General features: G+C 52.9%; 2 protein-coding genes across 11 annotated transcripts; both read right to left on the bottom strand.

Annotated features, from left to right (window-relative positions):
- Positions 1 to 21,386: 21,386 nt before the first annotated feature.
- Positions 21,387 to 30,149, bottom strand: PLPP2 (phospholipid phosphatase 2). Of its 3 annotated transcripts, none has more exons than XM_045491079.1 (6): positions 29,998 to 30,149; positions 27,042 to 27,193; positions 26,514 to 26,704; positions 22,621 to 22,678; positions 22,220 to 22,396; positions 21,387 to 22,076 (listed from the first exon to the last, which is right to left on the bottom strand). In XM_045491079.1, exons 1-6 carry the CDS (start codon positions 30,047 to 30,049, stop codon positions 21,927 to 21,929), a joined length of 780 nt encoding a protein of 259 aa, XP_045347035.1. In that variant the 5' UTR covers positions 30,050 to 30,149; the 3' UTR covers positions 21,387 to 21,926. The 3 variants fall into 3 exon arrangements, with proteins under 3 accessions (XP_045347035.1, XP_045347034.1, XP_045347033.1); XM_045491078.1 differs by having other exon boundaries at positions 26,514 to 26,791; XM_045491077.1 differs by having other exon boundaries at positions 26,514 to 26,791; positions 30,039 to 30,143.
- Positions 30,150 to 36,377: 6,228 nt separating this feature from the next.
- On the bottom strand, positions 36,378 to 59,854 carry MIER2 (MIER family member 2). 8 transcript variants are annotated; one of them, XM_045491083.1, is made up of 15 exons: positions 59,759 to 59,854; positions 52,894 to 52,984; positions 51,585 to 51,727; positions 47,964 to 48,089; positions 47,338 to 47,461; positions 46,742 to 46,833; positions 46,166 to 46,235; positions 42,981 to 43,132; positions 41,850 to 41,931; positions 41,666 to 41,760; positions 39,363 to 39,487; positions 39,153 to 39,274; positions 37,845 to 38,274; positions 37,623 to 37,655; positions 36,378 to 37,394 (listed from the first exon to the last, which is right to left on the bottom strand). In XM_045491083.1, exons 1-14 carry the CDS (start codon positions 59,765 to 59,767, stop codon positions 37,652 to 37,654), a joined length of 1,665 nt encoding a protein of 554 aa, XP_045347039.1. In that variant the 5' UTR covers positions 59,768 to 59,854; the 3' UTR covers positions 36,378 to 37,394; positions 37,623 to 37,651. The 8 variants fall into 8 exon arrangements, with proteins under 8 accessions (XP_045347039.1, XP_045347042.1, XP_045347043.1 ...); XM_045491086.1 differs by lacking the exon at positions 37,623 to 37,655 and having other exon boundaries at positions 37,845 to 38,094; XM_045491087.1 differs by having other exon boundaries at positions 36,378 to 37,655; positions 37,845 to 38,094.
- Positions 59,855 to 65,669: the final 5,815 nt, after the last annotated feature.

Consider the following 65,669-nt stretch of genomic DNA (forward strand, 5'->3'; position numbering starts at 1 on the left):
AATGATAAGAGACTGTTAAATAGAGGGAAGAATCTCAGGGTTCCTGGAGGGTTACTGAATAGGGGTATGGGCTAAATGGCTGATGGGCATTAGGGGTGGACCTTGGGATGAGTATTGGGTATATTTTGTACTTGATGGATCACTAAAGTCTACTACTGAAACTGTATTCCTCTATAAGGTAACCAACTTGGGCTTAAATTTTAAAAAGAAGAAATATTAAAAATAAGTAAAGAAATGTACCACCAGTCAAAAGAAAAGAATATTTAAATCAGGCTCTTGAGTGGAAAGGAAAGACTAAAAGCGTTACAGACAAGAAAGGATCAGAGAAAACATCAAGAAACAATGACAAAACAACTAGTAGAATGGGACTAAATATATACCTAGCAATAATCACTCTGACTATAAATGGATGAAATGCTCCAATCCAAAGACATTGGATAGGGCGTCAGAATGGACAAAACAAAGAAACAAACAAGCAAACAAAAAACAATGTCTATCTAGAGGCTGCCTACAAAGCCTTATTTGGACTTAAGCCTCCTGCAGATTTGTTATTTTTTTAAATTTTTTTAATGTTTATTTATTTTTGAGACAGAGAGAGACAGAGCATGAATGGGGGAGGGTCAGAGAGAGGAAGACACAGAATCTGAAACAGGCTCCAGGCTCTGAGCTGTCAGCACAGAGCCCGACGCGGGGCTCGACCTCACGGACCGCGAGATCATGACCTGAGCCGAAATCGGCCCCTTAACCGACTGAGCCACCCAGGCGCCCCAAGTCTCCTGCAGATTTGAAGTGAGGGAATGAAGAAATATTGATCATGCCAATAATGTCAAAAGAAAGCCAGTAGCAATACTTATATCAGGCAAAATAAACTTTAAAACCGAGACTCTATTTTGGTACCCTTTGGGTAAATACCTAATAGTGACATTGCATGCACCCAATATTTATAGCAGAAGTATCAACAGTAGCCCAACTATGGAGAAAGCCCAAGTATCCATCAACTGATGAAGGTGTAAAGAAGTTGTGGTGTGTGTATGTATATGTATGTATACGCATATGGACATACGTGTATGTTCATATATACATACATACGTATATACAATGAAATATAACTCAGCTTCAAGAAGAATGAAATCTTGCCATTTGCAACGATGTGGATGGAGCTCGAATGTATTATGCTACGTGAAATATGTCAATCAGAGAAAGACACATATATGATTTCACTCATGTGGAATTGAAGAAACAAAACACATGAAAACTAGGGAAGGAGCCAGGAAAAGAGAAGCGTGGTAACAAACCACATGAGTCTCTTAATGTTAGAGAAAAAAAAAAGTGAAAGTTGATGGAGGGAGATGGGTCAGCGCTGGGCTAGATGGAGGACGAGTATTAAGGAGAGCACTTGTTGTGATGAGCACTGGTTGTTGTATGTAAAGGATGAATCACCGAATTCTACTCCTAAACCCGAGAATGCACTGTATGTCAACTAAGACTTAAGTTTAAATGCATACATACATACATACACACATACATACATACAGCTATAACAAGAGATGAAGACAGACACGATCTCATACTAAAGGGGACAGCCAAACAAGAAGATCCAATGATTGTAAATTTTGATGCACCCAACATGCGATCACCAAGTATATAAAACATTTAGCAACAACCGTAAAGGAACCCATTTATAATAATATGATGATAGTAGAGGACTTTAACACATCACTCACATCAATGTACAGAACCTGTAAACAGAAAACCAACAAGGAAACAATGGCTTTGAATGACACACTGGACCAGAAGGGTTTAACAGATATTCAGAACACTCCATACTAAAATGGCAGAGTACACATTCTTTTCAAGCGCACATGGGGCATTCTCCAGAATTGATCACATTCTAGGTCACAAATCATGCCTCAAGAGGTACCCAAAGAGAGAGATCAGACCAAGTATCTTTTCAGACCACAAGCTAGGAAACTTGAAGTCAACCACAAAAAAGGGGGGGGGGGGGGCAGAAATAAAGAGAGGTTAAATAACATGCTACTAAATGAATGGGTCAAACAGGAAATCAATGAGAATGTACACTGAAACAAATGAAAATGAAAATACACTGGTAAAAACCTTTGGAATGCAGCAAAAGCAGTCTACAATGGAAGTATATAGCATTACAAACCTACCTTAAAGAGCAAGAAAAATCTCAAACAATCCTAACTTACAACTAAAGGAATGAGAAAAAGAACAGCAGAAGGAAAGAAATAGAGATTAGGGCAGAAATAAGGAATATAGAAACCAAAAAGACACTAGACCAAATCAATGAAACCAGGGGCTGGTTCTTTGAAAGCAGTAATAAACTTGAAAACCTCCTAGGCAGACTTTTCACAAAGAAGAGAGAAAGGACTCAAATAAATAAAATCACAAATAAGAAAGGAGAAATTACAGTCAACACCACAAAAATACAATTAGAAGATAATATTATGAAAAACTATATGCAACAAATTGGACACTCTGAGAAAAATGGACAAATTCCTAGAAACACACAAACTACCAAAACTGAAACAGGAAGATACATAAATTCTAAAAAACAGAAAGAAATCAAATCAGTAATTTAAAAAATCTCCCGCCAACACAAGAGTTCAGGGCCAAATGGCTTCACTGATGAATTCTACCATACATTTAAGGAAGAGGTAATATGTATTCTCCTCGAATTATTACAAAAAATAAAAAAGAAGGAAAACTTACAAATTCATCTTATGAGTCCATCATTACCCTGATACCAAAACCAGCTAAAGCCTCCACTAAACCCGAAAACTGCAGCAGCGCCTGTGTGGCTCAGTCGGTTTACTGTCCAACTCTTAATTTCGGATTAGGACATTATCTTGCAGTGCATGGGTTCGAGTCCCACGTTGGACCCTGCCATGACATTGTGGGGCATGGCCAGGATTCCCTCTCTCCCTGTCTCTCTGCCCCTCCCTCACTTTTATGTACTCTATCTAAGGAAAGAAATAAACATTTAAAAAAAATGTTTAAAATTTTTTAAATAAAACTGCAGACCAATAGCCTGATGACTATGTATGCCGAAATTCTCATTAAAATACCTTCAAATTAAAGTCAACAACATTAATAGAATCATTTACCATAATCAAGTGGGATATATTCCTGGGCTGCAAGGGCGGTCCCACATTCACAGATCAATCACCATGATGCACCACAGTAATAGAAGAAAGGATAAGAACAATAGGATGCTTTCAACAAATGCAGGAAAACCGTTTGACAAAATGTCACATCCATTCATGATAAAAACCCTCAGCAAAGTACATTGAGACTCAACCTACCTGCACATAATAAAGGTCATCTAGGAAAAACCCACAGCTAATCTCATCCTCAATGGGGAAAAATTGAAAGTTTTTCCTCCAAGGTCAGGGACAAGACAGGGATGACCCCTCTCACCACTGTTATTCCACGTAGTACGGGAAACCCTAGCCACAGCCATCAGACAACAAAAAGAAATAAGAGGCATCCAAATCGGCAAGGGAGAAGTAGCACTTTCGCTATTTGGAACTGACATGATGCTCTCTATAAAAAACATAAAAGACTCGCATAAAAATTGCTAGAATTGATATATGAATTCGACAAATCACAATACACAGAAATCAATGTACATAAATGTATTGCATTTCTATAGACGAATAATGAATTAACAGAAAGAGGAAGTAAGGGATCAATCCCATTGACAGCTTCACAAATACCACAAGATCCCAGGAATAAACCTAACCAAAGAGGTGAAAGACCGGTACTCTAAGGGCTATGAAACACTGATGAAAGAAATGGAAGAGGACACAAAGAAATGGACATACATTTCATGTTCATGGATGGGAAGCACAAAACACTGTTAAAATGTCTACACTCCTCAAAACAATCTATACATGTAATGAAATCCCTATCACACTAACAAAAACATTTGTCACAAAACTAGGACAAATAATCTCAAAATTTGTATGGAATGACAAAAGTCCCCAAACAGCCAAAACAAACTTGAAGAAGAGAAGCAAAGCTGGAGACATCACAATTCCAGACGTTAGGTTATATTACAAAGCTGTACTGATCAGAACAGTATGGTACCGGCAAAACAACAACAACACCACCACCACACAGAGGCATAGATCAATAGAATGGAAACCCAGAAATGAACGCACACCTATATGGTCAATTAATTCTCAACAAAGCAGGAAAGAACATCCAATGGAAAAAAAAGATAGTCTTGGGACACATGGGTGGCTCAGTCACCAGAGCGTGTGATTGTGGATTCAGCTCAGGTCATGATCTCAGGGCAGTGCAGAGCATGCGTGGGATTCTCTCTCTCCATTTCTCTCTGCCCCTCTTTTGCATGCTCTCTTGCTCTCTCTCTCAAAAATACATACATATGGTTTTGGGAAAACTGGACAGCAACCTGCAAAACAAAACAAGACCAACAACGGACCACTTTCTTACAACGTACACAAAAATAAATCCAACATGGATAAAGACCTATGTGTGAAACCTGAAACCATAAAAATCCCAGAGGGTAATTAACACAGGCAGTATCTTATTTGACATTGGCTGTACAAACGTCTTTGTAGATATATCTCCTGAGGTAAGGGAAACACAAACAAAAATAATGGGACTTCGTAAAAATAGAAAGCTTCCGTCACCAAGGAAATAATCAACAAAACTAAAACACCTACAGAATGATATTTGCAAATGACATCTGATAAAGGGTTAATGTCCAAAATATATACAGTTATACAGTACCCAAAACAGGACAAATCCGATTAAAAATGGGCAGAAGACACAAATAGACATTTTCCCAAGGAAGACATACCCATGGCCAAGAGACACATGAAAAGATGCTCAACAATACTGATCTCCAGGGAAATACAATTCAAAAGTACAATGAGATAACACATCACATCTGTCAGAATGACTAAAATTAATGAATGATGAAACAGCAGGTGTTGCCAAGGATGTGGGGAAAGAGGAAACCTCTCGCACTGTGGGTAGGAATGCAAACTGGTGCAGCCACTCTGGAAAACATCATGGAGATTTGTCACAAAAAAAAAAAAAAACTGGAAATAGAACTACCTTACGATCCAGCAATTTCACTACGAGGTATTTACAGAAAGAATACAAAAATAATTCTTCAAAGGGATACATGCACCCTGATGTTTACAGCAGCATTTTCCACAACAGCCAAATTACGGAAACTGCCCAAGCATCCATCAACTGATGAATAAACTGAGATGTAGTATATGGAATGTAATATTATTTACCCATAAAAACATGAAATCTTGTCATTTGCCAGGAGGCGCATGGAGAGAGAGAATGCTATGCTGGGTGAAATAAGCCTGTCAGAGAAAGACAAATACCCGATGATTTCACTAACACATGGAAATGAAACAAAACAAAGGGGGGCGGGGGAGGAGACAGTGACAAACAGACTCTTAAGGAGGAAACAAACTGAGGGCTTCCACAGCGAGGTGAGGGAACGGGTGAAACAGCTGCTGGGGATTAAGAAGCGCACTTGGGACAAGCACCAGGTGACGTGTGGAAGGGTTGCTCTATATTGGACGCCTGAAACCAATATTACACTGTGTCTTCACTCACTGGAATTGAAATTAAAAGATCACATAAGGTTAATGACACCTACCTACCAGGTTTTCTGTAGTTTTCAATCACTTCACTAGGTTGGAAAAATAACCATGAATTTTTTTTTAAAAGCATGTATGATGTGGGGGACAGTTTGTGCCCTTACCTCGGTCTCTGGTTCCAGCAGGACTCGGTACGTGGGTCCCAGCTCATTCTTCTAGAAGGTCCTGAGATGAGCATTTCATGTATTCACGTCCTAATGAATGCAGCTCCCGTTCTTCTGAATTTCTGTCAGGGTTTCTTCCCGGAAACGAGCCTGAATCTGGAACAAACCATCGACTGCATCTATGAGGTGATGTCGTGGGACCCCGCAATCCACGAGTACTTTAGTAACATACGTCGTGTTCAAATACTGTCCGGGAAGGGGAGGAATGAAACACGGGAAAAGCCCAGAAAATACAAGGGCCTGTGCTGCTCAGCAACCAGCTTGCCCAGGGAAGCCACCCAGCGCCCCCTCCTCAGCACTCAGTACTTACAAGGCAGCTTCTCTCTGACGACTCAGCAGACGCCAAGTTGCTGCAAATCTCCCAAGGTCTCCCCTGGGTCGGGCGGCAGAACCCGCTGGAAAAGCAGCTCTGCTCTCAGTCCTGAGGCAGCAGCAGAGGCCCTGCGTCCTCTGGGAGCAACAGAAGCCCTTCCTGCTCTCAGGTGCCCTGGGTCAGAAAAGCCGATGGTGCGCCCTCTGCTGGCCATCACTGCCCGGCAGAGGAACCCGCCCCTCCGGGTGTGTGGTGCTCGAGCTCTCTCTGCTGGCCACCATGGGAATTCCTGCAATGTGGAAGGCCCTGGTCGCTCAGCTGAGAGACCGAAGGTGCTCTGGGCAACTAGGCCTGTTCTCCACATTGGGAAGGGTTTTAGTGACAGGGCCTGGGACGCAAAGAAATCTTTTCCTTCTCCCTTCTTGTGAGTGAAGAATGAAACCGGATTTATTAACGTAATGACATAATTTGTAATGTTTTAAGCAATGTTCACAGAAAAATAGACCGCCAATTTACACATGCTGAACAAGAGGTAATTGTGTTTACCACGAAAATACTTAGGTTAGATAAAGCATGGACACCTTTGAGAGAGACATACCGGCGTCCAGCTATGGAATGAATGAGTCCTAGGGATACAAGGGACAGCCAATGGAAGGGAGTCGATCCTGTAATAATACTGTTGCATGCTTTCACAGGATAGCTACACTTGTGCTGAAGTACAACATAATTTATAGACATATGGAATGACTGCAATGCATGCCTAAAACTAATACAACAAATGTGTGAACAATATTTCAATTAAAAATAGACATCCTTGGGGCACCTGGGTGGCTCAGTCGGTTGAGCGTCCGACTTCAGCTCAGGTCACGATCTCGCGGTCCATGAGTTCAAGCCCCGCGTCGGGCTCTGGGCTGATGGCTCAGAGCCTGGAGCCTGCTTCCGATTCTGTCTCCCTCTCTCTCTGGCCCTCCCCCGTTCATGCTCTGTCACTGTCTCAAAAATAAATAAATGTTAAAAAAAAATTTTTTTTAATTAGACATCCTTTACACTATCTTTAATTTCTCCTTCTTTGCCAATAAACTATCATTCCTGGGGCGCGTGGGTGGCTTAGTCGGTTAAGCATCCGACTTCAACTCAAGTCATGATCTTGCAGTCTATGAGTTTGAGCCCCGTGTCAGGCTGTCCTGAGAGCTCAGAGCCTGGAGCCTGCCTCAGATTCGGTGTCTCCCACTCTCTCCCCCCTCCCCAGCTCGGGCTCTCTCAAAAAAAAGAAAAAAAGAAATATTAAAAATGAAAAATCATTCCTCATTTAGAATCTGTGAAATTCCATTTATACCAGATTCTCTAACATGACCATCTTGATGTTGAGAGCTTATCTGAAAAGTCACTAATAATATCTTTGATGACACATATGTGACAAGGTCAGAATGCAACTTACAGGGAGCTACACATCTGTTGTGAATTTACAGTATGTATCCTTGGCTAATATTTCCAACGAAATGTGCTTTAGGGATACGGATGGGTGAAATAATGTCCATCAATCATATAGGTCAATTTCCTATAGGACCATTATGCCTTCAATTACTAATTACCACCTCTTCAGAATTAAAACAAAGCTGGGACAAGAAAATGTCTTTGAATTTGATGTAAGAGAAGACTATGGTGTGTTGTTTTTTTTTTTTTAACGTTTATTTATTTTTGGGACAGAGAGAGACAGAGCATGGACGGAGGAGGGGCAGAGAGAGAGGGAGACACAGAATTGGAAACAGGCTCCAGGCTCTGAGCCATCAGCCCAGAGCCTGACGCGGGGCTCCAACTCACGGACCGCGAGATCGTGACCTGGCTGAAGTCGGACGCTTAACCGACTGCGCCACCCAGGCGCCCCAAGACTATGGTGTTTTAAAGGGTTCACCTACCTTCTGGAATCCTCAGATTGGTTGTGGACAGGAGGATAGCAACCCACGATTTGGATGCACACCGCTAGTCCCAGAGGGAGGATATGGACCTTATTGTCAAATATTTTTTTATCAGTATCAGCAGTCCACCTCTGCCAGGTCCAGACTGCAGCACCTGGGGGCAACACAATGCCTGATGCCTGGCTTCAGAACATGAGGAAGGCCAGCTGGTGGGGGGAGGGGGGGAAATCCAACAGGGCCTGGGGCAGTGAGGGAGATGGCCCTGGGACACCTCCCCACAGGGCAGGCTATGGAGTTAACCTGCCAAAGAGGAGCACACTCTCCCTCAAGCCATCCCTCCCCATGACAGAACATGAGGCTGAGCCTCACAATTCCAGAAGAAATGAGGGATACCCATCTTTTCAATTGCAATGGCCTCTGCAGAGCTTGGAGCCAGGGATGTTGGAGTCTTGGGGTCATGGAACTCTGTTGCCCATGATACAAGCCCTTTCTGCCCCAGCACTCAGAGCCACCTCATACATCCCCTCTCCCCTGGTGCATCTAACCCCATCCACATACTTGGACCAGGTCTCTACTTTCCTCCTTGTACTTCCTCTTTGTCTCTGTTTCTAACCACATCTCTCTCTATTTCTTCCTTTCACTCTCTAGGGAGTGGTGTATTATACGGTGCTAAACTTTGTTCTTATACATGTGAATATCCAATTTTCCCAGCACCAGTTATTCAAGAGACTACTCTTCTCCACTGTGTATTCTTGACTCCCTTGTCGAATACTAGGTGACTGTGATGCATGGGTTTAGTTTGGGCTCTCAAGTTCTGTTCCATTGTCTTGTGTGTGTGCTTATGCCAGTGACATAACTGATGTCTTTGTGTTAGAATGAAGCTTGAAGTCAAGAAGTGTGATGCCTCCTGTTTTGTTCTTTCTTGCGTTGGCTACTTGGGGTCTTTTTGTGGTTCCAAATACATTTTAGGATATGATTTTCTAATTGCATAAAAATTGCATCGGAGTCTTGATAGAGATTGCACTGAATCTCTAGATGACTTTGGGTAGTATGGACATTGTATCTATATTAATTCCTCCGAAAGATGGACATGCGATGGCTTTTCACTGACTTGTGTGTTCTCCTGTTTCTTTCATCCAAATTGAATTTCTTCCATTTCTGCACAGGTTTTATAGTTTTATGTAGAGAGATATTTCACCTCCTTGGCTAAATTTATTCTTATAAATTTTATTGTTTTTGATGCTATTGTAAGTGGGATTGTTTTCATTACTTCTTAGATAATTGGGTTAGTGTATAGGAATGCTACAGAATTTGATATGGTGACTTTCTATTTTGGAACTTTACTGCATTTCTTGATTAGATATTAACAGGTTCTTTTACATTAAACTTTTTATTTCATTCCTTTACCTTATTAAAAAAAAAAAACATGTTATTTGGGAATAGCTGACACACTATGTTACATTAGTTTCAGATGAACAGCATAGTAATTGGACAAGTGTATACATTCTGCTACACTAACACAGGTGTAGCTACCATCTGTCACCATGCATCACTACTCCAGTACCATTCTCTATGTTCCCTGTGCTATACCTTCTACCTGTGATTTATTCATTCCATAACCAGAAGGCTGCATCAACCAATCCCCTTCACATATCTAGGGCATCCTTGTCTTGTGCCTGATCTTAGTGGAAAATCTTTCACAATTTCACTACTGAGTATGATATTAGCTGTGGGCTTCACATACATGGCCTGTCTTATGTTGAGATATGTTCCTTCTACACTGAATTTTTAAAGAGGTTTTTAGCACAAATGAATACCAAATTTTCTCAGAACTTTTTTTCTGTGTCTATTGACATCATCACATGAGTTTTCTTTTTTTTTTTAATGTATTTATTTTAGTTTAAATTTATTTATGTATTTCTTTAATATTTATTTTTTCAAGTTTTTATTTAAATTCCAGTTGGTTAACATATAGTGTAATGTTAGTTTCAGGTATAGAATGTAGTCATTCATCACTTACATACAACACCCAGTTTTCCTCACTACTAGCGCCCTCCTTAGCCCATCACCCATTTAACCCATCCCCCTGCCCACCTCCCTTCTAGTAATCCCCCGTTTGTATTTATAGTTAAGAGTCTGGTTCTGGTTGATTTTTATTTAGTTCAATTATGTGAGGGGTCACTTTGATTGATTTCCATTTCTGAAACATCCTTCCTTTACAGGAAGAAAACCCTTCATCACGGTCAATGATCCTTTTAATGTGCTGCTGAATTTGGTTTGCCTGTATATTACTGGGAATTATTCATCTATATTCATCACAGGGATACTGGCCTAGAGATTTCTGTTCAGGTAGTATCCTTTTCTGGCTTCCTACCAGGGTAATTCCAGTCTCAGGAAATGAGTTTGGTGGTGTTCATTCCTTTTGAATCAGTGAGACGACTGCTGTTAGTTTCTTCTACAAACATTTGGTCAAATTCACCATTGAATCCACCTGGTCCTGGGCTTTTCTTCCCTGGGAGAACTTCGATTACTGATTCCATTTACTTGCATTGGTTATCTTCTTGTATTGATACAGTCTTCCTTTAATGGGTCTGTGCAAACCTTCTATATCTTCCTGATACAGTCTTGGTAGGTTGTGTGTTTCTAAGAACCTATCCATTTCTTCCAGGTAGGCAGTTTGCTGGCATCTAATTTGGCCGTAGTCACCTCTTTGCCTGCTTTATGTTTCTTTGGTATAAGGCGTAATGTCTTCTCTTTTATTTATAATTCTTTTGAATTGGGTCCTCCCTCTGTCTTAGCATAGTCTAGGTATAGTCTTGACAATTTTGTTTCACTCTTCTGAAAACCCACTGTTGGTCTTCTTCATATTTTCTATTGATTTCATGGTCTCAGTTTCATTGGTTTGCACTCTCAAACCCCTTTTGAGAACATTGGACATAGATTGTTGTTTTTTTCTAGTTCTTTGAAGTTAAAGGTAGGTTGTTCATTTGAGTCCCAAATCTATCTTCCACACATGCAAATCCAGTGACTCATCAGAGAACCTTCAATAGGTCTTTTCTGTCCTATTTCTCATTCTCAGAACTCTGAGAAATAGAACCAGAAAATTTATTTGAAGACACTATAGATGGAAACTTCCCTAATGCGGGGAAGGAAACAGATCCAGAAGCAGGAGGCACAAAGAACCCCAATATATTCAACAGAAGCAGATCCACACCAAGTCATATAGTAATCAAACGCAAAATGTCGTGATAAAGAAAAATTTCACAGCAGGAAAACAAAAGATGACATTTTCCTACAAGGGAAACCCTATAAAGTTATCACTGGATGTTTTTCAGAAGAAACTTTGAAACCGTAAGTGACCAGCATGGTATGGTAAAGGTGCTGAGTGGAAAACATCTGCAGCCAAAGAAACTCTATCCAGCAAACTATCATTCCGATGGAAGGAGAGATCAAGAGGTTCCGGAATAAATACTAAGCGAGCTCACAACGAACAAACCACCCCTGCAAGAAATGTTAAAGGGGACTCTTCAAGTGGAAAAGAAACACCTAAAGTGATAATATTAAAGTGCGAAACGCAAAAGCAATAAAAGTGAGTATATCTGTAAAACATCAGTCAAGGTATTCACGGTATGAAAGGTTTTGAAATAGAAACACTACATAGCTACAACACGGGGAGGAGAGGAGTAAAGAACTGGTTCAAACTTAAACAACTATCAACTTAATATAGACTTCTATATGCAGAAGTGGTTAGGTACAAACCTAATAATAACCACAAATCAAACACCACAAATACATATGCAGAGTATAAAGGCAAGCAATTTCAACTGTGAAATTGTGAAGAAACCCAGCAAACCAAAAAAAGAGAAAGAGAAGAAAGGATCAGAAAAATTCAGAAACAACCAACATCAAGTAATAATAGGACAAGTACATGTCTATCAATTACTTTGAATGGAAACAGAATAAATGCCCAAATCAAAGGCACTGGGTGACAGATAGGGGCAACTGGATGCCTCAATCGCTTGAGATTTCGACTCTTGATTTCGGCTCAGGCTATGATCCCAGGATCATGGGATTGAGCCCCAAATGGGCTCTGCACTGAGCATGGAACTTGGTGAGGATTCATTCTCATTCTCATTCTCTCTCTCCCTCTCTCTCTCTTTGTCTCCCTCTTCCCCCTTTCCCCCCACCCTGCCCTCCCATGCCTGTGCTCTCTCTCTTCATAATAAAAGGCACTGGGTGATAGAATGAATAAAATATAGGACCCATCTATTTTATACCTACAAAAGACTAATTATAGAACTAAAGTATCAAAAGAAAACTGCAGTAGCCATACCTATATCAGACAAAATAGATTTAAAAATAAAACTGTAACAAGAAACAAAGAAGGATACTATACTAATAAAAGGTACAATCCAACAAAAAGAACAATTGTAAACATATATGCGCTCAACCTGAGAGCATCCAAATACACAAAACAGTCCAAAACTAAAGAATTAATACTCATACAGTCATAGTAGGGCACTTTAACACTCCAATGACATCAATGGAAAGATCATTCCAACAGAAAATCAACAAGGAAGTAGTGACTTTGAATGATAGAGTAGACCAGATGGACTTAACCGATATATTTTAGACATTCCATCCTAAAACAGCACAATACACATTCTTTTCAAATGCACATGGAACATTCCCCACACACAATAAATATTAGGTCATAAAACAAAGCCAAAACAAAATCAAACCGATCAACGTCATACCATGTGTCTTTTCAAACCACAATGCTATGAAAGTAGAAGTCTACAACAAGAAAAAAACATCTGGAAAAGGCAAAAAACCATGGAAGTTAAATAACATGCTATTAAACAATCAATGGCTCAACCAAGAAATCAAAGACAAAATCAAAAATGCAATGGAAACAAATGAAAATGAAACCACAACAATCCAAACTTCTGTAAAGCAGGAAAAATGGTTCTAACAGGGAAGTTTATAGCAATACAGGTCTGCCTCAGGAAAAAACAAAACAAAACCTGAAGTAAACTCCATAACATTATAACTATAAAAGCCAGACAAAGGATAAAAAACAAAACCCCCAAAGAGCAGAATGAAGAAAATAATTAAAATCAGAGGAGAAATAAATGATAAAGAGATTAAAACTATGCACCGGATGCACTAAAAACGGATGAGGCGGTACGTGAAATCCTACCAAACCGAGAGAGGGCAGGGTGATGGTGTGAAACACTCCAGAGCCAAGCAGGAATGGGGCAAGGCAAGAACAACCTCCAGTGTAAAGAGACAGGGGCGATAAAATGAACGCAATACCTCCAGACGGAAGGCGGTGTCCACACAGGAACATCCTCCCGCTCCAAGTGGGAATGCAGGCATGACCTACTTCTTACCTTAGCCCTAACCCTAACACTAACCCAAATCCCAACACCTACACCCAACAGCTAACCCTCACCATAACACTAATACTAAACCCTGCTCCTGTCCCTATGCCTAAACCCAACCCTAACCCTACCGAACCATAAAGGTAAACATAACCCGAATTAACACTAAATTGACCCTAACCCTATAACGCTAACCACAAAACACTAACCCTAATGCTCTAACTCTACCGACTAACCCTAAAATTATAAAAACTAAAACTAACCCTAATCCTAACCATAAAACTCTAACACTAACCCTAACACTAACCCTAATCAAATCCCCTAACCCATAACCCTAACCCAAGTCCTAGACCTAGACCTCACCTTATCCCTAAACCTAACGCAAACCTTAACACTAACGCTAACACCTAAACCTAACCCTACCATCTAACCATAACCCTAACTCTCAAACCCAAACCATAACCCTAAAACTAAGCCTAACCCAAGCCCAAACCTAATGCCTAAACCTAACTCTAACTCCAAACCCTAACCCCTAACCGTAACCCTAAACACTAACCATAACCCTAAACCAAATCCTAATGCATAAACCTAACTCTAATCCCTAACACCAACCCTAACCGTAACCCTAACCCCTAACACCAAACCCAATCCCAAGCCCTAACTCAACGCACACGACACACAGGAATAGTGTCACATCGGCACTGGTGAAGTCCCTGGACAGAACATTAACCCTAGTTAAGGACCTCTCTGGATGGGGACCCAATTCCTATCTCTGAGAACACCACAAACAAAGGGCCCAAAGCAGTGCAGAATTACTCGGCATGAAACATGGAACATCATCATGACATTTCCAATGCCCACATGGAGCTGCACAAGGGGGTTGATGAGGCCCAACTGAAGATGGCACACACACGAGGCTGGCCCTGGCACACAAAGACTAAGCCTGAACAGCCCGCTCTGATGAGACCCACACTCAATCCTCTGGGGAGACCACTACCCTGCTGGAGTTTCAGTGCTTGGAGCTTCCTGGGACCTAACCCTAACCTTAACTGTGACACTCACATACTGCTCAAACTAAACCTCACCCCAACTCTAAACCTAACCCTACACATGACCCGCACCCACGCATGGACCCTCATTCAGCCCTCCAGGGTGATCACGGCACTGGTGTCGCTTTGGCCCTGGCAACGTCCCCGGACTGAACCTTAACCTTGGCTAAAGCTTTCTCCTAATGGGGACCCAATTCCTAAGTCTGAGGACATGATGGACATGGGGCCCAGAAGTGGAGGAGGATTACTCGGTATGGATCCTGGAACACCACCATGTCATTTCCAAAGACCAGAAGGAGCTCCACACGGGACTTCTTGAGGTCTAACCGAGGAGTGGCCGTGGCACCCAAAACCCAGCCTGACTGGGACCCTCCTTAGACCCCTCTACTCAGCCCTGCGGGGAGACAACTGCCCTACTGGGGGTATAGTGCCAGGAACTTCCTGTGACCAAGCCCTAATCTTAACGGTGACCCACAGTATACACGTGAACCTAAACCTCACTTCACTTTAACACTCACCCTACACCTGACTCGCACCATGCATGTACCCTCACATCATCAATACAGGGAGATCACAGGACTGGTGTCACTTCGGGCCTGGAGATTTCCCTAGCCCAAACCCTAACCGTAGCTAAGGCTTTCTCCACATGGGGACCGAATTCCACACTCTGACAACAGCACGCACAATGGGTTGAGAAGCAGTGCAGGATAATTCTGTGTGAAACGTGGAACATCACCATGTCATTTCCAAAGCACGGCTTCCGATGCAGAGGAGGATTCCTGAGGCCTACCAAAGTGTGCGGATATAGATGTCTGGCTTGGAACGCAAAGACTAATGCTAACCGGTACCCTCCCTTCTGCACTCCAGCCAGCCCTTTGGGGAGACAACTGCACTGCTGTAGGTTCAGGGCCTGGAACGTCCTGGGAACTAATCTTAACCCCAAACAGAACCTTCACACTATCCCTAAACCGAAACCTAACATGATCTCTCAACTAACTCTACACGAGACCCACACCCACCCATGTGCCCAAATTTCAGCCCTCCATGGAATTCACGAGAATGGTGTCGCATCGGCCCTGGCGACGTCCCTGGACTAAACCCTAACCCTAGCTAAGGCTCTCTCCCCATGGGGACCCAATTCCAAGTCTGACAACAGCATGCACACGGGTTCGAAATCGCTGCAGAAATACTCAGCATGGAACGTGGAACATCACCACGCCATTTCCAAAGCGCGACTGTAGCTGCACAAGAGGATTCCTGAGGCCTACCCGAAGCATGGGCCATACATTTGTCTAGCCTTGGAACCCAAAACTAATCCTGACCGGCACCCTCCCTTGTGTACTCCACTCAACCCTTTGGGGAGACAACTCCTCTGCTGTGTGGTCAGTGCCTTGAGCCTCCTGGGACCTAACACTAACCTTAAACAGAACCCTCAACTGAAACCTAACCCTATCTATCACACTAACTCTAAACCAGACCCACAGCCACACATGTGCCCTCACTTCAGTCCTCCATGGATTCACAACACTGGTGTCACTTCGGTCCTGGCGACGTCCCTGTACCGAACCCTAACCCTAGCTAAGGCACTCTCCCCATGGGCACCCAATTCCAAAGTGTGACAACAGCACACACATGGATTAGAGAATCAGTGCAGAAATACTCGGCATGGAACGTGGAACATCACCACGTCATTTCCAAAGTGCGACAGCAGCTACAACAGAGGATTTCTGAGTCCTACCCGAAGAGCATTCCATACACTTGTCTGGACTTTGAACCCAAAGACAAATCCTTACTGGAAACCTCCCTTGTGTATTCCACTAGCCCTTCAGGGAGACAACTTCTCTGCTGTGGGGTCAGTGCCTGGAGCCTCCTGGGACCTAATCCTAACCCTAAACATAACCCTCACCCTAAACTTTAACCCTATCTATCTCACTACATCTACAACAGATGCAAAGCCACGGAAGTGCCCTCACTACAGCCCTCCATGGAATTCACAACACTGGTGTCGCTTCAGCCCTGGCGACATCCCTGGACGGAACCTTAACCCTAGCTAAGGCTATCTCCCCATGGGGACCCATACCAAAGTCTGACAACACCACGCGCCTGGGTCCAGAAGCGGTGCAGGATCACTCGACATAGAACCTGAAACATCACCATGTGATTTCCAAGGCCCGGCTGCAGCTGCCCAAGAGGATTCCTGAGGTCTACCCGACCAGTAGCCCATAGAGTTGTGTGGCCTTGGAAGCCAAAGACTAATCCTGACCGCCACCCTCCCTTGTGCCCTCAACTCAGCCCTTCGGGGAGACAACTGCACTGCTGTGGGTTCAGCGCCTGGAGCCTCCTGGGACCTATCCCTAACCCTGACCCTACCCCTAACCAGAACCCTCAACTGAAACCTAACCCTCTCTCCAACCCTACAATTCACCCCTTGAGGGTGATCACGGGTTACAACCCTAAACCTACACTTGAGCCGCACCGTGGCATGGGCCCTCACTTCAGCCCTCGAGGGAGATCACGAAACTGGAGTCGCTTCAGCACTGGCAACGTCCGTGGACTAAACCATAACACTAGCTAAGGCTACCTCCCCATGGGGACCCAATACCAAAGTCTGACAACACCACACGCCTGGGTCAAGAGGCGGTGCAGGATCCCTCCACATAGAACCTGGAACACCATGTGGTTTCCAAGGCTCGGCTACAGCTGCCCGAGAGGATTCCTGAGGCCTACCCAACCAGTGGCCCATACAGTTGTCTGGCCTTGGAACCCAAAGACTAATCCTGACCGGCACCCTCCCTTGTGCACTCCACTCAGCCCTTAGGGGAGACAACTGCACTGCTGTGGGTTCAGCGCCTGGAGTCTCCTGGGACCTAACCCTAATCCTAACCCTAACCTTAACCCTAACCCTAGTCTTCTGCAGAGGGTCAAGGGTCAGTTCCCAGGTCTGAACCAGGTGGCCTCAGGGATGAGGCTCTGGCCTTGGAGTTGCTGCTGTTGCTGCTACATCGCAGCTGAATGTGGCATGGCTATTTGTCTCTGACGCTGTGAGAGGGAGAAGTTCCTCTGGCAGCTAGGAGTGAGACATGAGAGGAAAGAGCTGTGTGCCTGTACAGAGCAGCTGCCTGTGGTCAGCAATCCTGGCCTTTTACCGATTGGAGATTCCCATCCAAAGTCCTGGATTCACCCAAAATTGGGCTATTAAGTATATAAACTGGGCCACTGCATCCTACAAGTCTCAACTGTTAAAAATTAAGGCTAACAGAAAAACTGGGGAGCGTGTTTATGTCTCTGACACAGAAGGAGTCCATGGGCTGGTAGAGAAGCCCTAGGAGCTGTCCAGGTGCTGAAAAGGTGTTGAAAGAGGATTATAGTTTTTTAGTCACAGCTCCGTATCTCCTGCCCTCTCCGTCTAAATCCAAGTGTTCAGAGTGGTAAGGGCATAGATGTGTCACCACTGCTACTAATGAGTGGGGAAAACTGCCCTCTTCTATCAGGGTGGTAACCAACACTAAGAATTATAATAATCTTGTTTTTCAATTAGGATTTTATGTTGTTGCAGCTTAAAAAGGGACTCATTTGGGAAATGAATGGATACTGTTAACTTAGGAAAATTCACTTGAGCAGAATTTTCCTTTTTTGAATATGAAAATTCTCAAAATATACTACAGAGAGTGACATAATGAATACCTACACACAGACTTTGCAATTATTATAAATTTGCCATGTTTGCTTGACATCTTCTATTGTGAAAGATTGTAGGTTATAGACATCACAAGATTTCACTCCTAATTAATTCAGTATGCACCTATACCAAAGGAGACATGATCTCCTACAAAACCACACTAGCATTTGCGCATAAACAACTTTTTAAAAAAATTCCTGCATATCTTCTAATAGTTAGGAAGGGTTTTTCAAAAGACAATTAACATCAGACAGTGGGGGAAATATCGAGCATTGAGAACAGGCCATGAGAAATGATACTTCCATGGCTAAGAATTTAGGAGTTTCAAAGAATCAACAGAAAAATCCCCTTTGTAAAAAGAAAAGAGAAACTACTGTTTTTCCATGAAACTTTAAGGATAACCCTACAATTATGTGTGTGACAGCTTGCCTGTGTCTCTGCCTGGCGTACCAATATGTCCTACCTTTCCTAACCTGTAAGAACCACTGGGCCCAAGAAACCGTATCTCTGCTTTCTCATTGATGCATACCAGCATGCAAAGTGTCCGGGTGGTGGTTACTCAAACAGTAAGCAGACTGTGACTTTTATGCCTTTTGAGGACTCTGGACACAGGTCTGGGCAATATAGCACTCTATTTTCACAGCTGTGGTCCTGGGGTCTTCAGGAAGCACCGAGGCACTCTCCCACTCAAAGCCAGCAACAGGGCCCTCGGCTACGTCCTGCTCAACTCCCCCACCTTACAGTTCATCGGCCGTCCTGACACAGCCCACCCACATGCTCCAGCAAACCGCATTTGGAGTGGTTTTTATTGTGGCTGTTTCCACTGCTACGGCCCAAACCATCACTGTGGCCTTGGTCTTCAGGGTCACTGCACCAGGGAAGAGAGGGTGGCTCCCTGAGCCCCAGCTCCCTGTGGGCTCCGGCTGGGAACCTCGCCCCGTTCCCTGACACAGACACAGTCCGAGCCTAGGTATGTCCTCCTCCTGTGCAGCAAGGACTCCGTCATTGTCCTCTACTGTGTCCTGGAATGCCTCGGCTCTGGGCCCGGGGCTCCATCACTGCCCTCTACTGTGTCCTGTGATGCCTCAGCTCCCGCGCCCCAGGGCAGTTTCGTGGTGGCTTTCCTGACGCCTCCAGCAAGTTCCTGACATCCAGCACGCTGGCGTTCTGTGGCATCCAGGCCACCCTCCTGCCTGTCTCCCATAGCACCAAGGGCAAGGTCACGGAGGCCAGAGAGATGGTCTCCATCCGGGACTTCAAGGCTGCATCTGTGCCCCCAGGTGCTACATTATCCCCCTGAGGCCTGGCCAGAACACCCCAAGAGGGGTGTGGCATAAAGACATCTTCTATGGGCAAATAAAACATTAACAGTTAACAGTAAGTCACCCATTTTGCAAATATTTAATGTTTTTTAATGTTTCTTCTCATTTTTGAGAGAGAGAACGAGAGGGGGGGGGGGGCAGGGGCAGAGAGGGAGACGCAGAATCTGAAGCAGGCTCCAGGCTCCAGGCTCCAAACTGTCAGCACAGAGCCCAACGCAAGGCTCCCAACCCACGAACCCTGAGGCCATGACCTGAACCAAAGTCAGACGCCTAACTGACTGAGCCCCCCAGCGCCCCTGCACTTGTTCGGTACAAAAGTCACACTCACGGGTCACCTGGGTGGCTCAGTCGGTTGAGCGTCCGACTTCGGCTCAGGTCGTGATCTCGCGGTCTGTGAGTTCGAGCCCCGCGTCGGGCTCTGTGCTGACAGCTGGGAGCCCAGAGCTGCTTCGGATTCTGTGTCTCCCTCTCTCTCTGCCCCTCCCACGCTCATGCTCTGTCTCTCTCTCTCTCTGTCAAAAATAAACATTTAAAAAATTAAAAAAAAAACAGTCAAACTCGCTGCTGACAATGCCATTGAAAAGGTGAGCTCTGGAGGCTCTGCATCATTTGAAGGCGCCAGCCTCTTGGACGCATGCAGGATCCACCACTCGCGGTGCGTGCCGCTTCTTGAGCCACTGCTCTGGCCTTGGCCCCAGGTTTGCCTCAACTTCATTTTCTGTTTTCCCCAATTACAAAAGCCTTCCCTACACTAAGATTGTGATCATGTCTCCTTTTTAAAAGCATGTACTTCTCACGGTTAGTCTCCATCTATTTCACTTTGGTGAATGGTGGGGAGTCGCCATTCCCGGACTGAGTAGGAGCTGGTTCCGAAGCCCCAGGTGAGTGGCCACAGGGGAAGAGTCAGGACAAGGGAGCTGCAGCTTTGTGAGCCCTCCAGGAACGCAGGATGTGGACAGACTCGGAGCCCCAGGAACCCCAGGTGTGTCGGTTAAAGGTGGGGACTTCCGAGATGGGAAGATTTAAGGGCAGGGTCCCAGTCAGTTGGAGGGGATCACCAAGCAGAAAGGGGAATAAGGAGCCCAGTGCCAGGCCCATGCCCCATGTGTGACCTTTCAGGCTCCACCATAGGAGGCTTGGGGTACAGCTCTGCAGATTCCGGCCCCTCTGACTATACCTTAGCCATGTGTGAATTTCTTCCCAGGAGTTTCCATTTGAGGACCTCTATTGGGGGAGCAGGATGGGGGAGGGGTGCTTTCAGTAGAGGCCTCCCTATTGTGAGGGGAGAGCCATGAAGACACCTTTCTCCACTGACTCGGCACTTGGGGTTTCCCCAATCCTAGCCCTCCGCCTGGGCCCAGACACCAGCAGGAGCCTCGTGCTTCTGTACCCGACCCCTGACGCAAGCGCCGTGCCATGGGGAAAGTGCACCGGGCGGCTGGTGCATTCTCCAGCTTTCCCCTTGCTGATAGGACCAGCGGAAGCCAGTAAAGGCCTGGCTGTTACTTTCATTTGTCTTCTTGACTAAATGGATTCATAGACGATTCTTTCAGTTTCTGGACCCAATTTCAACATCCAGGAAGTTCCCCTCCTCAAAAAAAACAAAAAAACAAAAAAACAACAACAACAAAAAACCACCGCAAGGCAATTCTTGGACACCACCGGGGTATCCAAGAACTCAATTCTGACACTGTCTACCTCAAGACACCATCAGGTTCTACAGGTTAAGGACTCGGTCCCACCCCCCACTTCAGACGCCAGTCACAAGCCCCAGGCTGTTACCTGTGCTTCTAACCCACTGACTAGACCAGAAGGTCCCAATGACCTCCTCCTTAGGGTCTCTATTTGCTGGAGTGGCTCACAGAAATCAGGGAACACTTAGGTTTACCAGTTTATTAAAGGGTGTGATAATTATGAATTGACAGCCAGATGAAGAGATACACAGGGTGAGGCCAGGGAAAGAGTGTACCACTCTCCCCGCATCTCCAAAGGGCAACATTGCCACCAGCCACTTTGACTCCTGAGCTCAGCTGAGCCCCAAGCAAGGAAGTGTCTCCCCCTCTGCTGTACGAACAGTGCTCAGAATGGCCATAAGGAATAGAGGCTATCATCGGTTGTCGAGCAAACACTCTATTTTACTCAAAGTCCACACATACGTTACACTTTACAAAAAACAGCATCTAGCTGGGTCTCTTGGTCCCCCTCTAATCCAACAAAAGGGAGAAAAGAGGACAAAGTCCCTCTTTTAAACGCCGGGGCTGCCCTGTGCACCCCCAGACCCCTGGTCCCGTGCACAGCAAGCAGGGTTAGTGGAACGCCCACCAGCGGCCAGCACAGGGCACCCGGAGCCCTCACCACCAGGCTAGCGGAGGTCCCTGCCAGGACCATGAACACGCAGATGCACAGAAGGACCCCGCCTCAAGAGGAGGAGACCGGGTACCCATAGTGGTTGCGGTCAGCTTCACCCAGGGTCAGCGTCAGTGACAGGCTGGGCTTCCGTCCCAGCTCCTCCTCCTCCAGGCAGCGCTGTGGGGGCCGGGACTTAAAGAAATCCGAGACGTAGCGAACCTAGGAGACAAGACAAGGGCTGATGGGGGCAGGGGAACGGGAAGGTCGCGGGGGTGAGGGATGGGCTCTGAGGGGGAAGAGTGGAGTGGGGAGGGCAAGAGGATCCCCCCACCCAGGGTGGGGCTCCTGACCCAGGAGCTCACCGTGAGGCCGGCCACCAGTGCCCCCTGCAGGAGGCCAACAAGGACATCACTCCAGTGGTGCTTGTGGTCAGACACGCGGGTGTAGCCGACGTAGAGAGCAAAGGCCAGCAGGAAAAACTGCACTGTGGGCCGCAGAAGCCGCGCCCACTTCCAGCAAAGCCGTGCCTGCACGTAGAGCTGGGGGCCGGAGGGCAGCCATCAGCCCAGGAGCCCGCTGGGCTCACCCCACACCCAGGGCGCAGACGGGAGTGGAGGCCAGGAACACAAACCAGCAGGCCGGGAGCCTCCAGTTTCTAAGAACAAACCAGTCACCTCGACCCATCACCACCTCCCCTTCCCCCTTTTGCAGAAGGAGAAACTGAGGCCCAGTCCCACAAGCCAATCCTGGGAAACAGACTCACCGCCAGGAACATCATGCAGTACATCCCAAAGGAGGAGTGTCCAGAATAGAAAGACAGTCTAAGAAAGGAGAGCACAGGTGTCAGGAGGGGCTGCACAGGGAACAGAGCCCAGGGCCCAGGCTCAGAGACCGGGAAGCTCACTGACATCTCTGCCTTCGAAGTCCCCGGGCCCCTGGCCCCCAGCCCCCCGTGTATCCCACAGTCTGGGACCCAGCATAGGGAGGGTTTTATGGGGGAAACGTGGCCCCTTTTCATTTCCCTGACCACACAAAACAAAGTCTCCAACTGGGGCTCACAGTGGTTAACAAGGATGCCGTAGGCCACAAACTCAGAACCAGGGCAGACAAACAGATAACGCCACAGTTTGGGGATTATTTCCCATCTGTGGTTCTTGATGCAGGAATTAAGCTCAAGGGTTAGCAAAAAGGACATCAGTGGACAAGAGAATGGCAGATTAAGGAACTCCAAAGGTCCGGCCCTCCATAAACATCATGAAAACACTCGTACGAACGGAATCACACTGGCAGTGGCCACCACCAGGACTAGCAAAACAGACCTCTTTGAACGGATTTGTGATTGTCTGGACCCATCTGATCAGCAGAGCTACCCCACTCTCCTGTGGCCGACGCAGCTACCTGGGGAATTGCTCCGAAGCCTTTACAGCAAATGTCGGTCACTGCTGCCCAGGGCAATGCATGGCAGCTGAGGCCCGGGGACCCACCAGGAAGCTCAGGAAAGGAGCCCTTGGCTCTCACCTCTGGCTGACCTTCAGGTGCTGCGCAAACAGGAAGCCTGGCTGAGCTCGGAAGGCAGGCCCCGACACAGCACACACAGCCCACCGGCAAACTCAGAGAGAGGTCTTTCTCCCAGTGCCAGATGTTTAAGGAAATCTCTGTCCAAGTACTAGCTGATCGTGCAGCTAACAGAAAGAACTTCATGGCCACACATGACAAAGAATACAGAATTTACAAAATTAGTTCAAAAGGTCGCTAACCAACCGACCGACAACTGCAACAAACAGCAACAATAATCGCTGGGTGGGAGAGCACAAGATATTTCCAGAGTTGCTACATGACAACATTAAAGATGCCCAGTTCTCAACCAAATAGTCACAAAGCATACAGGGGGAAAAGTGTGGCCGATACACAGGGTGAAAAGAAATCTGTTAATAGAAGCTGTCCCCAGGATGCCCAGGTGCTAGACTTACTGGACAAAGACTTTTCTCTGGCCATTTAAAATCTGTTCAAAGAGGGAAACAATGTCTCACTAAACAGAGAATATCAACAAAGAGACAGAAGTTATCCAAAGGAACCAAACAGAAATTCTGGAGCTGAAAACAGTAAGTAGTATCTGAAATGAAAAATCGCTAGCAGGTCTGAATGGGCAGAAAGAACCGTGAGCATGGACACAGGTCAACTGAGACAAATCAACTGGAGGGACACAGAGGAAGAAGGGAGAAAAAGAGATAGGCACCAGGGATGCCCACACACACGGGGGAGCCCAAAGAGGGGAGGAGAGAGAGACAGGGGCAGAAAGAGTATTTGAAGACATAATGGCTGAACACTGCCCAAGCCGGATCAAAGACACGAATCTACACATCTAAGAAGCTTGAGAACTCGAACGGGAGAAGCTCAGAGACACAGCGTAATCAAACTGCCAAGGACAGTCAGCAAGAACCGTGCACACGGCAAGAGAAGAGACCGCTGTGGTACGAGGGTCCTCAGTACGATCAGCAGCCGGTTTCTTGTCAGAAGCCATGGAAGCCAGAGGCAGTGGGGTGATACTTTCAAAATAACCAAGAATTCTAGGTCTGGCAAAATCACCCCCTAAAAATGAAGAAGGAGAAATTCGGACATTCCCAGATAAACACAAACTGAGAGAATTCGTTACTCAAACACCCGCCCTATGAGAAATTCCAAAAGGGAGTCTTTCCAGGAGAAATGAAGGGTGCTAGACAGTTAGCTCAGGCTCACACAAAGATCTGAGATACACGAGTCAAGGTAGTTACACAATACAACCATCAGTATTCATGTACTTGAGCTCGTAATTCCTGATTTTTTTCTACCAATTTTATGGGGCGCCTGCGTGGCTCACTTGGTTAAGCATCTGACTTTGGTTCAGGTCATGATCTCGCAGTGTGTGAGTTCAAGCCCAGCGCTGGGCTCCGTGCTGACAGCTCAGAGCCTGGAACCTGCTTCAGAATCTGTGTCTCCCTCGGTCTCTACCCCTCCCGCCACTTGTGTGCTCTCTCTCTGTTTCTCTCAAAAATAAATAAATTGGGGCGCCTGGGTGGCTCCGTCGGTTAAGCGTCCGACTTCGGCTCAGGTCATGATATCACGGTTCGTGGGTTCAAGCCCCACATCGGGCTCTGTGCTGACAGCTCAGAGCCTGGAGCCTGTTTCAGATTCTGTGTCTCCCTCTCTCTCTGACCCTCTCTTGTTCATGCTCTGTCTCTCTCTGTCTCAAAAAAATCAGTAAACGTTAAAAAAAATTTTTTTGAATAAATAAATAAAAATTTAAAAAAATAATTTTTTAACTGCACATACAGATGGGTGTTAGCTAGATTTATTGTGGTGATCATTTCAAGGTAAATACAAATGTTGAACCATGTTGCACACCTAAAACAAACATCGCATCATATTAATTATGTCAATTATGCCTCATTTTTCAAAAACCTGAGTAAAACAGTAATTATAAATCTGAGTTGGTGAACACACAATGTATAAAATATAATTTGTGAAAATAATCTCATAAGGGGGGCAGAGCTATATAGCCACAAACTTTCTGCACAATCAGTAATGTAAAAGAAGGCAGTAACGAAGAAATTCTAAAGCCAGGATAAAAGAATATGTAGAAAGCAAATAACAAAACACCAGAAGCTCTTTCTTATGGGGGATTACATTAAATATAAATGTATTAACCTCTCCAATTAAAAGGCGGAGGTTGCAAAACAGACTTACAAAGCGACGTAACTTTGCGTATGCCGTATACCTTCAGACGCACAAACAGGCTGAAAGTACAAAAGTGGGAAAAGCACTGCATTCAGACAGCACCCAAAAGACAGCCAGTGTGGCCACGCTGCTATGGGACAAACCAGACAATGAAAAGAAAAGAAAAACCATCCGCAGAGACAAAGGACGCTACACAGCGATCAAGGCACACGTGTCAAGAACACATCACAATCACAAAGACACACGCACAGAACAAGAACCCCGAAAGAAGTGAGGCAGAAACGCACACACCTCACACGTGCACACAGACACTGGAGAGGCCAGACAAAAGGCTGCACGGTGTGTGACCCCACGTGCGTGAAGCGTCAGAAGAGGCACACCCACCCACAGGAAGGGGGTTCGTGGGTGCCAGGGGCTCAGGGAGGAGGCAGTGCCGGGGGCCTCATAACTAACAGACACAGAGCTTCTTTCTTGGGATGATAAACATATTCTGGAATACGAGAGTGGGGATGGCGGCACGACACTGTGAATGTACTAAGAATCAATGAATTGTATGCATTAAAATAGTTAAATTCGTGATTTTTAGGGATGTGAATTTTGTTTCAAAATTTTAAACAGGGAAATAGATGCCAATTAATTGAGAAGTTTATCAGAGAATGTGAGAGCACAGAGCAGAAGCCGGACAGTGGGGCCTGAGGTCTGGGGGGCTGTTCTGCTCAGGACCCCGCATCCCGGCCCCACCTCACATCCCCACACCTCCCCAACCCAGGCCCACGGGCCCCACCCGGCCTCACCCCACCTTACCCTCCAGGAAGCTCACCCTTCCACATCCAGCGCCTGGGGGTCCTGCTCTAGCCCCGACTCCTCCCCTAGGGGTGGGAACAGCCGTGGCTTAGGGTCCCCAGCATCGCCCCGAGTGAAGGCGGCCGGTCCAGCACCCACCTGGACTCGGTGACGTTGGCGGGGCTTCCCCTGCACACCTTCTCCACCTGCACGTACACGGAGCAGTTGACGCGGCTCCAGTCAGGGTCACACACCGCCAGGAAGTTGGGCCGCAGACGGCCGATCATGTACTTGGCCAGGTCGGTGAGCGACTGACTCACTGCAGCCCCAAACAGGAACGTCCCCAACACCTTGTAGACGGCCGCCACGTAGTTGTTGAAGTCGGAGCGGGAATAGAGGCGGTCTGTGTATACCAGGTAGGCCTCCCCGGCAGAGACCTATACAGAGAGCCGCTGAGGCCACTCTTGGCTGGGCTGGGGAGGCAACTGTGAGGGTCTCCACCAAGCCCTGGCTCGCTGGGCCTCGGACTCCCCACAGAAAGGGCTCCGGGGCGCCTGGCCTCCCTGAGTCTGCTGGGATTCTGGGAACTCCAAAGGGGGGGGCCCCCTTCCCCACAGACCATTCAGGGCAAAACTTGGCCCCACCCCCAGCACCCAACCTACCACCCTCCAACCTCTCCTGCCTTACGAGGATGATGGTGGCTGTGATGGTGACCCCAGCCATGAGCCCGTGGGTGATGGTGTCTGGACGGTAGGGGTACCGGATGGAGTCATCTCCACAGTAGAACCCTCGCTTATACGGCGCGTTCACAAGCGTCAGGATGGCAAAAGGCAGAGAGGCTGGGGGCAGGGGAGAGAAGCCAGTGGCCACACGGTTCTCCCCATGCTGTGTGGTCCCACCAGCCAAGCCCGGGGGCCACAAATGCCAGCCTTTGTCGGGCACTTGGCCACCCGCCTCGGCCTTCCCTCCCTGGTTTCCTCACCTCCGCGTCAACCTGACGGCGAGAAGGAGCTTTCCCCATGGCGAATGGGAGTCCGCTCCCTCATTAAAACCCCCTCATGGTTCCCCATCACCCTCAGATAAACACCCAAATCCTCCCCGGGCCCATGGTACAGCCCCCACCCCACCTCCCCCCTCACTCACTCCCATCCAGCCTCCTTTCTCCTCCCTGAGCAAACTCCATAGGCATGCAACCGAGCTCCGTCCCCGAGCTACCTTCCCATGCAACCAAGCTACCTTCCCCGAGCTCTGTCCACCCTTCCTGACTGCCCACACTGGCGCCCCTCTCACAGAACAGAATTTCTGTTCTCCACGTCTCTGGGCCTGTATGCACTTCTGCAACATAGTGTGATACTTGATTGTCAGCCCCACCCAAGGGGCTTGACGGACACCTGAGGGGGGCCCACCATGTTCAAGGCTGTCCCCGGAGCCTGCCCAGGGCTTGGCCTAGGCAGGTGTTTTAAGAAGCATCTTTTAAAAGAAGAGAGGCCCTCCCTGCCCTTCACTGTAAGGCGGGCCAGAGAGACCAGGAACGCACCATAGAAAGGGCCAGAGCTGAGACACCTGCATTCCTGCCTTTAACCCTGAGCCGGCCAAGGGCCTCGACGCCTCAGTCCAAAGACATATTCAGGAGCCACAAGTTCTGGCAGAATAATGAAAGGCATTGCTGTAGTACTGGGGTCCCAGGACCCCGCTGAGCCAAGGGTGACAAACGAAGGCAGGGTGCCCTTTGCCCCCCAGCAGGGCAGGTGACAAGTGTAAAAGGGTGTGACTCTTCTTTGGCATGAATACCGCAGGAGGCAGGGCCAACTCCTCCTCCTAAGACACCGAATTTAGCACTGAGTCAGGGGAAACACAAGAGGTCTGCCCATGGAGCCGAGTGTTAGGGATAAAGAATCATGGGTCAACGTGACTGGAATCGGGGAGGCCACACAGAAAAGAAGGTGGATCAAGGGAGCTGAGGAAGTTCAGGGCAGATCTGGGGAAGAGCTCCAGGCAGAGGGAAAGGCAGTCCCAGAGAACAGCAAAGGACCCTGCCTGGACGGCTGGAACACTGGGACTGGAGGGTATTGTAAGAACGGGAATCTTGCTGGGAGTGAGGTGGGAGACACCAGAGAGCTTGGAGCAAAGGAGCAGAGCATGCGTTCAACGGGTTCCCTCAGGCTGCTGTGAGGTAGGGCAAGGGTAGAGGCAGAGAAGCCAGGCAGGAGACCCCCAAAGTTGGGGGGGAGCGGGGAGGCGGGGCCTACAATATGCTGAGCCACCAAGTCAAGCCCCATCCCTGCAACCCACCCACGGCAGGGGATGGCGCAAGGGGCCTCGGCCACAAGGTTAGCCTCCACCTCCTGTCCCCCAGCCCCAGCCCCAGCCCCTTCCACTGGAGGCTCATCACCCTCAGCTGGAACCAGAGCTGTGGATTCAGGAAGCAGAGCTCAAAGCACTGAACTGGGGGCCTTTCCCTGCTTGGGAAAGTCTGGTTCACACCCTCATGGCAGACACTTCCAGAACCTCCCTGCCTTTACATCATCCCCGCCCCCCATTTTTTCATCAGGGTCCTTGTCACCCAATGAAACCCAACTTCTTATATCGTGAAGCTTCAAGAATGGTAGCGGGGTCTGCCTGGGCCTCGAGCGCCTGGCACAAAGAAGCAACACTGCCTGCAGCAGGTGCCTGAACCTCTCTGGGCTGAAACAGCACCTCCCTTAGACTGTTCCGTGGAAAAGACTTAATTATTTGCATGTCACTTAGCGCCTGGGATCCATAAGTGCCACACGGATGTTTAAATGTAAATAACAGGTGCTCTATAAATGATGGCTAGGGCTAGCAGATGGCTAGTCCCCCCTGTGGACCTCTTCCCGTTACCACCTGGCCCACTCCAAAGAGCTTAGGGTTAGGGTGAGGGTTGGGGCTGGCGCGCGATCCTTCAGGGCATTACCCCTCCGCCCTTCAGCGACCTCCGTCCCGGCGGAGGTGCAGGAACCCCACGAGGGGGTGGGGGGTGCGACTTAGGCCCGAGGGGGCCCCTCCCCGCGCCGGGGGGTAGAATTCCGGGGCCATTGTCCGCACCGCCCCGGAGCAAACACTCAGCCTTTGTTCCCGGGACCCTGGGGGAGGGGCGGGGAGGGGGGCGGCCTCGGGCCACCCCCTCCCCCAGCCTGGCCCGCAAACCCGCCCGACAGGTTTGGTCTGCGCCGCCGGAGGCGACGGGTCCACCCGTAGCCCGGGGCCCAGCCTTTCTCTCCACCTGTGCACCCCCCACCCCCACCCCGCCTGGGAAGGGGGGTTCGAATCCCACCGAGCGGCTGAGTGTGCCCGTGGGGAACGCCGATCCCGGGAGTGGGGGTGGAGGTCCTCCCGGCGGTGCCCCGCCCCCGGCCGCGCCCCTGGCCGCCCAGAACCTGGACTGCCGCCCGCGTGAGTCACCGCCCCGGCCGGGGGACGCAAACCCTCCGCGACCCGGGACGGCCGAGGGGGGGGGGGGGGGCACGCAGGCCGATGTGGGCGCCGAGGTCACCCCAGAGCTCCCCCGCCTGCGGCTCCCACCCCACCCCACCCCCGCTACAAACCAGCCCTCGGGGCGCCTGGGCGCGCACCGCGGGGGAAGGGGTCCGCCCCGCCACGCGCGGGGCCCCGCGGCTCTTACCGACCAGCACGCACAGCACGTCGAGCAGCACGAAGACCCACCTCCGCTCCATGCCGCCCCCGCCCCGGGCCGCGCCCGCGCCCCCCGACGCCGGTCCCAGCGCGTCCCGTCGCGCCCCGACCTGGCGGCGGGGTCACATGGGCGCCGAGCTGGGCCCAGCAGGGGCGGGGCGGGGCGGGGCGTGCAGGGGAGGGCAGCGGAGGGCAGGGGAGCGGCGGGAGGGCGGGGCGGGGCGGGGGCAGAGTCCGGCCGCGGCGGGCAGGGAGGGGCCGGCTGGAGAGTTCCTGCGCGTGGGGGCGGGAAACCCCAGCCCGGGTCTGGAGGGCGGGGGGAGGGTCGTCCGCGCCCTGGCCGGGAGGCTGAGGGACCGAGGCCCAGAGTCACCCTCAGACTGGGCCGGCTGAGTCGGGGAAGGGCCGGGTGGCGAGAAGGAAGGAAGGAACCAGCGAACCGGCGAGGGAGGGAGGGAGCGGGCGAGGGGCCAGGCCCCTCTCTGAGCATCGGTTCCACTGGGGGGGCGGCGCTCGCGCTGCGCACATCTTAGTACGTCTGAGTCAGGAAGTGCCGAAAAAGTATGAAAACGATGGGGTGTCATGGCTTAATCGCGGGGTTTTTTTTCTCTCCTCCTAATGCTGGAAGCCCTGGCATTCCGGTGATGCGTGGCGTTTCAGAAGGTCAGGCCCCTCAACACCCACCGTGGAGGCTGTTGGCGCTGTCCCCACTTTACAGAGGAGGAAACGGAGGTGGCAGGAGGTAGACGTAGGAACTCGCTCACAAGCTGGTTAGGTTCTGTGCCCCGTGCCCCCACTAGGTCCCAGGGAGCCCTGAGCTGGGAGGCGCCCAGGAGTCAAGAGCATCTAAGCTAGGGAAACTGAGGCCCAAGGGGCCATCACTAGATCCTTTGGGCTGAAACCATCTGAGAAGCCTTGGTGAGAGCCCTGCTTTGACCTGGCAGGAAACATGACACGAACACGAGGTTCTGTCACTCAGGGTCACACAGTGTAAAGGGGGAGGTAGGGGAGAGTCGAACCCAGGGGGCCTGGCCCCAGGGTCTGCTCCCTTGACTTCTCAAACACATTCACCCTCCAAGCCCCTCCAACAACCCTAAAACAGGATGTTTCCCAACTCTTTAAAAAAATTTTTTAACATTTATTCATTTTTGAGAGACAGAGCATTAGCGAGGGAGTCTCACCCCTTTTTAGAGATGAAGGGAGCCAGACCCAAAGAAAGACAGGGAGCCCCTGATCAAAGGCGGCTGGGGCTTAAACTCAGAGTCCCACTGACCCTGCTCCCTGGGAGAGTGACCAGGCACTTACAGGGTGCGGGGGACCCAGGAGGGAGCCGGGGACCTTGGGGAAGAGGGGCAGTGTGCAGCAGACCTGGAGCTCCTTTGCTATTAGGGTTGGGGGCGGGTGTCTGAGCGCCAGCTCCTCTGCGCCCTGGGACAACTTCCCTCTTCTGAGGGGCCGGCAGAGACACTCCCCCACACACTCAAAATAACTCAGCCCACTCCCAAGACCTGGCAAAGGCTAGCATGGAAACTTCTGGACCCGGATTTTCCGCTTGTGGTGTGCCGGAAAGATAGTATGATAGGCACGTCCCCAGTATGGCTTCCCCTCTTTCCAACCGCATTCGTTGTTGGGGGCGGGAGTGATGGGCACATCCAAAAAAAAAAAAAATCCAGCTTCCTCCCTCGCCCCTAGACTTCTTCCGGTGGGGGGGGGGGGGGAGATCATATTTACTTGCCCAGAGGGATTTTCCAGTGTCTGGGCCAGGGTGGGGCTGTCCCAAGGGTCCTGTTTCAGGCTTGGCTGGATCCAGCGCTCCTCGAGCAGGTGCGGCCCCCCCCCCCAGGTAGGCTCCGGCCCTGCTCACTGGCTTTTCCTGCTGCCACTCGGGGGGGGGGGGGGGGGGGGGGGGGGCGCCCCGGGGTAACGCAGGTCCTGGGCTCCAGCTCCCGTCTTTCATTTGTTCACTCATTCAGGCAATGCCTAATGAATCACGGTCTTTGTGCAAATTACCTGACTTACATGCGATCAGCATCCGCGATGCCCAGCAAAATGTTCCATAAATGCTAGCTAGCCTCCTCATTGCTGTATTTAACTCACTTTAACCTCAGGGTGACTGCCCAGACATGTTCAGTTAAGGTAGACGAAGGGCAATACTATACCAGAGTCCAGGAAATGCGGGGTTCTTACTGAGCGCCTACTACTTGCTGGGGGGAGCGTGGTCCTGGGGGTGACCTGGGCAGGGGCTGCGAGTGGGACCCAAGCAGTCTCTAGGGGAGGCTCCTGCGGGCAGAGGCCAGGGGTAGGAAGAAGCATGGCCTGTTCTCTGATGAGCCATCAGCCCTCCCCGCTGACCTCAATCCCACCCTGTCCTTAAAACACCTGGATAGGGTCAGGATTAAAATCTAATGTGGGCAGTAAGGATTAGGATTAAGGTTAGGAATGGGTCTGCTAGCTGGGTTCCTTCACACTTCAAGGAGGCTTTGCACTTGGAATCCGTCTCACATCCTTCTCGGAGAGAATCCGAGGCTAGTGAGGCCTGCTCTGGGGACAGAACCTGGGCCGGGAGCCAGCCCTGGAAGGCTTCTCCCCACCTGCAGGTGCCAGGGACTTGCCTATGTCCCCTAGAGACCACACCAACCCCTTGGTCCCTTACGGTCTACCAAGGAGTGGCGGTGAGTTCTCATCAACCTCATGGGCTCCAGGTGATGGAAGTTGAGGGCGCGATGCCCCGGGGGGGTGGGCAGAAAGGTGCCGCCCACACAGTGGGTGCCACCTGAGTGCCGCCATCGCTCCCAGGTCTTTCTACACTTCTCTCAGAGGCTCAGGCCGTACTGGGAGTTCTTCCAGAACTGGGGCTTACCCCCTGCTAAGGGTCCCAGAGCCGTACACCTGGGGGGCTGGGACAGGCCGGTCCGCAAGCATGTCTGCCCACCGAAGCCCTGAGGTAGCACTGAAGTACTTCACCAGGAACACCTGACTCATTAGGAACCACCCCGGAGGGTTAATCAAACAGCAATGGGGAGGCAGGTACTTGGAGTCCCCTTCAAGTTAGAATCTAGCAGCGGTGAATTCTGAACCCCAGGTTAAGCTGCCGCCTCAGGCAGACCACCCTGACTGCACAGTTCCCCCCCCCCCCCAGACACACACACACCTCTGTGTCCAGCAGCCCCTTGAGCTCTGGCACCATCTGTGTCTGTGTACCACCCTCTCCTCCCAGCCCTGAGCACCAGGGGCAGGGGCCGGCACACAGCAGGCCCCCAATCAATGCTTACCCAATAACGAATGACTGAGGGCCCACAGCCTGGGGTTATCAGGGTGACTCCCACTCCAGGGCCCTTCAGCCTTAGCACCCCTCCGGACTGAGCTGCCGCTCCTGCCCCCACGTGCTCCCTGCTGCTGTCACCCCTCCACCCAGACCGACCGCCAGACCCTGCCTGGGAGGCCGCTTCTGCCTCCGCGGGTGAGCAGCTGACACAGGCCTGGCCAGTCACTAGTTCAGTTGCAAGACACTAGAGGACATACTATTCAAGGGCTTCTGCTGGAGCTACTGGGGGAGGGAGCACAGACACGAGGCCCGGTTCCCTGCAGTTTCTGGTACCATCGCAGGCACCAGGGAGGAATGCACACCTAAGGCTGAGCGTACAGGAAGCAGAACACCGCACCGGCGATGCCCGGCCTGAGCGCTGCCCACACCGCTGGACTGTCCCAAGAGCACAACTTCCAGCCCTGAGAGGTGCTACCGTCTCAAAGCTGAGGAAGGCAGGAGGAGGACAGCTGCCACCACAAACAGGGCATGCTGAGCAGTGCCACGGTCACAGGGAAGACTGGCAGGGGCCTCTGTGTGTCCAGATCAACACTAGGACTATGACTCATTTACAAACAACAGGCAGGGCTGGAGAAAGGGGGACCCCCAACCCAGAGGAAAGTGCATCCAGAAACGACCCAGAGGCTGAAACAGCAAAGATCCCAGGTGACTATCATAAAAAAGTTAAAGTTTCGACAGGAGAAGGTAGAAAATGGGGAATTTCAGTAGAGAAATGGAAAAACCCAAGTACACATACCAGAACCAAAACATACGCGGTGTGAGCGAGACAACGCTGGGGGACGGGCCATACGCAGTGCGCGTAGCAGCTGGGGGTCTGCAGGAGGGAAGGAGACACGTGCGGAGGCCTGCGGGGCAGGGAGCACCCAGCGGTCTCGTGTGTGGCCGGACACTCAGGGGCAGCAGAGATGTCAGGAGAGACAATGGCCAAGACGTCCCCAAACTTAGGAAAGGCACTAACCGGCGTGCCCAAACAGCTCCGCATAAAAGCCACACCTCCGTGCACCCCAATCAGACTGGGGGCGCCACATACGGAACAAAAATCACCATCAGAGGAAAGAGACAGGCTCCACCTGGGGAAACACTGCAGTTTTTCATCCGAAGCAACAGAAACCAGGGGTAAACGGAACATATTCAAAATGCTGAAAGAAAATAAATCAACCCAGAATCCTGTATCCAGCAAAAATAAAACACAGCTAGGAAGTACTTCAAACACAGAGAAATCAGGGGCTTGGTCAGGCCAGCAAAGCTGCCACCCACAGACACTGAGCGCAGCGCCTCACAGTGACAGACAAGGAGCCCGCCCGGAAACCCAGAGTCCAGTGAGTGAGCACAGGGACAGACACCCACCTTCAAAGGCCACGCAGAACAACGAGCTCCCACGACACCCGTCTCCAAAGCCTGGAATGCAGACACCGAGGGCTGGGGAGCTCTCACAAAACTGGACACGCTCTTGCCACTTGATTTACCCAAACGAGTCGAACACGTGTGCTTGAAAACAAACGTGCACACGGATTTTGCAGCAGCTGCATCCGGAAGTGCCCAAACTGGTTGCGACCGAGACGGCCGTCAGCAGGAGGGGATGCCAGACGTGACCCACGCAGAGGCTGGACTACTACTCAGCACTAACAGAAACGAGCCATCAAACCACAGACTTGGAGGCGCCTTCAACGCACAGAGGGAAGGAGGCCGGGAAGGCCACGCTGCACACACACACCAAGGGACACCCTCATCAAGCTGCTCAGAACCAGCAAGAAAGTCCAGTTTTAGGTTTCAGTACAATCACACATTTAGCTGTGAAGCCTTCACTAATCTCCCCAAAAAGCCAAACATTTTAGGATCCACTGCACCAGGATTAGAGACCCGTGTCAGAATGCTGCAATTACAGGTGTATCTGTAGGTCTCTTCCCTCGTGTAGACATAAGCACCCTGAGATAAGAAACATCTTACTCATTTCTTTACCCAAAATATAATTTAGTGCTGACCATTCAGGAATGACCAAAAGAACAAACAGGTGAGTGACATTAATAAGACACCCCAGGACCTGGGCGGCTCAGTTGGTTGGGTGTCCGACTCCGGCTCAGGTCACGATCTCACGGTTCGTGGGTTTGGGCTCTGTGCCGGGCTCTGTGCTGACAGCTCGGAGCCTGGAGCCTGCCTCGGATTCTGTGTCTCCCTCCCTCTCTCTCTCTCTCTCTCTCTCTCTGCCCCTCCCTGGCACTCACTGTCTCTCTCTCAAAAATAAACAAACATTAAAAAAATATTTTTTTTTTTTTAAAGATAACTTCTAACCTCTAACTTCTCCAGAAAGGAGAAACAAAGAAACAAAAGGCATGTTATTGAATACGGGGAAGCAAAAAAAAAAAAAAAAAAAAAAAAAAAGATAAAAATCTTAAAAGCTGGATAAAAACACTAAGATAAGCAGATTTCTTGTTATAAACAGAGCCAACCAGAAGACAGCAGAGCAACTTCTCTAAAGCACTCAGGAAAATGTAACTACACAAAAACGCCTCAATCAAAATCATTCTCAAGTCCCTCTAGTGCCCTGGCCCCTGTGCCCTGGCTTCCAACACTGGACAACCAACCCTGCAGGAATAAACCCCAGATGTCGAGACCCTGACTCCCCCCACCCTCCCAACATACCTGTACCTGATTCATCCTCTCGTGGACTCCACCCCCGTCCAGCCAGGCTGCCCCCCTCCCCGCTGTCTCCCGCCCCCCCTCCCAGTAAGGCGCCCCACCTGACTCTGCCTCCAGCCCCCTCCCCTCTGCAGTCACCACAGGCAACTACGAAAAGTGATCTTAAGCCCCTGCTTACTCCTCCAGGGACTCCAGACCCAGAATGAAGCCAGCCATCCCTGACCTGCCCAGCCTCTCCCACTACCCTCCAGCTCTCACCCTGGGCCGCTTCCCCGGGGACCTGGGGCTTTTCTGTGGCCTTGGCCCTCATGGCGGACCAGCCCCCCACAGCCTGACTGCTGCCAGCACAGGGCCCACCAAACGACCCACGGTCCCCAGCACCTCCTCCCAACAGCACAAGGCACCCATGGGCTTCAAATCAAGTTTAATAAATAAAACAGCAAGGGATTCAAGGCAGTTATCACTTCACAGTGTGGTCCTTGGTGGGGTGAGGGAAGGTCGAGGCCAACTCTGCAGACGGGCTCGAGCCAAAACCCTCTCCTGGTGACACCCGGGGGTTGGGGAGCACTGCCCTGGCCCCATGGAGGACCCCACTCCAATTTGTAAACAGAAACATAAATAAAATGAGGAAAGCTGGGAAAAAGAAGGACCGGGCCCCCAAACCATCTTGCTGGGGAGCTTCAACAGAAATATGACCCACGGGGTCAGGGGAACGGACTGGAGCCAGCCCCCTCGGTGCCTTGGTACCAAGGGGGCGGGGGGGCAGGGGGTCACCTGTCCCCTCGACCCCACCCCCGAGGCTACTCCTGGCTGGAGAGAGGGGGTAGGCAGGTGTGGGGTAAAGTGCGGCTTTTCCTGACGAGGAGAGCAGGGTGGAGGTCGAGGGTGGGCGGGGCCGACATCGAGGTATATGGCTCTGTGCCCCAAGGGGTTTGGCACCGAGTAGCAGCTGCCCACGACCCCCGAGCTGGGGCAGCCTGAGGCCCTGCCAGGTGCAGGGAGACAGAGCCAAGCGGAGGGCCGAGGGCGCCCCGGGCGGAGGCTGCTGGTGGGGCAGCATCCCGCCCCATCTCCCACCTCCCCGATGGGGCAGGGACACCTTCCTCTGCTGGCTAGACGGGGCCGGGCCCTCTGCATCCAGCTGCCTGGCGGGTCCTGCAGTGGGGGCAGCGGCCTGGACAGCACGAACAGTGGTGCTGGGCACGGAGAGCGCCAGTCTGTGTGTGAGGAGGGCAGGGCAGCGTCCCAGCCACCGCTCACCCCCGTCCTTGACGCGTTCTGAAGCAGAGGCGGCGTGACCCGGGACCCACGAGGAGGGGAGGGGTCGGGAAGACTGGCAGAGGCAGGCCCCGCGGTGGCCCCGCGTCCAGTCCGGGCCACACGTGCCGCCCGCGGCCAGAGCTCAACACGTCATCACGTTACAGCTGCAAGGGAGAGACCGAGAGAGGGTGAGGGTCAGTCCAGTCCCACCGAAGGCACGGCCTCGGCGCCGTGGGCTGAAACCGTGGCTCCCGACCTTGCCGCCCCCAGCAGACCGTGTTTTCACTCGTGCTGGCTGACAGGCTCCCCAAGGCAGCACTGTCCTTGGCGCCTGGGGAGGGCTGGTGGCCGGGGCAGGGGTGGGAGGAGCCTGGCACTGGCCCCGTTTGTACCTTTTTGGGTTTTGAACCATATGAGTGTATTACCTAGTCAAAAAAATAAATAAGCCAAATTAAAAGTAGAGAATAAAAGTAAAGAAACCAACAGAGCCTGCTCCACATGGCCATGCCATCCTCGGGCCCTCGGGGGCACATCCCTCCCCTCTCCAAAGCTCAGCCTAAGGCTGGGGGACACTCCAGCTGGGCATGGGGACCCGGGGCAGGGGCCGCACTCACTGTGACAGGGGCTCCGAGTGCAGCCCGGGGGCTGGGCACGCTGGGTGGGCGGCCAGGAAGGGATTCACGTCCCCAATGCCGATGAGTCCAAACTCAGTGACCGACAAGGCCACCTGTGCTGGGGCCACAGCCTCCTCAGACTCTCCATTCATATCCACGTGGCTAGAGATGAGGGGCAGCTCCTCGGGGAGGGCCCCCGGCAGGGCCAAGTCCACAGCCAATCTCGGGCTGGTGCTGGGCTCCGGAGTGGCTGTGGCCGGGGGGTAGAAGGCTGGTTCGGCCAGGGCTGGGGGCCGCCTGGGCAGGGGCACAGCTGGGGGCGTGTCCAGCTGCTGAAACGGACAAGGCCCTGGCTCCGAGGACGGGAGGCTGTCGGAGCTCTCCCCAGGCTCACCAAGACTGCCGGCCGCGCTGTCTACGCTCAGCGGCTCTGCGGGGGAGAACACAGCTGAGGCCGGGCCCCCAATGGCACCCCACACCAGCCCTCCTGGGACCCAGAGCCATCCTGGCTCAGGGGCACTCAGTTAAAATCACACTTGTGCCTCCTACAGCCTGTGCAGGGCTCCTGCCCAATCTTTGCGGGGCCCGGCGAAGCCTGAGGACCCCTCTGCAAGAAGGCGTTTTCATGCAAAGACAGAAAATACAGACAGACACAAAGGAAACCGGTCGTACTGAAACTGTGTGCCTGGGCTAACAGCCCTGCCCTGGGAGGTACTGACCCCCATTTTCCAAATCAGATCAGAGCGAAACAGGTTCAAAGGAAGACGCCTGGATGCAAAGAACAGCTAAACATGGAATTTGAGAACCCTTTGTGCACAGGTTCATGACGAGCAGTCCCGGGGGGTAGGTAGATGTGGTCCCCCTTTCGGACAAACCATGGAACCTGCCAGATTCAGGGACCAGGGACGATCTAAAGCCCACAGGACCACAGGCTCCCAGAACCAAGGTCCCCACCGTTATCTCTGTGGCCTCTGTCAGAAACTCAGTCCTGAGCCAGACCCTGTCTTGCTCTCGTGTGGCCCTAAGCCCAGGATGCCAGAGAGGCTTGGACACCCATCTGACCTCCCACATGGCACCTGGGGCCTGCAGAGGGGCCCCCACTTCAGGCCGTGGGGCACAAAGTTCCCCTCCACGTAACAAGTCCCCACGGCCACTCGTGCATGTGGCTGCCCACGTATGGTAACATACCGGGGTAGACGGGCACCGGCTGGCTCCCGGAGCCCAGCCCTGAGAGCTCCTGGGGCCCGTGTCAGGGCACCAGTGAGGAGGGGGCTCCCCCAAGAGCAGGGACCCACCCCGTATTCTCACCTGTGTGCATCCGTGCCAGGGGGTCCTGCTCAGAGCCCAGGCTGTCGGCAGCAGGGGGCAGAGGCGGTGAGGAGTGGGGGCGGCCATCAGGGTCACTGCTGTCCAGGTCCTGGTCTACATCCCTGCGGGGGGAGCATACGGTGAGGGGCGGTGGGAGACACAGCCTCAGGTGGGAGGTGTCCGCCTGGGATGCCCACCCCCGGCACGCACGTGGCTCCAGACGGGCCGTACTTCCTCCGGCCCAGCCTCGTCTGCTGGGAGAAGTAGTCGTAGCGCTCGGACTTCTTCCACAGGTAGTAGTACTCCACACATTCGCCCACAGACCGCGTGCGTACCTGCGAGCGAGCCCAGCGGTCACCGCGGCCCCCAGACCCCACTGTCCTCACCCGCCAGCCCCTTCTGCCTCCAGAACAGCAGGGACAGGTCCCGGCCCCTGCCGCTCCTGGACAAAGCAAGACTCTGCCTGCAGCCCCCATCGCCTGCTTCCAACCCGCCCCCGGGGGGCATCCCCTCTCCTGAAGCAGGACGGCGCCCCATCCCACCCCCTAACTGGTGTGGAGCCAGAACCGCGTTACTCACCCCAGATCCACACATCCAGTGCCCACCTCCCTCGCTCCAGACCACTAGCTCCCAAAGACAGCGGCATCCACCTTGTCGCCCAGCAGAGAGGGGGAGCAAAGGTGCTGGTGCAGACACAGGGACGGAAGCCTGCTTTTCCCACCAAGTGCAAAGGGTCACAACAGCAGGGGAGAGCTGCCCACGAGGGCAAACCAGACACCACTAAGGCACACGCCACGGGTTCGTGAACCCAGCTCCACAACACAACAGGGAAAAGCGAAAATAACTTTGTGTGTACGGTATCCCGGGAAGGGAAGCACACAAGTACGTCTGGCAGGGAGCTGGACCCTCCATTTACAAAACCTCTTGTGGGGAAGAAAAGTCACAGAAATGAAATGTACAACCCAGGGAACATGGTCAACGAAGCGTAACAAGGTTACAGAGCAACAGAAAGCGACTACGTTACTGGGGTGAGCGCTGACTGACGCACAGAACTGTCCAACCCAAAACCAATACGATATCACGTGCCAACTATACTTGCGTTAGAAACAAATGTTTAAAAACCCTCTCTTGACAACACAGGGCATCTTCCCACTTTGGAGGACCAGCCCACAGCAAGCCCAGGGCTGTGCCTGCAGAGGGCAATGGCACCAGAGTCCACACCACTGTTGGCCAAGATGAGGGACCAGACACTGGTGCCCAGGACGAGTCTGGAAACCAGCAGGGACAGGGGCACACGTAGATGGTCTCATCTTCTCAGTGAGACCCCTTCACACACCCATCTTGCCAGGGGATGAAGTCCTGTGCAATCTCCCTGGGGCCAGCTCCAGCAAAAACCGGAAGTGCCCGGAGAAGGAGGCCACAGCCGTAACCAGGGTGGGCAGGCACGTGGCTGACGGCACGCAAAGGAAACGGCACTGTGCCGACAGTGCCATGCTTACGAAAGTGGCCTGGGCTGTGGTGAAAACGCAGTGAGCAGGGAGCTGCATCAGGCCACAGGGCACAGATGTGACAAGAGAATCAAGCACTGCCTGTCACAGCACTGGGCATGGTCAGCTGAGCACCATCAGCCCCCGGACTCTCCACTGGCCCCTGGCCCCCAACAGGCACCTCATTCACTCCAACCTCCCGGGAGAAGACGCCGAGGCCTGAATGCGAGCCTGGCCTCAGCCAGGCCCTTCTCTACTACATACGTCCCCATGAGCAGCGGGAAGGAGCCACACTAGTAGCCCTAGACAGAGGACAGCAGACTGGATGACGGGTGAGGTGGGGGAGCCACGGTGAGACGGAGCCACAGGCATGTGCCCAGGTAGATGTCCCCCAGGCTGCACACCAGAGGGGCCAAGGCTCTGCCAAGAGGTCAATCTGGGAGTCATGACGCACGAAGCCACGGGCAGATGGCATCACCGAGGGATGTGCAGGGACCAGCAGAGACCCAGGTCTGGGTGGGGGGGGGAGGGCAGGGGAACCCGGCACTCAGCTGTGCCCCTGGTCATGAGTGTTTGCCGTGGGTGAGTCCTCTGAGGAAAGCAGAGACCCTCAGACCGCAAGGCAAGCGGCAGAGGGTGGAGTCCAGGCTGGGGGTGGGCACCACACCAACCAACAGGCTCTACTTCAAGGAACAGCAGGGCAGCACCGAGGAATCGCGAGCAGACAAGACTGCTAGAGTCCACCTCGAGGCAATGTCTCTCCCCAAACTGGAGCCTTCTCTTGGGGACCGGAAGGTGGCCCAGCAAACGTCAGCAGAGGAACCAGAGCAAGACATCAAGGGACGTGTGGCAAGCCAGAGGCAGGCGACAGCGCTTCAGCCACGGCTCAGAGGGGCCCGCCCTGGGCTTGGTGAGTCTCAAGCTCGCTGGGGGGTGAAGGCGACGTGCCTGGGCTCCCAAGCTGCTCGCAGCCCCAAGGCGTAGCTGGTGGGGCCCCGGCGGGAGCAGGGCAGGCCACACCCTCACCTTGTTGGCCTGGATCAGGTGGAAGTTCTTCCCGTGCACTCGGAAGCCATGCTCAAAGTTCCTGCACTCCTCCTCGCTCCAAGCACAGAATCCATCTGCAAGCAGGAGGGAGGGCACGACGGCATCAGCAGTGCCCAGGACGTGACAACAGAGAGAGCGGGAAGAGGTGGCGCTGCACACTCACCTCGGATCACCTTCACGTTGAATCGCAGCCTCCGCAGAGCCTCCTCTGCGTTGAAATTGCATTTCACCAGCTCATAAAGTGCCTGGGGGGACGCCACGCTCACTCTTCCAACCTGCCCGCTTCGTCCCACCCAACCCACCCCGGAGTAACAGCCAGGGACGTTCACACCGCCACGGGCGGGGGGGACGACATCAGGGGGCATTCAGACCCCCACCGGGGCAGGGATACCAGGAGCGCTCACACGGCCACCGGGGTGGGGAATGTCAGGGACGTTCACACCGCCACCAGGGTGGGGATATCGGGAGCACTCACACCCCCACCGGGGCGGGGATACCGGGAGCGCTCACACCCCCACCGGGGCGGGGATACCGGGAGCGCTCACACGGCCACCGGGGTGGGGAATGTCAGGGACGTTCACACCGCCACCAGGGCGGGGATATCGGGAGCACTCACACCCCCACCAGGGCGGGGATACCGGGAGCGCTCACACCCCCACCGGGGCGGGGAATGTCAGGGACGTTCACACTGCCACCAGGGTGGGGATACCGGGAGCACTCACACCACCACCGGGATGGGGAATGTCAGGGACGTTCACACCCCCACCAGAGTGGGGGGACAACATTAGGGAGCACTCACACCCCCATCGGGGCAGGGATACCAGGAGCGCTCACACCCCCACTGAGGTGGGGAATGTCAGGGACGTTCACACCACCACCTGGGGGTGGGGGGACGACATCAGGGGGCATTCAGACCACCATGGGGGTGGGGATACCGGGAGCGCTCACACCACCACCGGGATGGGGAATGTCAGGGACGTTCACACCCCCACCAGAGTGGGGGGACAACATTAGGGAGCACTCACACCCCCATCGGGGCAGGGATACCAGGAGCGCTCACACCCCCACTGGGGTGGGGAATGTCAGGGACGTTCACACCGCCACCGGGGTTGGGATATCGGGGTGTTTATACCATCATTTCCCCCTTGACAAGTTGTTTTTCATCTCAATTTGCCACCATCACACGACCACACCGGCGCACCTCCCAAACCCCCTCCCGCCCTTGCGTGGGCCCTGCCCTCTGACTCAGGGTACTACAGCGCTGCCGCCCTCTGCGCCCCTGTGGCAGCCCCACCTGCTCGCTGTCTTTCACCGTTTCTCCCTCCGGGAGCTGAGACCCAGCCATCTCGTGCCACCTGCGCTTCACTGCCCGGTACAGGAACTCCTCCACCTCCCTCTCAGGGAGGACGTTGGGGTCCCAAAGCAGCTGGTCGTCATTCTCATAGACTGTGGAGAAGGAGAGCCAGGGTCACATCACAGGCACGCGGCCCGCACCCGCCTCCGGAGCTCACGCGCCCCTCTTCCAGTGGCCCCGTCAGAAGCACCTGTCAGGGCAGGCCACCTCAGCTCCTTCCAGGGGACTCCCCTGGTTCTTCCACCACGAAGACCATACACACAGACATCAAAAGATACTATTTCACGACCAACTAGCGTTTACTCCAGAACGCGAGGTTGGTTTAATGTTTGAAAATCTATCAATGTAAAGCATTACACGAACAGGATGGAAAAAAAACCAACCATCTCAAGAGACTCAGAAAAAACACTTGACACAAGTCCAACTCGTTCATGGTAAAAACTGTCAGCTACTAACAGGAGGGAACTTTCTCCTCTACAGATAAAATTATGTTTGTTTATTTATTTATTTTTTGAGAGAGCATGAGCGCAAGTGAGGAAGGGCAGAGAGAGAGGAGGGAGAGAATCCCAAGCAGGCTCCAGGCTCTACACTGTCAGCACAGAGCGCAACACAGGGCTCGAACTCATGAACCATGAGATCATGACCTGAGCTGAAACCAAGAGCTGGCCATGTAACCGACTGAGCCCCACAGGCGCCTTATCCAATACAGAGCACCTACAGAAGCTTAGAGCCAACAGCATACTAAAGGGGTTACTGAACACTTCCCCCAACTTTGGGAACAAGAGAAAAACGTCCTCTATCACCTCTCGATCCTAGAGGAAAAACCAGTACAACAAAGCAAGGAAAAAAAATAAAAATACAAAGTTCGCGAAGAAAGAAAGCCATCGCAAGTTATGCCACCGAATACCTAAGAAAATACAAAAGAACCTACAAAACATTAAAGTTGGTAAATGAGCTTAGCAAAGTCACACCGTACAAGATCAACTAAAACAAACTGCACTTCTAACAGAAATCAAGTGCACATGAAACTTCTGAAAACCTCTCGTAAAGCAGCACAAATAGGAAAACAAAGTATGCACAGGACTGCTGCAAAACCACGGCTGGCCCCGCTGGGGTTCGAGAGAGAACCACACGTGTGGACGGCAAGTGTCAATACCACAAAGATCAATTCTGCACAAATTCATTTCAGGGTCCAGGGCACCTCTGATCACAATCCTGGCAGGCATCTTGAGGCAGCTGACAAGCCGTGCACAACTTGTGTGGACAACAAGGCTACAGAGGGTGGAGGCCTGGCGTCGTCTCCCACTTCCTCTGAGCGGCAACAGTAAGACAGCGTGCTGATGGCCAGGGTCCCGCTAGAGAGACCGGCAGGGCAGCAGCGGACCATTCCAGAAGCGGTGCTGGAGCAGCGGCACACCACACGGGTCAAAGCAGTCCTGACCCACACCTCCAACCACACCCTGGACATGAAGCCAAACCTCGGCTTTCTGTGCAGCAGGGAAACAAAGCAGAACGTCTTGCACAGAAACTTCTCACCGGCACACACACTGTGGGCAGAGTGAAAGCCTGGCCGCTGCCTCCCGGGAGGGGCCGTGGCGGCACACGCGGCAGATGACAGACTCGTACCGGAGCGCAGGAGGGACTGCCACAAATGAGAGAGAGAGGCACACCGGTTTCAAAGTGGGGAAAAGCCTTAAGCAGGTAGGTGCCTCACAACAGACGCAACGGCCAGTAAACGTGTTCGCCCTCAGAGAAACGCCAATTACAGCCACAAAGAGACGCCCCTCCACACCCGCTAGGAGGGCTCCAGTCAACATCACATTGTCACGTGTGCACGGGGACGCGGAACGTCGCCGGAGGGGCCCCTGACAAGTGTCTCCTGACCAAAACATGAGCCGACAGTGCAGCTCCCAGCCATCTGTCCGGGAAGAGAGACACACACACACGTACACGTTCGCGGCCACACGTGCCAGCCGTAGCTATCGACCAACAATAGAAGAGATGGGCCATGCGGTCCGTCCACAGAAGGAAACAGGGCACAGCGCAATCGAGGTTCTTCTCGGGTGCAGCACAAAGGGAGATGCCAGCTCCCAGCCCCTCGGGGTCAAGGGCCGGCTTGCAGAAGAGGAAAAGGCCCAAAGGCCAGACGCTACTGAGGCTGCGGTTCCAGACTGGGGTCCACCCGTTCTCAAGACCCTCCAAGGGTGTAGCTAAGGAGTGCGCGCTGGTGCCTCTTTCTGGAGGACAGTCTCGGCTTCTCTCACAGACTGACCTCCACCTGACCTCCCTGTGACCCAGCCGACCTGAGCTTTCCCGGCCCCTCCTTTACCCAAACTGCTTATGGTGCAGCAACCACGTGCCACCAAGCCCACATCCCAGCCACCAGCCAGAGCCCCTGACATCTCCCCTGCCTGCCCCGTCTCTCTGCCAGTCTCAGCTGCTGAATCATCCTGGGAAAGACCCCTGGCCATGAGTGCCAGCCCCAGGCTCACAGGGGCTTTGGGGCCCGGGAAACAAGACTCAGGCCAATAGCCAGGTGACTTCATGTCCCATTTTCTTCACCTACAGCTGGAGGTGTCAACGCCTATCTGGAAACACAACAAGCCTCATCCCATGTTCTAGGGGGATCGGGGACAGACAGACATCAGGTCCGGGACGGCAAGCATCCTGAGCCTCACCCCATGTTCTAGGGGGAACAGTGCAAGGCACAGAGACCCCAGTCTCTGGAGGACACTCGGGACAAGGTCCAAACACATGAAGGGCCAGGCGGGGAAAGGTGTGCATGCCCAGAGAGACGAGGACAGTGACCTGGGCAGGGAGGAAAGGGGCAGAAGGGGTGAGCCGAGGGCAGCAGAGGGGTACCAGCTGCACAGGGTGGCAGGACCACACAGCACTAAGCTGGAAGGAAAGTGAGCAGGGATGGGGCGTCAACTGGCCCACCTCTTCCTGCCCTGGCCTTGGCCCCAAGTGTCCTACAAGCTCAGGGTGGTGCAGGGGGCACCTGGCCTGAGCCTGGCCCCGCAGATCCCCCCACCAAGAAGGCATGCAGCAGGTTCGTTCCTGACTGGACTGGGGCTCTCCTGTCCTCTCCTCCCTGTAGCCCACACTCACCAGGCCCCACTTACTTTTCTCACCATGGCGGTCCAAGTGCAGGCTGCTGAGGTCAGCTTGGAACTGAGGCCCAACCATGATCTCCTGCAAAGGCAAAGGCCCAGGACACTCAGGGGTGATGGGAGGCCAGGCCACAAGGTGATGACATGGGTCCCTGGGTGGCTGCCTAGAGCCCAGGGCTCATCTGTGCAATCTGCCCACAGACACCAAGTCCTGTGACCTTGAGCACAAGAGGCAGAGGTGGACGTGTGTGCGTGTGAGTGACTCTGTCTACATCCACTTATCCATCTGTCTGCTATAGCTGTCATGTGGCCAGGGCGGGAGGCTCAAAGACCCAAGGGTTCTGAGGTCCAGTCTGAAGGCCCCAGAAGGACCTCCAGGACAGGACCGTGGGCCACATCACGGGGACAGGACTCCGGGGACAGGTCCTCAGGCCACATGACGGGGACAAGAGCGGCAGGTGTGAGTCTCAGTCCCCAACAGCACGGTCAGGCCGCAGCCCAGCTCCCCTCTCAGAAACCACGTGCTCAGCCTTGCCCCCAAGGGGCACAGATCCAGGTTCAAGGCACCGCTGGGTCAGAGCCACTCACCTTCTTACACTTGTTGGCAGGAAGAGGGTCCTCCTCTGTGTCGGACGAGGTGGAGGAGCCAGGCTCTTTGTCTCCGTCAGCCAGGAAGCAGGCTTTGGGGAAAGGGGAACAGCTGAGTCGCGCCCACGGCAGTCTGAGTGGCCTAACTGGCTGGTGGGCCCTGGAGGGCCACTGCCTGCACCTCCCCCCGACTCTCCATCCACCTGACCCCACACTTTGCCCTTCCAGAAAAGGAGCCTGACCCTGGACAGGCGATGGGTGTGAGATGGGCACAGGGCACAGGACAGGGGACTCAGGAGGCACCTCACACTGCCAGGCCTCACAGGCAGGCAGAGTTGAGGGGACGGGCTGTCAGCTACAAGAACCCGCACATTCCCTCCTCATGTAAACCAAAGCCATTCGTGTCAGCTCACAGGCCAAGGCAAGGAGACAGGAGCCCCTGAGGAGCTCAGACTGAGATCGGGACACATCCAGGTGCAACAGACATCCGTGCACAAGTCCTCGATCCCCAGCATCCCGGGGCCCCCTCCCCTGCATCACCAGAGCTGTGCGTGGCCCGCCCCCAAGGACAGTGCAGGAGTGGGCGGGACACCTACGTCCACTCCGGTTAGGAAACAGATCGGAGGCCTCATGGGAGGTCACGGACGGGGTAAGGTCGTCAGCCGAGGACTGTGTCTCTTCCTCTTCTTCCCCTGAAAGCAAATCCTTCGCTATTTGTTCCTTTTAACAAGAAAGCAAAGAACGTTTTTGTGGTTTGTTTCAACAACCTCGAGACGACACTTAATAACAAGTGACCGCGCTCACTCAGCGACTACCAGCAGCAGCCTCACGCTGGAAACGCCCCGAGAGCGCCCATGGGTGGTTCCTTCCGCTCTGAAGATGAAGGGGCCAGGCACACAAGGACAGGCCGGCAAGGGGACCACTCCTTACACCCAGGGTCAGCAGAGCCCCTCCCTCCTGACACCTGCCCCAGAGGGCCCGGCCCAAGGGCATTTCTCCACACCAGTCTCCACTCGGCCCCTTCTCTTGCCCCTGCCTGTGGCCACCTGAGCCACGGGTGGGAAGCCACAACCACTGAATCAACTCTGACTCTGGGGAGTGGGGCGGGGGAACAGACTGGGCTCTTTAAGCAGTAGGCCTGGCCTGATGCCACGACAGCACCTCTGTGAGCGCCAGGGCCTTCTCGCCTGTCCTCCCTGAACCCTGCTCCCAGTCCACTCACCTTGTCCAGGGTCATGTCAGGGAGATTGGCTGTGGTGTCACTGCCCTCGCTCTCCCGCTCCGAGATGGGGTCTGACGCTTCATAGCCATAGAGGGCAAGCAGTTCATCAAGGGGCATGTCGCTGCTCTGCAGGGGCCAGGGCTGAGTCAGGAGGCTGCTCGGGGTTCTGAGCCACATTGGCCACCACAAGCAGAACCACCTCGTCACACTCACAGCAGCTAACTCCAGCCAGACCCCAGGCCCAGTCCTTCAACCAAAGACTCCCTTACGACCCCCAACAGATGCAGGGACAAGACACCTGTTCCCAGAGAAGTCAGCTATTTGCCCAAGGTCACCAGCCTTGAAGGGTGGGGCCAGGATTGGCCTCTCCACCTTCACGGTACTGCCCAGGCTTAACTCCAGCAATGCAAGGATGGCTCGATACCTGTAAATCTACCATCACAACTTATGATGTCAATAAATCAGATGGGGAAAAACAAGACCATCTTGATAAACGTGAAAGAAACATCTGGGAAAATCCAACATCTGCTTCTGATTGAAAAAACCAAAACAACAACAACAACAACGAAAACTCAAGATGCTAAGTAGAGAGATGTCTGCCTCATCCATGTAACAGAGGTGCCGTGAGCCCTCAAGGGGTTGGTAACGAGCCACCAGAGCAACCCCATCCCATCTGAACAAGAAGGGAGGCTCAAGCCCACCGTAAGACACTACAGGCCAATGTAACAGGACAAGAAACAGGAACGAGACATTTGATGACTGGGAAGGAAGAGACAAAACTACCACTGCCTTCCTCTCTAGTGCTGGTCGCTGTTCCTCACACCCACCTCTCTGCTCCTGAAGCCAGTGTTGTCCAGCCACACTGCGCCCTGACCCTGCGGGTCACAGCCAGCCTCCAGCTCCCTGGACCTCCCTCTCATTCTCTCAAGATGCCTGCCTCCCCTGTACCCCAGTTCCTGCCCTGCCCTCACCCCGAGGGGCTCCAAGTCCACGTGGAGGAACACCCAACTTGTGCCCAGCCCCCTCCCAACTGACCCCGAGGTCCCCCTTCCACCCTCACGGGACCCCACTGACAGGGACATTCGTCACCTCCACCACAGTTTCCAACCGTGCATTTCTTAGGGAATTAACACAGTGGCCCAAAGACCCCCTGGGCTCCCGGGACCCTTTCTGGGGGGTCCCAGAGGCACGGCAACTTTCACGGTAATAGGACATGACTTCCGGCTCTCGCTGTGCTGGCGCTGGTGCCAAGGGAGCGAGCCAACGTTGGGGCACAGCACCCTCCGGTCGAGGCAGGAGCACAAGGCGTGCGAGCGGTTAGCGTGCGCGCCTCCCACCACCCACTCAGCTGTAAACGTGCCATTCTCGCTCCAGAATCTCCTGTACAAAATCACTGATTTCATCAACTCTCCCTCTGAGCAGCCGTGGTTCAATTTGCCGCGTGAGGAGACAGGAAGCACACAGAGTGGCTGCCACACCCTGCAGCGAGGGGTTGTGCAGAAGCACCAGGGTCACGGCCGTGCCGGACGCACACTGTCCCGAGCTCCCCGCTGCACTCGTACCGGACGGCACGGCTGGCAGGTGACAGCGGTCTGGCCCGGCGCAGACGCCTTCGGACACGGGCCAAGTTGGCCGTTACGTCCAAACAAACAACTATGTGCTACAAGGGTGAAACTCCGGTCCCTGAAGAAAAAATTAGAATTTTGGGAACTCTGGATCTGACAACGTGTGCTTGATAAATTCACGATCCTGTTAGGGAAGGTCATACAGAACGGCAGTGTTTCCACAATTACCTTGGACGTTATATTCCTTCCTAATCAGTTTTTAAAAATTACGTCTGAAGAAAACCTAGATAAGGTATTCAACTAATAAATGGCTGACTTTAGTTTTTGGTTAGATTTGAGAAGTTTTAAATTCATGTTAAACTTTTGTTTTTTTCTTTACTGTTTATTTATTTATTTTTGAGAGAGACAGGGCATGAAAAGGAGAGGGACACAGAGAGAGAGAGAGAGAGAGAGAGAGAGAGAGAGAGAGAGAGAGAGAGAGAATCCCAAGCAGGCTCTAGCTGTGAGTGCAGAGCCCCAATGTGGGGCTCAAGCCCAGGAATCTTGAGATCACGACCTGAGCCAAAGTCAACAGTCAGACGTTTAACCGACTGAGCCCCCCAGGTACCTGTGTTTTCTTTGTTGTCTTCTTTTTAACGTTTTTATGTTTGTTTATTTTCCAGAAAGAGACAGAGTGTGAGCAGAGGAGGGACAGAGACAGAGGGAGACACAGAATCCGAAGCAGGCTCCAGGCTCCGAGCTGTCAGCCCAGAGCCCGACGTGGGGCTCGAACTCATGAGCCGTGAGATCGTGACCTGAGCCGAAGTCGGACGCTCAACCGACCGAGCCACCCAGGCAACCTCCGTGTTTTCATTTCTGAAGAGAAGACTAGCCTTTGGTCTTAAGACCAAATTGGCACCGAGCGACACACAGCACCAAACTGCAGAAAGAGCCCGTGATTATTGCTTTAAAAAAAAAAAAATTCCCGATACTTGAAAGATGTTTGATGAGATCAGCGTTGATACTGAACAAACCAAATGTTCGTGTCTCGCCAGAGCCCCAACTCTCAATGTGACTGCACGTGGGGATGAGCCTTTACACAAGGAATTACAGGGAAATGAGTCGTGAGGATGGGGCCCTGATCCAAGAGGGTCAGGTCCTCAAGAGAACGGGCCCCAGACAGCCCGCCCTCGCTCCGACACGAGCCCAAGGACACAGCGAGAAGGCAATGAACCGGAAGTCAGGATGAGGGCCCTCAGCAGAAACCACCATGCCTGAGCCTGGCTGCGGACTTCTGGCCTCCACGATTATGACAGAAATAAATCTCTCGTGCGGAAGCCCCCCAGGTGTCTCGGACGAGGAGGATAAAGGGCCACCGCAAGGCCACCACCAGCAGGTCCTGACACAACCAAGCACGGAAGGTCACAGGGCATGTGGCAGAAGCCCCTCTGCAATCAATCCCCTTTACAGAACCACCACTGACTGGCTCTGGGGGCAGCGTCCAGGGATATCCACCACGATCTGGGAAGGCGCTCTCCTCTTCCAAGAACAGACGTGTATGAAGCTAGGTTTACACTCCAACCAAGAGGACAGATCACTGCTCATCAACATCTGCCTTCAAGACAGTAGCTGGGCTCTCGGATCCGCTTCGGCATTTACAGAAACAAAGCGGTTCCGCTCTTCTCCCCAACTTGCTTTGGTTGGGGAAAAGCTGTTTTTTCATTTTCACAAAAACACGCTATTTCTATTAACAATGGATTTACTGCATAACCCGCACAAAACCCCTTGAGATCCTCCAACATTTGAAGGCCACAGAGGGGGTTCTGAGGCCAAAAAATCTGATGACACTGGGTTTTGTGCCTAGAACCCTAAAGCCCCAGAGGCACGACCGGGTCTGGCCCGGCCCCCACCATCTCAGCTCCTAGCGCGGTGCCTGGCGCTTTGCAAACAGATGTGCACACAGCACTTGTCCCTGTGAAATCTGAGCTTCGAGACTACTTCAGCAAATGAAGACACCGTGACCTTGCCCGGGGGCTCCCCCTACACAGGGGCACAGGGGACGAGCTCAGCCAAGCACCTGGGAGATGAAGTCCTTCTCCAACTCTCCCTCCGGCTTCCCTGGGTCTCCTGCAGCCTGGTCGCACTCCTGCCGAATGCCGTAGTTCTGTGACAGGATCTCAACAAGGTTGAACTGATGGTCTGCAGAGCCCATGGACACCACTGTGGAGGAGACACCCGCCTGCGTGAGCTCCCCACCCCTCACCCCACACACACCAGCCATCGTGCAAGGCTGAGGACGGCTGGGGTAGGACGCAACAGTGGCCCACTGTCACCTGGGACAAAGCCCACAGCCTGCAGGTATGTGCACGTGTCGGTACATGCATACACGTGCAGAAGGCTGTGTGTGTGTGTGTGTGTGTGCACACGTGCGTGCACGTTCAGACGCGTGTGCACACCAGTGGCCAGCATGGTCAGTCTACCACGTGGGAACTCCCAACAGAACGACCCCTGAGAGAAGAACACACCTGGCTAACTGGACACACAAATTCTGGACATTTGGGGGGATGTGTTCTCCTGGGCGCTTGCTTGGTCCCCCAACCACAGACACCGGTGAGGGTGTGGGCAAGAGCCCACACACTGGGAAGAAATAAGCACCAGGCGAGCGAGGGCAGGAAGAGCGGAAGTCCTGGCGGGGCCCTCAACTCCGGAAACGCACAGGTGACTGCGCACCCACGAGGGCCTGCGGGGCCAGCACGGTGCGGGCAGGACGCCCGCAGGACACACACAGCAGGCCCGTCCGAGGCCAGTCCTTTCTGCTGCCTCGGCAGAGCAACACCAGTGCCACCCGCACAGGCCAATGTGTGGTGCACGTCACCGGATTTCTGGTTTTCCCAGAAGAAGCAGGATGTGATCATTGCTCTCTCCCTCCCCATACTGGTCTTCAGTAAGTCAAATTTAAAGAAAACAAACGCAAAAGGGAATGGCTAGAGCTCAATCCCCCCAGGCCAGGGAGCGGTGAAGGCTGAGGCTGGACGGGAAGGGGGCCAACAGCCAGCCTGGGAGGGGTGCACAGCACCCAGGAGCTCACCCACAGCAAAGCTCCCAGTTTTCCTGCGGCCAGCGGCTCCAGCCCGAGGCCTTGGCTAAGGTGCCTGCCAGGCCAGCGAGACATGCCAGGAGTAAGGCACTCTGGCCCTCTCCTGGGCAGCCCTGCCCGCACCAGAAAATGGGGAGAGCCCTGGCCACTCTGCCTACATACCTGTCCCTGGGCCCGGGGAGCCAGCACACTGTGTCTGGCTCTGCCAGGCTGGGTGGGACTCTGTCTGTCACAACCACAAAGGCCCTGGTGGCCCTGGGAAGGAGGAAGGAAGGGGCAAGGAATGTACCTGCTGTTGTCTGCAAGCTGGGCTCCCCGGGGCACAGGCTGTGAGTGAGGCAGGAGGCCACGCGAGGGCTCTGCCTCTCCAGCGAGGAGGCCTGCGGAGAAAGAGAAGCAAGGTTAGCCTGGTGGGCCCAGGACCCGCTGGGGCACATCTTTGCATCCCACCTGGGAGCAGGTTCAGGTCAGAGCCCAACTCCCCAGGCGGCCTCAGAAGTGGCCTCATATGGGAGGAATCTCATCTGGCTTCTGTGCAGAAACTGACAGAGTCCAAAAATCACATGAGGAGGGGCAGACAGCGAGGGAGACACAGAATCTGAAGCAGGCTCCAGGCTCTGAACTGACAGCACAGAGCCCAACGCAGGGCTCGAACCCACGAACCGTGAGATCATGACCTGAGCCAGAGTCGGACACTGAATCGACTGAGCCACCCAGGTGCCCCAAGACATAAAACTATGAAACTATAGAAGTCTTAGAGAAAAACACAGGAATACATCTTTTGTTACCCTGGACACAGGCCACAGCTTCTTAGATAAGGCACCAAGAGTTAAAATACATGAACCAGATTTCATCTAAAGAAAAACTTTTGTTTGAAAGGCCATCACTGAAGAAGGCAATCCACAGAGCAGGGAGAGGCCTTCGAACCGTGCAGCTGAGAAAGGACCTGTGTCGAGAACAGACAAGGAACTCTTGCAACTTGTTAATGAAAAGATAACCCAACTTAAAAATGGGCAAAGCATCTGAACAGACATTTCTCCAAAGAGATACACAGACGGCCAATGAGCACATGAAGAAATGCTCATCAGAAGAAAGCAAATCAAAGGCGGAAATGCAAAACGGAGCCAGCACTTTGGGGAGCAGCTGGCGTAGGAGTTCCACGGCTTGCTAGACACCTTGGGGTCAGAGTGTGTCACCCCAACGTGTGCCATTCTGACGTGAGGGCTACTCTGGGACGAAGACACTAGCAAGAACAGACACAGGACGACCTCTGTAAATCACTGTGTGGGTGCCTCCCCTCCCGAACCAGGAAGGGAGCAGGTTAGCACTGAAGATGACCGGGCACCCAGCTCACTGAACACACACACCTTACTAACTAGCCTGCACATCCACCTTCCCACGACTTGTTGCCTGGACAGACCCAAAGTCCTCCTGTGTCGTAACAGTCCATACAAGTTTATCGTTCTTTTGTGCAGACGCTCTCAGAAGTCCAAGCCCTAGCCACCCCCTTGGGTTACTCATCTGACTCCTCCAGCACATGTGCTGCTGGGTTAATAAACTGTGCATGTTTCTCCTTTGTTCATCTGTCTCTTGACAGTCTAAGTCCCCACCTGAAAACCTAAGAGGGGAAGGGAAAGGGTTAAGCCCTGCTTCCCCTAAGACACCCAAGGGAGAAGAAACCACACATCTACACTAACACTTGCACATGAGCATTCGTGGCGAAACCATTCACGAGAGCCAAAGATGGAAAGAACACGAATGTCCATCTGCTGATGAACAGACAAACCAAAGCTGAACAATGGAACGTCCCTTGGCCCCGAGCAGGAGCGAGGCGCCCACACCCGCCACCCCGCGGACGGACCCTGAACACACGACGCTCAGGGAGGGAACCAGACACGAGAGGCCACACAGGGTGTGAGTCCACGTGTGTGAACGTCCAGAATAGGCCCATCCACGGACAGGAAGGGGGCTCGTGGGGGCCGGAGGTGAGGAAAGATCAGGGGTGATGGCTGATAGAGACAGGGTTTGCTTCAGGGGAGATGGAATGTTCTAGAGTTGACTGCTGATGGTCATACAACTCTGAATGTACTTAAAACCACTGAATTGTACACATTAAAATGAGCGAACTGTATACGAATTATACCTCCTCAAAGCCATCTGTACGTGCACGCACACACACGACTAGAGTATTTAATAAAACTTTCAGAGCATACAACAGCAGTTTAGTAAGAATTTCCTCAGAGTCCTCAAGAAAACCTCAAGAGGTTGTGTAACCCTCCTCCTAAGAGAAACAAAGGGACTGAAGCTCAGAGAGATCGAGCCACATGCCCTAGCTCACACAGCGCATAAGGAGAGCGACTACAAACTCCGACCGAGGCCCTTCAAAAACCTGGCAGCATAAATGAAGGAACAGCACAGCCAGGAGAGAAAGCTGGTAGGCAAAGCCAAGCCACAGGCACCGGAGCACAGCAGGCAGGGGCTCACAAGGACCGTGGTGCAGAAATGAGGGGCACAGGGCCTGGTGGGCATGGGGCCCCAGCTTCTCCAGGAGGAAGTGTAGCATGGTACACGGCCTCTGCCGGGAGCACTGGGAGGTTCTGGGCTGGAGCAGGGAGTATGTTAGGAAGCCCGGTCGGGGCAGCAGACGCAGCACAGACAGAGGGGAAAGGAGCCAGTGGGGTGGAGCTGAGACGCGGCAGCGGGGGCTGGAAGCAGGCAGGGGACACAGAGCACCGTGGCCTGCGTGGCCTGCCACAGATGGCTTCCCCTTCAGCCCGCACCCTAAGTGTCCTCCGAAATCACACGGACCCTCTCTAGGACCCTCCGCAGTGACGAGTTTCCAGCCTCCCTGGGCTCCCTCCCCCAGTGCAACTAGGCTGGCTTTCTGTCTCTTGCTACCAAGAGCTCTGATGGGCAGGCCGAGAGAGGCCAGCGTGTGGACGGCTCCTTTTCCAGACAGAACGCTGCTCCCAGTCCAGACCTGAGGTGCAGGGTCTGAGAAGGATGTGGCCCTTATGTGACTTGCCCTCTGACAGAGGAGCTCAGGCAAAGGAGCAAAGACAAGTGTCTGGAAGGCTCCTTCCCACCCCCCCACCCCCCAAGGAGGGAGCAGGACTCTGAGCACCCTGCTCCCCACAGGGGACTCAGTGGCCTCAGATCCCCAAGTTCATTTCCAGAGGACTCCAAGTTCCTCAAAACTCACCAAGAAACACTGACTTTGTGGATTCTCTTCCCTCCCCCCGTCCCAACATCTGACCTCTCAGTGAAAGCCCTGGGGTTCCCAGGGGTTCTACTTCCTCTGTTCAGAACACTCTGGATGTCTCCATCAGAGTCAAAGCCCTCCACTCTGCCAAAATGGAAGAAGAAACAGGATGGGGAGTGGGTGGAGGACATTCTGGGTAAAAAACAAGGAAAGGAGGGAGGAAGAAAAGGAATTCTAAAGACTTGATCACAGAGGAGTGGGCGGCCCCAGCCTCGGGAAGGACAGGCATGGTCACCAGTCCTGACTCAGGGGACCCTGACTGCTCAGATGTGGAGGCCAGGGCAGCTCTTCTCCCGGGACAGCGTATGACTCCTCCCACACTTCCAAGCAGAACCCACAATGATGCCGTGGCAGATTCCACTCTGCAAAATAGCCGCACCCATACACCCCGTCCCACAAGCTCTTCTGGGACACTGACACGCCACCCCCTCCAGAAGTGGGATTCTGTGCCCCTTCCCTGGGGATCTGGATGGGCCTGGGACTTCAGGCAGGGTGGGGGACGGCGGCACACTCCATGTGACTTCCAAGGCCAGGTCTTAAAATGCAAGCCAGGTTCCATCTGGTACCTTCTGGCAAAGCCATTCAGCTGCCATGCTGTGAGGAAGCCCAAGCTACACAAAGGTCGTGTGTCCGTGTCCCAGACAACAGCCAACACCAACCACACGTGAGCAAGGAAGCTTGCCTCCATGGGGGTCGGCTCCAGCCCCAGCCACCAACCATTGCAACCGCCAAGAGCAACCCTGAGTGAAAACCGCCTGGCTGAGCCCAGCCAGCCCTCAGCACCACAAAAGACAGCAATGAAACAACTGTAATTTTAAATTGAATTTCAGGGGTGCCTGGGTGGCTCAGGTGGTTAAGCGTCTGGCTTCGGCTCAGGTCACGATCTCGTGGTCTGTGGGCTCGAGCCCTGCGTCGGGCTCTGTGCTGACAGCTCGGAGCCTGGAGCTGCTTCGGATTCTGTGTCTCCCCCTCTCTCTCTGCTCCTCACCCACTCACGCTCTGTCTCTCTCTCTCAAAAATAAATAAAAGATTAAAAAAATTTTTTTTCAATAAACAAATAAACAACTGACTTTCAAAGTGATTCCTTACATGGTGACAGCTACCCAGAACACCTTCCACCCACAGCCAGTTGCACTGCCTGGTTCCCCACTGACTGCGGGGGCGCCACCCTCCTCCAGCTGACCAACGCTTACTGAACACGTGCTCTGGGCCAGGTGCACCACAGTCCATCAACAAACAGGTTCTGCCCGTCTCCTCCCACACACGTCACCAGTCTAGCTGGGGACACGGACAGCAAACGAGTGGGAGTGGACACCCACAGGACTGAGGGGACACGATGGGGGTCTGGGACAACACCAGGGCAGCGGAGTCTCCCCAAGGGCATTACGCCACAGGAGGGAATGGAAGGAGTGGGGGCGGGGGTGGTGGTCTGTGAGGGTCACATCACTGGGGTGAGATCACAGGGAGGAGATGCACTTTACCCTAAGGACAAAGGAAAGCCGTGGAGGGTTTTAAGCACAAGACAAAGTGTACTTGGGTCTTTCAAAGACCGATATCCAGGAGGAAGACAGTGTGAAACGCTCCCATCTTTTCTCCTGGTGCTGACAACTACTCCAGCAACTACACCAATCAGGCGGCTAATACTGATCAAGCACGTACCAGTAGCTTACAAACTGCCATCTGTACCGGTTAGACACAGCCGATTGCCAGCAGCTTCCCCGTGCAAGCCACGGAGCTGAGATCTTGGGAGAGCTCTCGACTGGAGGGTCTCATTTCAGAGATGAGGAAACCAAGGCTCTGAAACATTCAGTCACCTGCCCAAGGTCACACAGAACTAAGAGGTTCCAGCGCTGCAACAGGTCCCCTGGGCAGAGACTGGCTGTGGCTCACCGCTTCTGACATCTGCACACTTCTTGGCCCTTTACTGACCAGGCTCTCTCTGACCAGACTCCAAGGCCCTTCATTTAGGACAGGCACCATCAGGTTTGTGCTCATGGCCAGACGCTCAGGCCTTGCACCAAGCCAGGCACGTGGGGGATCTCACACAAAGACCTTCTCCTAGGAAACCAACTCAAATTCACTCAAATGCACCACTGCACACTGTCAACATGTGGGACGGGGACACCCTGGGCAGCTGGCTGCTGTGAGGGTCTAGGGCCTTTGCACCAGGCAAGGCAGAGTCAACAGCCAAACCCAACAGCTCCCAGGGGAGGCCAGCTGGGGAGTCTGCCCCGTCTATCCACAGCACACCTGCCAGGCCGAGAGTGCTGACCCAATTCGGGGCTGACCCAGCCCCTGAGCCAGGAGCACACACAGACACAAAGACACTACCGCCACACCCCGCTAGGCCACTGAGACACCTAGCTTTTCTGCCTCTGACTCCCAAGACCAGCTTCCCTAAATGCAAAGCAAGGAGAACTAAGAAACCTTCGGGTCCAGCCACCCCACACAACTGGCTGGTGAGGCCCCGCCTTGCACCCAGACACCCACACCACCTCTAGCGCAAACCAGGGCCTGTTGCTGCCCCTCAGAAGGTCACTGGTGGGAGAGAATGGCCATGTCTACCCTGCACAACACCTACCCACGTCGTGCCAAGACAGAGAACTCACCTTGGCCCCACAGCCATGCCGAGTATCCCACGACCCTGCTGCGCCTCACTGGGTAGACCCCTTCTCCTCTCTGGGTCTCGGGGAGGGGGGGGCGGGGCTACCCATTTGATGAGAGTTGCGCGCTGAGTCTGACAACCGGCTGCATCCCCAGACTAAAACGTCGCGCTGAGAGTCACATTACTGAGCCCTGGCAGCTGCAGTCTCCTTTAATCCTCAGTAGGGCCCCAAGAGCAGAGCAGTGCACCCAGTCTTATCCAACATTCCAAAGTTTAAAAAAGGCCCAAAAGTGAAAGTTTCCCGTCCCTGGTTTGACAGGACTTGAAACTACTCGCTGACTGTGTTTTCCCAAACGATCCGAGGCGTTATCAGATCAGCCCTCACAGCTCCACACCCCACAAACCCTCAAATCGGAAAACCTCTGCATCGGAAAACACATCTGGCCCCAAGGACTTCGGGGAAGGGTTCGTGGGCCTGCTTCACGGCCCGAGACAGGAGGCTCCGAGAAGTAACTTGAAGCAGCCGGGCCAGGCTGGTCTGCCCGCCGGGGAGGCGGGGGGGGGGGGGGGGGGGGGGGGGGGAGCCCCGACGCCCTAGGCCCTCCCAGCGCACCCCGGTGCCGGCGCTACGCAGGGCGGGCCCTATGTCGGAGTTCGAGTCCCGTTCGGGACCTGGTGGGAGCGAATGCGCGGTGCCCAGCACGGAGGGGGGTGTGGGGAGGGGCTCACGAGCGGGCTGCTGTGCCGGGTCTCACCCGGGGTTCCGACGGGAGAGCGCGGCGCGCCACGACCGCGCGCCCGGAGAGCGCACTCCGCAAAGTTGGCCAGCGCCGGGAGGGCAGGGCTGCACGCCGCCGGGAGCCCCCGGGGGTCCAGGGCCTAGGAACGAGGAACCGGGGGGGGGGGGGGTGGGGAGCGGGGTGGGGGGCGAGTGCCGGGGAATCCCGGCCGGAGAGCGGGGCGCGTGCCCCCACCCCAAGTCTGCCCTCTCCCCGCAGGCCCGCCCCTCCCCTCCCCACTCCGCGCCCCCGCCCCCTGCCCGCACATGCGCACTGCACCCCGCGATGTGGCAGCCGACCGGGGGGGGGGGGGGGGGAAGAGAGCCGGGGGCGGCCGCCGACGGAGCTCCGCGCCCCTCGGGCCCCGACGGGCGCGGCGCCCCGAGCCCAGCCTCCGCGCCCCGGGGCAGGGGTCTCCGCGCCCGGGGCCCCCGCACGGCCGGGCCCAGGGGCGGGGGGTGCGGGCGCGCGGGGGCGGGGGGCCGGCTCCCCCGGCCCGCTCACTCACCTCCGCCATGGCCGTGTGTGCGCGGGAGGCGGCGGCCGCGCCGGGATCCCCGGATGCGGAGCCGCGCGCTCATTGGCTGCGGCGCCCGGGAAGGCGGGGGCACCGGGCGGGGCCGGGGCGGGGCCGGGGGCGGGGCGCGGGCGGGGCGCGGGCGGGCGCGTAGTAGGTGCGCGGAGCTGGCTATGCGGGGAGCGCGGAGCGGGCGCGCGGACGGGGATGCGCGGGGCCGCCGCCGGACTCCGGCCTGGGCCGCGCCTGGGCGGCGGGCTGTGGTGGAGGGAGGCTGATCCCTGAGAGCCACACCTGCGCAGGGAGCCCTGTCCCATTTCCTCCTTCCGATCCCAGGGCCGAGTGCTATCCGCGCCCCGAGTTAGGGATGAGGAAAGGGGCCGCCCGTGCGCCGGTGTTGGACCCAGGATGGAAGGCTGGGCAGCGTGGTTCTGGAACTTTCTGCACTTTTGGCCCGGGGATGACCCACCTCGTGTGCCGCAGAGTCGACTGGGGCTTGCGAAAATGTGCCTGAAGACGAGCTTTGAGAAGGCGGCTCCCTGTGCTGGGAGCTGGTTCTGGCGGGGTGGGCGAGAGGGGAGGATCCCAACGCAGGGCCATTTGGCTCCGAAGTCGTAGTTGTTGTGTTTAGTTTGTTGATTAAATGTCTGTGGACCTAATGCACTTCCCGAACCTTTGCTAGGCACGGGGGCAGAGTTTGAACGTGACAGCCCCAACATTTTAAATTTCGGACTGACGAGGGCTCTGAGCACGAGGGCAGAAGGTGTACCAAGAGTGTTGTAATCAAAAGCAAGAGAGGACGGAGGCAGGCCAGTGGCAAGGCCCTCAGCCTGCAGAGACGTCAGCTGCTGACTAGGATGGAGGGGTGGGGACAGAGGTGGACAGCTTGGAAAAGTAGACCCCACAAGACCCCCTGATGGCAGTGAAGGTGGCGAGAATGTGACGATGGCGCCCAGATTTCTGGCTGGCACGGATGAGCGGGTGGTGGTTCCAAGACTGAGGAGGTGGGGAATTCAAAAGCCTAGTTCCTTTCCCAGCCATCAGCCAGTGGGGTACTGAGAAGTTGAGATCCACCAGGCACGATGCTTGATAAAAAGCATTATCCCCAGCCCTCTGAGAGTCTACCAGCCAGGAGACAGAAGACCCACTTTTGAAAGGTCTACCCTGGGGCACCTCAGTTAGTTGGGCATCTGACTTTAGCTCAGGTCATGACCTCACCATTGGTGAGTTTGAGCCCCGCATTGGGCTTTCTCCTGTCAGCACAGAGCCCTCTTCGGATCCTCTGTCCGCCCCCCGCCCTGCCCCTACGCCACTCTCTCTTGCTCTCTCAAAAAAAAAATAAAAACGTTAAAAAAAAAAAGTCTACCCTGCCCTTCACAGTTATATGAGTCAGTGGGCTCCCTACTCCTTGTGTTAGATACACCTCATTCAGATTGGAGCTTCAGGCGCTTGTGTCTGGGAGTCCTCACTGATACCTAGAGCAGTTGATCATTCATTCATTCATCCATTTATTCATTCAGTTAATCAATGAACTAAGCGCATGGCCCCTACAGCCCTCAACTAGGTGCTGGGCTTGCAGGGATCCAGTGAGGCAGGGAGACGGCCAATAGATACAACGAGAGGGGGGTGTCTGTGTTTATAACATGTGCAGAAACCAAGGCAAAGGGTTTGAGTCAGGCTGAGAAACCAGAGAAGACGTCTTAGAAACGGCTTGGACAAGAATCATCAGAGAGATGCAAAGGGGCAGCAGGGGATCCAGATGAAGGGAAGAAAGTTTTTAAGGTCTGAAAGCCTCTCTCCACAGGCTGATTATTACAGTTACAGTGTAGAAATGAGGCAACATTGGCCGGCTGATAAAAAATTAACATGGTAGTGAGGGGCAGACGAACACCATGTACCTTCCAATGTGATGCCCTTAGAAGGACACTACATCACTCAATCTGGCCAGGAATGCGTATCCTGCATATATTTGAGAAAACTGCAGACAAACCCTGAATCAGGAACATGCTGTTAAACAAACAGAGAAGGACTGTATTCTTCAGAAATGTTACTGCCATAAAAGACCACTTTTTCCGACAGGACAACTAAATGCAATATCTGATCCTACTGGATCTGCCAGTGCAGACGGAAAGACTATAAGGACCATTATTGGAAACATAACTGGAACATGAATGACAAAACTGGAATTCAGACGTGGATTAGATAAACGTGTTACATCAATGTTAAGTTCGGGGAAATCGATAACAGTCCTGTGGTTCTGTAAGAGAATATTCTTATTCTCAAAAAATTTACACTGAAATATTTAGAGGTTAACATAGACTGAATGTCCGTGTCCCCCCAGAATTCCTATGTTGAAACTGAATCCCCAATATGATGGTATTTGATGGTGGAGACTTTGGGACGTAATGAGGATGGAACCTACGTGAACGGGATGAGTGCCTTATTTTTCTTAAAATTTTTATGTTTATCTATTTTTCAGAGAGAGACAGAGGGGAGGGGAGGGTCAGAGAAAGAAAGAGAGAGAGCCTCCCAAGCAGGCTCCGTGCTATTGGCACAGAGCCCAACGTGGGGCTCGAACTCACAAACCTCGAGATCGTGACCTGAGCCGAAACCAGGAGTTGGATGGACATTCAACCAACTGAGCCACCCAGGTGCCCTGGGATCAGTGCCCTTATGGCAGAGACCCCAGGGAGCACCCTTGCCCCTTCTGTCCCCATGAGCAGATGGTGGAAAGACAGCCTCTGAACCAGGAAGCAGGTCCTCACCAGTGACCAAATCTGCTGGCACTTTGATCTTGGACTTTCCAGCCTCTAGAACTATGGAAAATACTTTTCTGCTGTTTATAAGGCACCTGGTCTATGACGTTTCTGTTAGAACAGCCCAAAGGACTAGACAGGAGTCAGGTGCCATGACACCAGCAACTTAGGTGGTTCGGAACAAATGATAAAGCAAACGGAGCAGAATGCTAATAGCGGAACCTGGGAGAGGGTATGTGAAGGTATTTTCCTACGCTTCTTCTTGCGATTGTTCTGTATACCTGAATGGTTTTCAAATAAAAAGTAAAAGTAATAAAGCTGAGAAAATAAAAGGCAGTGTCTTTAGCCGAGTCTTTTTTTTTTTTTTTTTTTTTTTTTATTTTTGGGACAGAGAGAGACAGAGCATGAACGGGGGAGGGGCAGAGAGAGAGGGAGACACAGAATCGGAAACAGGCTCCAGGCTCTGAGCCATCAGCCCAGAGCCTGACGCGGGGCTCGAACTCACGGACCGCGAGATCGTGACCTGGCTGAAGTCGGACGCCTAACCGACTGCGCCACCCAGGCGCCCCCAGCCGAGTCTTAAAGGAGGAAGAAGAGGCTGGGAGGGTGTCCTCCCAGGAGGGACCATGAAGACAAAGGCCTGGAGAGCTGATGATCGGGCACCTGCAAGTGCGCAGGCCCTCCTGGTGCAGACGGGGAGTGCACAGCACCCTCAGTCCGACGGTGGCTGACAAAGCACTCGGGCCCCTCAGGGACTGGGGTCTGGGCTGGGCTGCCCCAGCAACTCAGCCTCGGAGACAGGGAGAGAGGGAGGAGGGTGTGGCTGCAGGTGGGGGATGATGAGTCCAGCCCAGGGTGGCGCTGGGGGCTGTAGCTCACCACACTAATCTTTTTCTTACAAGTTTCCCGGCAGAAAAAGAAGCCTAACAAGGTCCTGGGTGAGGTGTTTCCAGAACATACATCGAGCTGAGCAGTTCTGGGTGGACTGTACTGGATGCTGTGTGCACCATGCAAACCCCCCAAACATACAGAAGCAGCACTTCTCTCGGCCGCTAGGGGTGCCAGTGGCTGGTGGCTCGAAGCTGAGTGTCTCCCAGGTCCCCCCTCCTTCACAGAGGCTGCCCACACCAGGACTTCTCCATGCAAACGCATAAAGGCCAGCACCTGTGGCTACCGGGGGACAACTGTGTCGCTCCAGAGGCCCCCGTAGGGTCAGCTGAGACCATCTTCTCAGCCCCCTGTCCCTCTGTCCAGCCCTGCTTCCTTCACTGCCTGGCACGCTCCAACCACAAGGGCGGTCCCCAGGAACCCCCCTGTCCGTGATCCCTGTCTCAAAGTCTGTTTCCCGAGGGCATGACCTCTGAGTCCTATTCTGAACGATTTAAAGAACAAACAAAAGGAGTTATACAATTTTAAAGCGTAACATAAACCTGAGGAAGAACTAAGACCAAATGTCCGGTCAGGAGATGTAATAGGCCAAACTCAGAAGGACTCTCAGAACAGGTGACAGGGCAAATCCCAGCCACGTGCTCTACGTGCTGTATAGTAAGGACAAGCTGCATGGAGACAAAGCTAGTCACACTCTTCCACCAGTTTACCGTGTTCCAGAAAATTCCAAACCGTGGGGACAGAGAACAGATGAGTGGTTGCCAGGGCCCCGGGGTTGGAGGGACCGGATGACAGCAGAGCAGCGTGAGGGAAGTTCAAAGGGCGACAAAACCCGTCTCTGTCAATAGTGGTGGCAGTTATACAGCTGCCTGTGTCAGGGCTCGTCAAACTGTATCCACAACGGTCCGTACATCTCGATAAAGCTGACCACAAAACACAGTTGTGACATGCAACATATATGATTCTTCATTCATGCCTTAAATCACAAGATAATAATTTAAACAGCACGATCCACAATAGCCAAAGTATGGAAGGAACCCAAATGTCCATCGACAGATGAATGGATAAAGAAGATGTGGTATATATGCATAATGGAGTATTACTCGGCCATCAAAAAGAACGAAATCTTGCCATTTGCAACTACGTGGATGGAACTGGGGGGATTATGCTAAGTGAAATTAGTCAGAGAAAGACAAGTATCCTATGACTTCACCCATAGGTGGAATTTTAAAAACTTAACAGATGAATAGGGGAAGGGAAGGAAAAATAATACAGAAACGGGGAGGGGGACAAGATATAAGAGACTTTTTTTTAATGTTTATTTTTGAGAGAGAGACAGAGTGGAAGCGGGGTGGGGCAGAGAGAGACACACACAGAATCTGAAGCAGGCTCCAGGCTCTGAGCTGTCTGCACAGAGCCTGACGTGGGGCTCGAACTCATGAACCGCGAGATCATGACCTGAGCCGAAGTCAGACGCTTAACCAACTGAGCCACTCAGGCGCCCCAAGAGACTTTTAAATATAGAGAACAAACTGAGGGCTGCTGGGGGGGTTGCGGGTGGGGGGATGCGCTAAATGGGCGAGGGGCATTAAGGAGGACACTTGTTGGGATGAGCACTCAGTGTTATACGTAGGGGATGGATCACTGGGTTCTACTCCTGAAATCACTACTGCACAACATACTAAGTAACTTGGATGTACATTAAAAAATAAATAAATAGGTTGTAAACCTAGAAAAATACCTGACTACTCATATTACAAAGGGCTAATTTCCATAATTCTGTATCTAAAGACTTTCTACAAATCAATAAAGACCAGCAATTCTCATTTTAAAAAAGATAATAATTTAAACTTCGGCTGGTTAAATTTTAGTTTATAAAGATACGTCAGTGTGAACTTTGTTTTTTCTCAACTTGTATAAGAACATTAAAACACGAGATGGTCTTTGACCAGAGATCATACACGTCATTTCGGACCCTGAGTTGGTTCAAAGCTTCTGTTTTGTCTTGTTTTGAAGGCCCCTGAGGTTGAAAACGCCGGTTCGCCTTCCCTTTCTTGGTGGAAGTGTGCCTGAACTGCCTGCGAGGCCGCCAGCTGCGCAGCAACCAAGGACGGTCCTCGCCCTCCGCCTCCTGTTAGGAGTCCGTCTTTAGGGTCGCTAATCTGTACTAGCTTCCTCTCGCTGCTGTAACAGATTACTGCAAAATCAGCCAATAGAATCCACACGCACGTGTTATTCGGGGGACAGAAATGAAGGGG

This window comes from Leopardus geoffroyi, chromosome A2 (assembly GCF_018350155.1).
Source record: "Leopardus geoffroyi isolate Oge1 chromosome A2, O.geoffroyi_Oge1_pat1.0, whole genome shotgun sequence".
Classification (NCBI taxonomy): domain Eukaryota; kingdom Metazoa; phylum Chordata; class Mammalia; order Carnivora; family Felidae; genus Leopardus; species Leopardus geoffroyi.

Bases quoted from the DNA above. Each gene is read 5' to 3' on its own strand.
- MIER2 (XM_045491080.1), bottom strand. The intron at 46,236-46,741 runs GTGAGTGGCTCT...TTGCCTTTGCAG, and splicing joins CTGCCAACAAGTGTAAGAAG to GAGATCATGGTTGGGCCTCA. The intron at 39,488-41,665 runs GTGAGGGTGTGG...GCTCGCTCGCAG, and splicing joins ACCTGATCCAGGCCAACAAG to GTACGCACGCGGTCTGTGGG.
- PLPP2 (XM_045491078.1), bottom strand. From the start codon at position 30,049: ATGGAGCGGAGGTGGGTCTTCGTGCTGCTCGACGTGCTGTGCGTGCTG. The intron at 26,792-27,041 runs GTAAGGCAGGAG...CTCTCTGTATAG, and splicing joins TCACAGCCACCATCATCCTC to GTCTCTGCCGGGGAGGCCTA. The intron at 22,397-22,620 runs GTGAGTCTGTTT...TCCGGCCCCCAG, and splicing joins ACTGCATGATGTTCCTGGCG to CTCTACGTGCAGGCACGGCT.